This window comes from Triturus cristatus, chromosome 3_1 (genome assembly GCF_964204655.1).
Source record: "Triturus cristatus chromosome 3_1, aTriCri1.1, whole genome shotgun sequence".
In the NCBI taxonomy this organism is placed as follows: domain Eukaryota; kingdom Metazoa; phylum Chordata; class Amphibia; order Caudata; family Salamandridae; genus Triturus; species Triturus cristatus.
Genome location: NC_140583.1, coordinates 304,592,126 through 304,664,214, shown reverse-complemented (window position 1 = coordinate 304,664,214; position 72,089 = coordinate 304,592,126). Strand labels below are relative to the sequence as shown.

General features: G+C 43.1%; 1 protein-coding gene across 1 annotated transcript; it reads left to right on the top strand.

Moving 5' to 3' along the window:
* The first annotated feature begins 35,350 nt into the window (after window positions 1-35,350).
* Window positions 35,351-63,275, top strand: SFTPC (surfactant protein C). Its single transcript, XM_085643978.1, has 6 exons — window positions 35,351-35,495; window positions 38,782-38,925; window positions 44,886-45,023; window positions 47,134-47,241; window positions 56,753-56,900; window positions 61,942-63,275. The coding sequence occupies exons 1-6, from the start codon at window positions 35,454-35,456 to the stop codon at window positions 62,031-62,033; spliced, it is 672 nt and encodes a 223-aa protein (XP_085500104.1). The 5' UTR covers window positions 35,351-35,453; the 3' UTR covers window positions 62,034-63,275.
* Window positions 63,276-72,089: the final 8,814 nt, after the last annotated feature.

Here is a 72,089-nt window from a genome sequence, read left to right as displayed (position 1 = left end):
ATTTCCGAAAGCAAGGCATGTAGTGCGTATCATTTCATACAGTATACTTTTAGCAGTTTACCTTTTAGTTGGTTTCAGTTATAGCCAGGCCATATGAAATTACGCAGCACTGAAATGTAAATTATACTGCATTCAGCAGCAGATTCTATGTCATTATTATCACGCTGGTTATTTTATTTCAAGAACTTTATTGGTTATTATGCAGAGAGACAAAATGAAAAACTGCCATGATACAGCGATACAAACCACATGTTAGAAAAGGCGGGTAAAGTGTACCATACTCTTGCACAAAGATACATTACATAGTGTAAGAGAAATAAAACGTAAAACAAAGCATACAACAAAACCAGTGCTTAATTTGTGCCGGTGCTTAGCGCCGGCGCTTATTTCTCAGGGCCGGGTCTAGACTCCACATTGACTCACCTAAGTTCACACGGGTCTTCCCGGTGAACGCCGTAAAATATTTCAAATTGAATGCAGCATGCTTTATTACGAGGCCCATTTCAGCCTCTCTGGACTGCCTGAGAGCACACGGCGGAGCAGTGCCTGCCCATGCTCCTAGTAAGGGCTGATGATTGAACATCATTCTCCCCAGCTGTAAACACGCCCCTCCTGCTTCAAAAACACCACAGCCCCAAGGGCAGACTCAGCCTTCTCGAGCAAGCACCTCCCCCCACTCTCTAACTTCTGCCCGCCTCTCCGCTTCGTGCTGCCTGCCCCTGTCATGGTCCTGACGCCACTTTAATAGTGGAAAAAGACGGGTATTTTCTTATCTAGAGCTAAAGTAACACCGTACCATGGATTCAGTCAGATCAGATTCCGCATAGCGTGGCTGAATTGCAGCCTGCCGTCATGAGATTCAAGGTAGTATATAATGACCAGACAGGTTTTTGCTAATTGCGCCGCAGGGGACGTCACTTCCTGCTGACAGGAAGAAAGTATTGAGGTGCGTCTTCGTAAGAGGAAAAGTAGGCACTCCCTAAAATAATTTGAGGTCCTAGAGGAGGGAGTAGTGGAGAACAAAAAGGGGAAATAGACCTCTAATCTGACCTTTTTATTTTTTTACTTGACCCAACAAGGTTCTGAATTACCAAACAACCTTCTGCATATAGTACATTTACATGGAAATCGATAAGTGTTTTTAAAGAACATTTTATTATCAAACTTTATCTTTTTATAAGCATTTTTTTGTTTTATGCAACTTTAGATACATAAAGAAATTTTTTCAATTATCGTAGCACATCTAATATTACAATTTTCTCATCATTTCTTTTTTATGAGTGTTTGTAACATTGGATTCACAGAGGACATCCCATAAACATCAGAAACATGTATAAATAAGGATACTAACTGTTGCCGATCATTCAAAACTGCTGTCATACTCATACATGCTTACATTCATACAACACCATTACAAAACATACTGTCTAAAATGGAAAATAGGACCCTGAGATGGATCTCAGAAGTGTTAGCAGGCGGACTTTTACATTCAGTTCACAACACCGTCTGACATAGGAGATAAAAAGTACAAGACACATACTATTTGTAGTCTCAATATTTCATTTGTATCGTCATTAATAGATGTTGGGACCTCGTAAGAATCTAAAAGAAAATCACCTATCACTTGAAACTGAGGACTGTCGCTGAGAGATCCATCACCTTGGACTTACTCTAGGAAATGAGGCCTTGTCCTTATTAGGGGTAAATTAAGTGTTACACACAAATGCCTCAATCTTACTGATATGATACATTTGTGGTACCTTAGTAGTGTAAAACTATCTATTTACACTTGCAGCTACCTGCCAGAGATCTACAGCACTGCAGCTTGCCAACTATCCTAATTATATCATTTTCGAGTAAATACTGGAGGTACAGTCCATAAGATATCTATAAATGATCTCTCCAACCAAACATTTTTAAGCTGCTCGTTTTGGACTGGGCTATGCCTCACTTTGAATATTATCTCTTCCAGAAATTGACATCTTCTGGATGCAATACAGAACTTCTCTTGCAAGACAAGTGTGTACTTGTATTATTTGAAGGTTAGTGACACTTTAGTTCTCACTATTTGTCTCAGAGGAACCTACCTCTATTAGCTATCTCCTCTCACGGGAGGCCTTTCTATATCCAGCTTTTAACTCACTGGGCCAGTTTTACCTTCCATCTTGACCAGCCCTTCTCATAACACGCGGCCTTTCTTTCTGGTTCCTTCCTGAATACACTGTATGTATGAAACACCCAATAAGTTGGATCACGCACAGATAACTCAGCACCTACTGTAGCAAAGAGTGAAAATGTTAGGAAGTATTTACATATGTAAAATTAATGCTATACCAAATCCTTCTGCTAGCTAATGTTCCTTCCCTTTATTCACAGACATCCCGTGCATGTTTTTAATTGTATCGCGCCACTGAAACGCGCGTAGACCGCGAATTGTTTCCTGAAAAGTGGTTTTGGAGACTTGTATCTCCTATGTCAGACGGTGTTGTGAACTGAATGTAAAAGTCCGCCTGCTAACACTTCTGAGATCCATCTCAGGGTCCTATTTTCCATTTTAGACAGTATGTTTTGTAATGGTGTTGTATGAATGTAAGCATGTATGAGTAAGACAGCAGTTTTGAATGATCGGCAACAGTTAGTATCCTTATTTATACATGTTTTGGGATGTCCTCTATGAATTCAATGTTACAAACACTCATAAAAAAGAAATGATGAGAAAATTGTAATATTAGATGTGCTACGATAATTGAAAACATTTCTTTATGAACCTAAATTTGCATAAAACAAAAAAATGCTTATAAAAAGATAAAGTTTGATAATAAAATGTTCTTTAAAAACACTTAACGATTTCCATGTAAATGTACTATATGCAGAAGGTTGTTTGGTAATTCAGAACCCTGTTGGGTCAAGTTAAAAATTAAAAAGGTCAGATTAGAGGTCTATTTCCCCTTTTTGAGGTGCGTCTTCGTACTTGCTGGTTTGCGGTCCGCATGAATAGCAGAATGCAAGGAAGAAACCTGTTGTGAAGTTGCAGTAAGTGAGACAGAGGGGTGCAGTGCAGCCATCGGAGTGAGTGTGTGTGTGCGTGTTAAATTATTTGTATTGTACAAACAAACTGCAAATATTTCCTTTGGGCAGCTGCCTGCAGTCACTGGGGCGCCGTGTTACAGAACCTGCTGTATCTCACAAGTTCTGCCCTGGAGACGCCGCAACCCGGGCTCGGAACAACTGTGTGTTTCTGGTCCCCTTAATATCTTTTTGGTTTATATCTCAAAAGATCTGGGGGTGTTTAAAAGCTAGTTTCTCACAGTAGTAGCTGTCAACTTTCTATGTGAGATTACTGCACAGGTCTCAGTCAGCTTGTGAAACTAATAAATGGTGCGAGTCAGCTGAGACTCTCACACTTCGGCAGCTGAGATACCTGGATCGGTCTGCAACTTCATTAGTGCCAATATCGGCCACACTCACCAGCCCTCCCGCAGCAACATACAGGTAGCATAAATAAGCAGACAAAGCAACTTTTTGGTGGAGAAAAGTGCTGCAGGTTTATTAGCATACCAAATATGCCAACATGGTGGGTTATCTTACAGGCGATCCAAAGGCAAGCAGCCCCTCGCGGCCTACCACCTGATGGGCCAACTTGCATCGTGGTCTTAGCCAACTCCGCCTGCAACACAAATAAAAAGATTAGAACATCCTTCCTCCCCTCACCCTGATCGCCGGGTAAGCGGAAGGGAGGGAGTCGGCGTCAGGGCGAGGGGACAAAGAGGCCGCCAGGGGGGCAGGGGAGGACTAAATACCTCTCCCTGAACCCCAGCCGGAAGTGACGCGCGGGACCCCAACAGGGGTCTCTGGCCAAAACACTAGGCTGCCCAGTGTGCCATCTTGTGTCACTAAAGGGGCTGCCCTCTTATGAGGGTCCCCTACGGGGACTTGGTCGGTCAGCCCGCAGTTTGGGCCTCTCACACCCTTCCTGTAGGGCCGGGTCCGTGGACAGAGAGAGGCTCTGGAATACTGATGCCCTCCTGATTGATTCCGGCAGGGATGGGGCCTGCCCACTGACTAGGCAAAGGCGGGCAATCTCTTTTAATTTGTTTTTCTGCTGCCTCACCTGCCAACTCTAGGCACAAGTGGCAGTGAGAAGTGTTGTTGGGGCCTCACATTCGGTTTAGAATCGGACCAGGTCCCACCTGGGACAGAGAGGCCTGTAGTGATGCTCTGAGCAGCATCATATAATTACAAAAGTGGGGTCCGAGGGAGGCCCAGTAGAGGTGGAAACATTAAAACTGAAGAGGGCAGCTTTGCACTGGTATTTCAGGCATGATTTCGGCCTATTAAAGAGGTAACACGTGGAAAAGCTATTAATATGGATTTTAAAGTACTGTGTTAGTATTTATGTAGCACGTTCCAAATTATAGGATTGAGACACTTTTGAAGTGTTGAGTACACAGGTGCCACTTCGTGTTAGTCGATGATATAGCGCTTATACTCACAAGGAGGTTTCTGGGCGCCCTTTGGGTGCATGGTTGATGGGGTGTTGATTGTGGTACTTTGGATGTGTTATTAGGATCAATTGAGTTTTACCAAACTTCAGATGGTTTTTAATCTTTATTGAATCATAGCAGCTGAGATCTGCGCTGGCGTCTCTCAGCTGGTAGGTCGTCGGGTGGGCAGTTTTGTTTTCAGCAGTACCCTTTATGTACGGGTGCAGGCTGAATTTGGGATGGAACGAGATGCTTTTCATTAGATTAAAAAAGTGTAATGCTGCTATACTGGGCAGGTGGTGTTGGTGGTGGATTTCGCATCATTCTTGTGTTTCTTTACCATTCTATCCTGCCCTGCATTAACATTTGGATTTCTATGCTTTTGTTATCAGAGTAAAGCAAGTTTACTGTTGAGGTGCATTAGCAGAGAAGCTGCGCATGGGTGTCATGTTTTGCTGCTGGACGTGATTGAAGTGCATTTTGCACAATGCTTATCTTGTAAAATATTAAGCGCAGGGGCCTCAAGGATTTCTGAGGCCTGTCGGCGCATCCTAATGGCAATGTTGCTTAATTTCCCTCATTCCTATTTTGCACCTCGCTCCACTTCTGTTTGAATTTCTCGCTCTTGCAGGTGCTCTATTCTTCGGCATCCTTTTCCAATCATCTCTCCCCCCTTCGTTCTCCTTATTCTGCCCCTCTCTTGCTATTTCTGAGGCAAGCGCTGCCCTTTACTCAGTGAAATAAATATTCCTTTACTTGATCTTAATTTGTGATTCTGGAGGGTCCTCTGTATCACCTTTTTAACAAGTCTGTTCTGTCTTTATTTGCATTACTAATTATTTATGGCTAGATGAGACTGGTCTAAAACAGATTTGAATTGTAGTATTCTTGTATTTTTTTTTTAAAGTTTGTTTCAAAAGGGAAAATGCCGATTTTCGATGACTTCTCACTATTTTTTTTTCTTTCTCTCTTTTTTCTTAATTTTTATTTACCTTAAAATTGAAATCCCAACCATAACTGTAAAATATTGCCCACAAGAGCACAACAACTGTGTTTAAGTCAAAATGCATAAAAATAGCCTGAATCGTATCATTTTTAGGTGTGAGATGGTATGTAGTTGTGTTGGTACTGTCATTGACAGCTCTGTAGGGGCAATGGGTGGTGCAAGCTGTTGTTAGCTCCCGAAAAGGACCCTGGCACTTGTATTTTTACAAATTAAGCACTGGGGTGGAGCAACTAGAGTAAGTGGATGGAGCCACTGGCGGAAGTGGGTGGACCCAAGGAAAGTGGGTGTGGCCTCCGGGGAAAAATTGAGCACCTGCACTTCATATTTTACAAATTAAGCACTGACAAAGCCTAAATGAAAAGTGAAACATAGGAATAAAAAGAAGTAAAGGTTATTACAATAGTAGGCATACCAATTCTGCAAATAGGTGTAGCAATATACACACTTTCAGAAAGGCAATAGTATGGTGATGGTCATCGGGGGATGTAGGGTAAGTAATGACTACCAATCTATGGCATGGTGCGTTAAGGGACTATTAGGGTAAGGATTACTCAGCATTATATGGGGTAACAAGGTATAGTGAAGGTTTCTGATACGTGAAAATGGTTATAGGAGCTTTCTTGTTGATAGCAGAGAGTCTATTGTATGAAGAAGATGGCATATCTAAGCTCACCTATCAGACGTTGTGGCCGCAGTGCTGCACAATTCCAGTGGTTCCGGTGGTCTCACCTTGTCAGCTTAGGACAAGCCTCTTTGCATCAGTAAGCATCCATCTGTTCATTCAAGACATACTGTTCGGACAGTAATATTGGATGTACAGTAATCTATTTATTTTCGGACTGTAAGCTATGCACAGGCCTCCTGTCTATTAGACTTTATTAACCAAGGGGGAACCATTATTCTGCGTCAGTGAATACATTGGTTTTATTGCTCATGGGACACTTGAAGGATGAAGGCCCTGCAGGTCCTGTGGGAATATAATTTCCTTATCATACTTCTCCCAGCTGAATGTAGCGAGTACATGCTGCTTTTATAAATATTTACATTTCCACTTCATTCAGTTATCTCAGGGAATCTGTGGACATATTATCTTGACTTTCTTATTTGGAGCCTGATCCTAAAGCCAGGCCTTCCTCCAGAGTTGAAGAATGAAGTGACTAACTGGAGGAGCCGCCCCTCTCCTAGCCGTGCTCTCAGCTGTCCAAGGCAGTGCTGACTTCAAACTTGTGTGATGACAGGCAGCAGGACTCGAAGGGCACTGATAAGTGATGATCCGACTTAAAAGATATTCTTGGGGTGTTCCATCCTGTGAGAAGTTGGCCTGGCATATGCTGGTCACTAGTTATAGTGGCCACCTTGCACCAGTCCAATTCGACTCTTATGGTAGATAGGTTTAAGACAACCTTTTAAAGAAAGCTATCCTAGTGGTAGCTGTGGAGAGCAGCCTTCAGGCTAAGTCTCAGAGGAATGTAAAGCAGCTTGTTTTACCTTATAATCTCTTGAATTACCAAATGAAAGGACACCACAGAGGTATATATATCAAATATATATGTATTTATTTCTAGACACACTCTACTAATCTCTTTATGAGATTAGAAGTCAGGAACACATTCAAATATCAACGTTTCACAATAAGTTAAGCACAAATATGGCTGGGGCCCTAGGGGCGTACCAGACCATATACTAAAAAAGAGGTTTAGGAAAGTCGACTTGCAAGGGGACAAGGCCTAGGGCCTGTAGAATCGCTGGGGATTCACTAATGCAGCAGAAGCAGGTAAGAAAAAGACCCACGGTAGACGCGTGCAGTGTGAGAACACAGCCGCGGGTTCCCTATTGATTTCAGTGGAGCAAGTCGCGGTTGGATTTTTAAAGTTTTAGGGTACTTCGAGGAAGTCTACAAGCAAGCCACTTACAAGGTAAGTAATTCGAGGGCCAACACACTCTAGGGCACCGGAGTGCACGAGTTACCTCACCCAGGGAGGCTGGGTGCATAGGTGTCTTTTGGTGTCACGTCGCGTCGCTGTTTTCTATGGAAGCCAAAGAAGATTTGCTGCTTGCGAAGACTGAAGAAGTGTCCGGTGGAATCCAAGGCTGGATTCAGGATGAAGATGACCTGAAAGCAGAAGGGACAGTATTCACAGTCACTTGCCAGTGACCCGGGGCCAGGAAGATGGATGCCCACGGATGTCGGGTGATTTCAGGTGATCAAGGGTGTTTTGACTCTTCGCTCACGAGGTCCAGGAGAGATCGACTATGACCAGCGGTTGGATTCGGAGTGTCCCATAACGTCTGCAGCCGACTGCAGTGTCGGAAACCGGATTGGAGCCAACAAGCCTTGGCAACAGCAAGTCTCGTGAAAAGTGAATAAAGTCGATGGTGCGGACCAGCAAGGTCTGAGGGACTCACCCAGCGAGGGTGAGTGAGGGCAGGACTGGAGCAACCAAGGGAGCCCTTTGGTTTGATAAGAAAGTCTTCAGGGGCCCACAAGCCAACGGGCAAGGGATCGCGAAGACGCCTCGTGAGGAAATGCTTTACAGGAGCCCACGGTCACTCGGGACGGGGTAGGCCTCTGATTTTCAGTGCACAGCCTGCTGGAGGCTTGGGCCACAAATGGTCCAAAGCACAAGTTCATAGAACGACGTGAAGGGGTTGCACTCGACAATAGTGCACGGTACCCGGGTATTGCTGTTCCTCGTCACTAGTGGGGGCCACTCGCCTCAGCTCTGCTGGGGACTCACAATGGCTGTCGAAGTCAGGAAATCCACTTCCGGGGCTGCAGGGACTTCGGACTCCGGCGGGAGCGGGAAAGTTTGCGACCGAGTTTTTGGTGCCTGCCAAGCAGGGGAGTCACTCCTTGACTCCAAGGGAGATTCTTCCGGGGGTAGTGGAACGTCGAAGGGCCAGGATTCTTCTTGTAAAGCGTTGTTTAGGGATATCTAACTTGCAATGGCAAGGGTTCCCTATCTTATACTAAAAGACAGGGAGGGACTAGCTCTATGACCACTCCTCTTGGAGGGTCAGGGTAGGGGGTGGTTACACCTACTTCCCTTTGTCCAGTTTCGCGTCAGAGCAGGGACAGGTAGCCCCTGAACCGGTTTGAGCTGGCATATGCACAGAGGAGCCTACTGCTCCCCCAGTGCAGGACTTCAAAGCACTCTAGGAGTGCATCCACCCAGCTCCAATACACTAAATCCTGTCTGGAAGGTGGTGACACCTCCCTGTGACAGGATGCTTATTGTTGGGCCTCCTCCACTGTGAGTTTCAGTCAGCAGCAGGAGGGCAGCCCAGTGTGTGTGCTGGTGGCATCCATTTTGTGATGCTAGGGCTATTTCAGATTTCTACTGTTTCCACAGTGGGTACATGTTGTCCCCTCTAGAAGGGTGGGATCATACTCCCACATCATGAACTGATGTGGGGGTATGATTCCAAGTTGTTTGACACCAAACACGACATGTTTTGATGCAGTCATTCCAAAGTTAGCATTTATAATGCACTTAAGAGTATATGGTTTAACCGCATCCACAAACAGCCACTGGGAATAGACCCTGCCAGCTGCAGAGGGGCCCTGCTCAGGCAGAGGCACCCCCTCACATTGTAAACCAAGCACCCTGCCCTCAGGATTGATAGGGCCTGCCTTAGGGGTGACTGATAGGTTTATATGTGTGTGTATGGTGAGATATAGGAACCTATACCTCAGTGAGGAGTGCTAACACTACCTCACCCAGGCTGCATATCAGGCCTGTGGTGGCAGATTTTGTCTGCTTCCCAGGGGTGGCATAATACATGCTTCAGCCCCTGGTAAGCCTGAGAAGTACCTATGCCCTTGGTACCTAAGGTACCATATACTAGGGGCTCATTAGGTACCACAGCATCCAATCACTAGTGCATGTATTATGCACTCCAAGTTGTTTAGAGAGAACAGAGAGACTGGGGCCCTGATTAGCAGGGACCCAGCCAGACTATAGCCAGAAACCAGTATTAACATCAGAAAAAAAGTGGGGGCAACATTAGTGCAGATCCTACTCTCCTACACATCACATAACCCCCCCCCCCTGGTGCTACGGCCCTGGTTGGAACACAGCTGTTTGCCTCTTATTGGACCGCCAGAACTTAAAACAAGCTGGGCCTGGCTGGGGGAAAGAACTGGTCTCACTCGTTGCTATGGTGACACTGGGCTGGGCCGGGCCAGTCTGTACAGTCCTTGATTTGAGACATTGTATGTACCTGCCTCCTCAGATATGACAGTTTTCACCCCAGACATTTGAAAGCCAATCTACCTTATGGACAATTCCTAAGGCTAAGACGGAACTGTTCAGAAAAATCCGATTATGTTGAACAAGCAAATGATTTGTCAATGAAGCTAAAGCAAAGAAGATATCCAAGATCTATTATAAGACAAGCACAAAAGAGGGCAGGCAACAATAACAGAGAAGCATTGTTGGAGACATATGAAAAAGAAATATCAGAACAACCTAAACGTCCCATTTGCATAACAACGTACAACACAATGTCGGACCAAGTAACGAAAGTGGTGAAGAAACACTGGTCTACCCTCAACAGCAGTGGTCTTAACATACCTTTACCAATGTTTTCACATAAAAGGAGTAAAAACCTAAAGGATATTCTGGTACATACACGCCCATTGACCCAACAAGTCAGCCAGCAGGTAAGCAATCTCCCTGAAGGCCACCATCCATGTGGTAATTGTAGTGTCTGCCATCTAACCAAGAAAACCACGAGGTTCACTTTCAATACAGGGGCTACCTGGGACCTTAGAACTTTCACAAACTGTCAAACCACCGGAACAGTATATTTAATTACCTGTCCATGTAACCTCCACTACGTGGGAATGACCACCAGGAAAACCACAACTAGAATTAGTGAACATCGCAGTACCATCCGGTGTCTGAGGTCTAGTACAAGAATGACTAACCACTTCTTAGAGAAAAAACATTCTCCTAATGATATGCAATGGATCATCATTGAGAACATAAGATCTGGTGACAACCTTGAGCAATGTCTACATGTAAAAGAACAAAGATGGGTGTATAAACTACATACAGATACCCAAGGCCTCAATGACAATATTCCGTGGAATGCATTAAACCATTGAGTAAGATCACCTGTTGGAAAAACATGTACATGGCTAAAATATGAATAAACCATCTCTGTAAAGTTCATGAATAAGGAACCTAATCATCAACGCTAACAACAAACCCCTGTATGAATGAGTTTAAAAACCCATAATATAAATAGAAACCATTTGGGCAAAAGGCCATTCTATCAGTATATTGAAAATTAAATAATTGAATGTCTCACATCTAATGTATGATCATACATCTATTTAGCCAACGCGAATAAGCAGTATGGTTCTGTAGACAACCCTTTGTATCTGGTTAACATTACAACTCCAAGGAGACACTCAAATTCCTTATGAAAATAACGTCATTTGAAAACGATAACAATACATGTCTCACATTCCACCCATTCAACACAGGGATAATGTATTTAACACAATTATCAGTAATATTCAGGGTAAAAAACTCATACTGAGATTAAGTTCACATTGACGAATATTGTCGTGTGTTGGGTGGTATATGCCACTAAAAAGAATGACTTATTCACCACTCCAAGATGGAGCCTAAAAACGACTTGGCTGACAAGTACAACTTCTGTCTCACATTCTACCTAGTCAGCACAAGAATTATGTATCTAACACTTTTACCAGTAATATTCAGGGTAAAAACTCATCCTGGAATGAAGTTCACTTTTACAAATATTATCGTGTGTTAGGTGCTACTAGCCACTAAAAAGAATGATTCATTCACCACTCCAAGATGGCGCCTATAAAACCACTCGAATGAATAATCATCCTTTCACTCGGGTTCGGCTGACAAGTACAAACTCGGTTTTGGGTTAAGTACAACCGTGATGATCTTGAAACACACTACAATATTTCTTTAAGAACTACATGCTATGTTCTTAGTTGGATGGTAATATACAAGCTTCACTTTGTCCTGATAATAAAGAAGTACATATCGATTCACCACTGAAAGATGGCGCCCAAAACCACTCGGGCGTCCACACCTGTGAATTGTTTCCTAATTTCCCGCCAGTAGAAACATTTAAAAGCGAGCACCGATAGGGACACAACAATATGCGGTGTTCCTGGGAGCTCCTAGATTTAAAAGCTGATGGTGCAATCTAGACAAGTAAGTTGAAGAGGAAGCAAAATACCATGACGAATTTTTATGATTCAGTCTCTCGCATCTATTAGGAAGATCCACTTGCGCTTAACTTACATTCTTATATCATGTCCTAGATGTCTAGAGCCTCCCTGCCCCAGCAACACCATGGAGTAGAATTACACCTCCATAAAAGTAGGTTTTATCGATGCAACCTACCGCAGCCTTGTGTTCTGTATATATGTGTGTATATGTCTATGTATTTTTTCACTTTATTCACTAAAAGCACTTATTAAATATGCACTTTTATTTTCTAAGAAATGCAAGAGTTTTCTGACACGTAAAAGAGATGTAAAGTGATTAAGATCCCTAGTCCACATCAATTTGTGGACTTGGGTGTGTAACTAATCCTTATATGCCATTATATCTTCATACAGAAACTACGACCCATTACATCTAAGAAATCCTGATAACATGTGAATCGTATGTATTTAACAAACCAAATGGTTTAAAAACAGTACAAATTAGTTGTTTGTCTGTAAAAACACGGAGTGATACACGCAAGGCTGGTCCTTGTACGGTCCTGAGGAAGGGGTTGGGGTAACCACGAAACATGTCGACCAAGTAATCAGGGACAGGCACACATAACGTTACTGTACTCTATTACTAGCCCCATTTTTTTTTTTTGACAACAAACTTTATTGGCATTTATAAGGACACCGGTGAGCTCGTCCCCATACACGGTACCAATATGGATAGAAGAACAGTGAGAATTGGCATCCTTGTTCAACCCCCCCCTGGTCTGCAAAACATCAGACCCCCAAACCCTCTCCCCCGCCCGCACATCACACCAGTCCAGAGTCCAACTCAAATATGCAACATTTCCTAACAGCATGTGCTCCATATTCTGATTACTCTCCCTCAATTCCTAGGGCCCGGGGCCCCGGAGGGGAAGCCACCGGGGCTCTGATTAGCCTCTCTATTGGGTCCAATGGCACTGCACCCTCCCGCACAGACAATACGATGCCCCGATATCGCGCCCATCTCTTCCAGACTTTACCATGCTTGGCCGGACAACCCCTTGCCAGGAATACCGCCTCTTCCGCGGACATGCAGCGATCCAATGCCCTCTTCCAGGCCTGAACCGGGGGCGGGGCAGAGGACTTCCAATGCTGGGCAATATCTCGCTTGGCCAGCGTCAAACCCAGAAACAAGAGGTGTCGCTTATAGATATTGCCCCCTATCTCCTCGGTACAGTGCAACAGTGTTAAGCGGGGATCAGGGGGAAGCTCCCAACCCAGCACCCCCCCCAAGCAGGACAGAACCGCCTCCCAGAACGGGCGTAGCCGACCACAATCCCACACCGTGTGGAGAAATGTACCATCCCCGTCGCCGCAGCGAAGACACGTGGGGGACTCAATTAAGTGCATGCGCCAAAGGCGGTGCCGAGTGTAATACGCCCTATGCAAGTATTTGAATTGTATGAATCGGTATTTGGTAGCTACCGCCGCATCTCGCGGACCCGCGATAGCTTCCGCCCAATCATCCTCCGTGAGTGTGGGGATATCTCGCTGCCACGCCTCCTTGGTGTTATCTAGGGTGATGTTCATGAAGGTCGTCAGTGTCTGATAAATCTGTCGGATTTTGTGATCCCCGAGGTCCCCCATCAACAGTCTACCCTCTAGCGGGTGGAACTCTGGCAGAGTGTCTAGGTGTTGGATGCTAGGCGTGAGGGCATGCCTCAATTGGAGATATTTATGAAACTGGGATTTATGCAGCTCAAAGTCAGCCTGCAACATCTGGAATGATTTAAGCGACACCCCCTTCATTACATCCCCCAACGTGGAGATCCCTATTACGTCCCAATAACGAAAGCCCTCCAAATTCGCTGTTTCCTTGAGCAGGGTACCCTGCCACAAAGGGGTGGCCCGCGTAAGCCTACCGCGCCATCCGATAGAGTTGACCGATTGCCGCCAGATCCGGACCACCGTGGCACACGCAGGGGGCAACCGTCCCAGCGAGGAACGGCTATAGAGAAAATGCAGCAGAGGCCTCTCCGCCAATGCAGCCCGGTCCAGTGCGTAGGCTGGATCCACGGGGGAGGCGTACCACCAGTCATTTATCACTAGGAGATGCGCGGCCCTGTAATATGCCTGAACGTCCGCCACCGCTATGCCCCCGCAGTAGGTAGACTGCACACACGTCGCCAAGGCGACCCTCACCGGCCCGCCATGCCATAAGAATCCATTCAAAAGTGCATTCAGCTGACGGAACCACGCCTGGGGCACCTGGAAGGGGTAATGCTGGAGATGGTACAAGAGACGCGGTAAGGTCACCATCTTGAAGATGGCCGATCGGCCATAGAGGGAGAGTGGAAGGTGTGACCACACCCTGGTTTCATTGCGGACTTGGGTCAGCAGGGGCGCGATATTCAAAGTCCAAGCAAGATCCGGCGTGCGAGTGACCCTCACTCCTAGGTAATGGTCCGGGGCCAGCACTAACTGGGAGGCCCAAGCCTGACCTCTCTGGTCTCCATGCAGGGGAAATAAAGTGGACTTATACTAGCCCCATTTTAATGTACATTTACCGGATAGGAGCAGAATAAAATTAGGGCTCACTATCCAGGTAATTTTTATTGATTTATTTTCACTTTTCACTCCACACAGCACAGCACAACACATCACTACACATAGTTGAAAATATAAAAGTGCTCCTGCGTATTTCGTTAATTTGTAGCACGCCCCAGACAGTAGATGCCTGGGAGGACCCCTATGATGAAGCATGTCACCCTGGGGCAACCCTAGGTGAGTGAGGGGACTCTAGAAAAATAAGTGTTTTTTCTAGTGTAGGACTCCATTAATTTATAGAGCACCTATATATATATTTTTCTAGGTAGGCTTTATCAGGATCCTTTTTGGTTCCCTTTGTTTGACAGATGTACCTGCCGTGCGCCTGTTCCAGGAAGCTGAGCTGCACTATCAATGATGACGGCTCTGGCAAAAATTATTGGCTAGCTCCTGTCAGGCAGTAAATGCTGTGCTGACATGGCGCGGCCTTGGAGTCGAGTCGGAATCATGCTTGCTGAGTGAGTACTGGGTGTTAAGGCACTAGAGTGACTGACTAGAATCACCGCAAATTCGGTACCGTGCTGTGAGTGCCTTGCTTCACTTAAATGTTACTCTCAGACTGAGTGAGACGGTCGGATATCGGGCAGGCCACGGGCAAGGTGAAGTCGTGTAAAAGTGAGACGGAGTCGTGACATCGACTTGACTAGAGTCTCGACTCTCGACTCTCTGACTCCCCTTGTGGTAGTGTCCGTTGCTGTGACTCCTGTGAGTTACGGGCCCTCGGCAAACTGCTAACAGAAGCAACAATTAAAGTAAGATAAGATTATTTGTTTTTGGAGTTGACACAAGATTTTCAAATGACCTGCAAAACTTCAGAAATTATTGTTAAAGAGCACACATTTCAGATTCATCTCTTCTAGCGGTCTATCCATCATTTAGGTAATGTGAATAACACATTAATTGCCATTGTTTTATGTCAAACACTGCATCCTGTAACAGCATGCGCACGCCAGTCAGTGCTGATGGACTGGCCAAATGGACATTGTCTGTTTTGAACACCATCGAGGCCGGAATGGCCACACCGGGCATCGGGGGACAGGTTGGTGTTTCCCAGAGAGGCTGGAAGGTTGGGGCGGGTCAGGTTTTGTTAGTGGGGGCCGGTTTTGTAGTAACAGTGCAGTAGTTTTAAAAGCACTGCAAATTCCTTGTATACTAAGCAGTTTTCAGGCAACAATAAAAGTGTCAAGTTAACTCTGGTGATTTATTAATGTAGCTGCTGGAAAGAGATGGGAGTTTTTCCTAGTGATGGTTTTCACTTACCTAAGGTAGCGCAGAGGGTTGATATGCCTGCGGCAAATAACATGCTATGTGGATAGCTCAACAGGTAACTGCTTTTGTCACAGAGACAAAAGCAGAAACCCACAAAAGGAATTTACACATGTATGATTCATAGTCTCTGTATGTTTGTGTGATGGATTTTGAAAATGTGGAGAGTTTTGCTTTAAGAGCAGTGATTAATGAAGTAATTTTGAAATGCGGACTGTAACATCTGTATTCATGTCTTTAGGCATTCTGATTGTCAGATACGATGTTTGTTGCTGGTAAAGTATGCTTTGCCAATGCAGAACAAGCATAATATTGGTCAACACAAGTACTGTACCAGTGATGTTCAAGCTTTCTGTAGAAGAAATTAATTATTGTAAACCTGGAAAGGTTCAATGGCTCACAGGTATTTATACCATGTCATGGAAAGGAAGGTTGCTGGACAAACTTAATCTTCATTAAAAAGCACTGTTATCTATGTTCCAAGACTGACATTTAAATACATGGTACTCTTAATTTCTAAAACAAATGATAAAGTGAATTATTTTGAACATTATAGGCCCATCAACCTTCCCATTATATTAGTTAGTTGACATTCATAATGACTGATTTCAACGAGACTCGCGTATTTTCCAATAGTGTATACTATTTGATAGGTTCTTAATGAGTGCTACATTTTGATGAATCGGCAGTCCATGGATGTCTCTAGGAATGAGGGGAGAGGAGAAAAGACAGATAGGTGAGACGCATAGTCATAGGTTAGTGTGTGTGTGTATGAGTGTGGGAATGTGTGTGTGGGAGAGAGAGATGGAGAGCTATGGAGAGAAAGAAAAATAAACAGGTGAGAGCTGGAGAGCTATATGTTGGAGGGATAGATGCAGATAGGTATGAGAGAGAGAGTCAAGAGACGTTTAAGACAGACTGGTGAAAAAAAGACAGCTGACAAACAGATGGAAAGACAGAGATGTGACAGGCAGATAGATGAGAAAGGCACAATAAAGACTTAGAGGGCTGACAGGTGTGAGGAAAGGGGTGAAAAAGAGACCGGCTAGAAAACACTACAGGTTAAAAAGAGGTAGGTGAGAGACAGGTGAGTAGGAGGCAGTTTAGAAAGACATAGAGTTAGAGACAGTTGTAAGACTGGTGTGAGAGCTCAAAGCGAGACAGAGAGAAAGAGAGGGTGCCGTTGAGAGAAAGGGGATAGAAACAACTCAGAGGGGAGGGGATGTGTACAGGTGAGACAGAGGTAAGAGGCAACTCGGAAAGAAGAGGCAAAGCAGTGCTTAAAACAAATAAGTGTAACGCCCCTCGTCAGTAGACCACTGCACCTTTTACCACCAATTGCCCCTGCTGGCGCTGCCAATGACAGTACCAATAAATCTCCAAACCTTCACACTCCTGCAGGTGTGACAATTCAGACTATTTCAGGTCACCCAAAATCTATGAGAATGGCATAGGCATCAGGTAACATTTATATTCAATATATATTGAATTAATAACCAACTGTATTTGTGCTTATCTCTAAATTAGTCAAACAGCACCACCATGTGGCAGACTGTCATAAGTGCCGTTGTTGACAATTAAGTGCCGGTGCCGAGCACTTGAAACTACCTGCTCAAATTAAGCACTGGGTAAAGGGACTAGTGCAAGGTAGATGATGTAGAAAGAAAGGTAAAAATGGGAATGAGATGGTGAGGGAGTAAGACAGGAGATGTAATAAAGAATCAGGTGAGAAAGACAGGGGGAAAAGACATCTCAGAAAGGGGAGGAAAGGAGTGAGACAGGCGTGGAAAGACTTTGTTCAGACAGAGAGTATGAGATAGGCGAAGTGGGAAAGAGAAACTGATGCAAGATCTTAGAGAGAGGGAGACAGGCGAGAGAGTAAGGGCTGATAAAAAGACAGCGGTTTAGGTACAAATAGAAGAGCAATGTACACACGATTGACAGGTGAGATGAGAGTGACAGAAACAGCTGCTAGAGAGGGGAGACTGGTGAAAGCAGAAACTGAAATGGAACAAGTTGAGAGAGCTGAGAGGAAGACGTAACTGTGTTTATAAAGAGACAGATGAATGATAAAGAAACAGCTGGATGAGAGGGAAAGAGAGGTAAGAGGGAGATCATAAAGACACAGTGACTAGGAAGAACGAGAGAGAGAAATGTGATAAAAAGTAAAGTAGCGATGATAGACAGAAAGATGAGAAAAGACAGCTGGAAAAGTCAGAGAAGGTGGAGACAGCATTGACAAAGAGAAATGTTAGAAAGAGACAATTGAGATATAAGGGCAGGTGAGAAATAGAGAGGTGATAACCAGACAGGTTTGTGATAGGTAAGAAACAGATTGCTGAGGAAGTGAGAAAAGTTGAAAGATGTGAGAAAGGGATGCTAATGAAATAGAGAGGTGGTAAAGTCACAGCAACGACTGAGGAGGCAGCTGAGGGAAAGAGGAGCAATTAAAGAAAGAAGATACACTTGAGAAACAGACACTTGTTATGGATGAGACAGCCGAGTCATAGAGAAAGGTGATAAAGATGCAGCTGTTAGAGAAATATGTAGAGAGGGTGGAGGTGACGCGGTAACAGGCGATACTGAAAAGCGAGAGAAAGAAAGATAACCATTTAGACAGGAAAGATAGGAGATAAAAGAAAAATGTCAGGAGATGGAGATAGGAAGGCGGCAGGAGAGCAAAGTGAGATGAGAGAGAGCTCAAAGTGGCATAAAAACAAGAGATTGTGAAGGATAGGTTGAGAGTGAGAACGATGCAAGACAGCTGACAAGGGAGGTAGGAGAGATTTAAGAGGAGGGATGAGATGAACAAAACTAGAGCTGGATCAAAAAACTTGGTCTAAAAACTTGTGTTCATAATCTGAGTAGCAAATCGCTGTGTTGCCTTACTCTGCGCTCGGGAGGTGTTCCATGGGTATTGTGATGTTTTTTTTCCATGCAACACCAATGGAATATGATGCTGCCCCAGATTTACAAAGTGATGTAAACCTGAGGAAGCGTCAAATTCGTACACCTCCCGAGGTGAGGCATAACGAGGAGAAATGTGTATATTTCTTCTCCTTTCTTCCTCTTTCCATGTGTGCTGCATTCTGAAGCTCACATAGAAAATGAAAAACACTTCTTAGGATTGTTTTTGTGTAGGAAGGTAGACTTCCTGCACAAAAACAATCCTACATGCAAGAGAGGCACCCTTGCACCATGGTGCAAGGGTCCCTACGTTGGTGCTAGGCTTCTGAAATGGCACCAGCGCAGGGAGAAAGGACAGGAATACACTGTACTGCTTAAATATGGTTCATTTCTACTGTTTCACTTTGGAGCAGGCAGTGCAGCCAGGTGCCTTGCTGCGCATCCCTACGCCAAAATTCCATAAATAAGCCACAGAGTGCCTACAGCCTGTCTCTGGGTCACATGACTGGGAGTAGCTGACAACTTGGCTTCATGTATTCCTCCTAGACAGCCACACACAACAGAGTGCTTAGGTGTGTCCCGTTGGACCATCATTCGCAGGATGGGAGGGTGAAGCTGTGCACAGCCCTACTTACACTTGAATAGGCTGTGTCCTGCCTCCACAAAAAGGGCTGCATGCCCCCGTAGTTAGTCTGGATCTAGGGCAGGGTAGGAAGGAAACCTGTGCATTTCAAAGGGAAACCTCAAGAAACACCTGATATAAGAATTGGACCTCAGGCACCAACTCTTCCGTACACTTCTGGACCTGTGGACTCTGCCAGGAAGAAGGATTGTTGTGTTGATGAAAGGACTGCCACTCTGCTGGACTGATGCTCTGAAGGACTGCTGCCCTGCTGTGCTCACCTGCTGCCTGCTGTCCTCGTGGCTGGGTGGGAAGGACTGGACCTGCATCTATTGAACCCAGGACCCAATATTTACTCCAAGGGCTAGTTGGCTGGCCTCCCGACTAAAACCTCCGGTACAGAAGGCTCCAGCAACCTTGAACCCAGCATATGGACTCCACCATCTGTGAGCCCTACCCTGCCAAGTGGTGACACATCAGTCCTTGACCCTTAAAGTAGGCCTGAAGGTGATCTGCCAGCCCATCTGTGGATCCCACAGTACTGGCGCATCTCCTCTGATGCGTGGTGCAATCCTTTTTTTTTGTGTTGAAATTTTTTATTAAAGTTTTGTAAAACAAATACATCAAAGCATAAACAACAGAAAATGAAGAGAAAATAGATCCATGTTGAGAGAAATAATGCAAAAAGATACTGATGAATAAATATTAGATATATATGATATAAATATGCATTTAAATATATAAATACTAATTGAAGTAATAATTATGTCAAGACATAGAATGATATATTATAAAGACATGACCTATAAGGGGAGGAAAAAGGGAAGGAGCTTAGACAATAGAAGTGCAGGAAATATAAATAAATAGATAAAACAAAGGTAAAATGATTAGATAAAGACAGATGAACACTGTAGCGAATAAAACAGAGAGTACAGAAGACAAGAAAAAGAAAAGAAATAAACAGAGGACAAGAGAGGGTAAAAGCAGATTAATGTGCTTGGATAGAAGTAGAAGCAGGGGAGTTAGCAGAATTTGATTTAAGAAATGGAGACCAAATTCGGAGAAAGGTGTCAGCTTGATCCTGAAGGTTATAGATTGTGCGTTCATGTGAGGCAGTCTGTATCATCGCTACCAACCAATCTTCCTGAGAGGGAGGCAAAGATGATTTCCAATGACGCAGGATACATATTTTAGCAGTAGCCAGTGAGATATGAAAAAGACGGAGTTGTGGCTTCGAGAGCTTTGGGGAGTAGCGGACATCATGCAGGAGGATATTAGTTGGTGTAAGTGGCAATTTTAGGGGCATAGTGGAATTCAAAGTAGTACCAATGTAAGCCCAATAAGATCGGATACTAGGGCAATCACAAATGATATGAGTAATATCGCAACCTGAATTGGAGCATCTCCAGCAATTGGAATGGGAAAGAAGGCCAGCTTTGTGCAATTTGACTGGAGACCAGTGCCAATCGTGTAGTATTTTAAAAAGACAAAATTTAAGCCTTGATTCACGGGCTCCCTTGTTCAAATTCTCCAGAATCAGATCCCATTCAATGTCAGAAAAGGAAATTGAGAGGCGAACTTGCCATTTACGCTGAAGATCATGTGAAAGGGGTTTAGAGAAGAGGTGGGACGATAAAATTTTATATATGCCGGAGGTAACACCTTTAAATTTCCCCCAAACGTGCAAATAGGATAAAATAGGGGAATCTTGTAATATCCATGGCGGTGACCCCATATGGGTCTTCAGACATTGCTGAAGCTGGAGGTATTTGGAAGAATGGTGTAGGGGAAGATCAAATTCTACTCTTAGCTGAGAGAATGGCTTAAAATCCCCATCATGCAGAAGCTGATCCGGATAGAGGATACCTGCAGCACGCCATTCAGGCCAGGATAACATACGACCATTGATACGAATGCCCGAATTATTCCATAGGGGGGCTTTGATATGAATTCTTGGATTCGAACCCAACAGCCTATGACTTCTCTGCCAGGATTTATGCATGGCAGATAAAATCGGATTTTTCGGGTCAAGACGGCTAGTGCCACTACCATACAAAGGAGTAAGATTCGATTCTGAGGATAGAAGATGTCGTTCTATTTGGACCCATTGTGGCAAGTCTTTAATACCAGGTAAAAAATATGAGAGTTGGGAGATATGTAACGCCAAGGAGTAGTGTTCAATGGATGGGAGACCAATGCCACCAGATAACTGATGAGCCTTCAGCTTAGTTATGGCAAGACGTGGCTTGGCATTACCCCAAATGAAGGTTTTAATCTGGGCATCTACTGATCGGAGTAAGGATAAGGGAATCTGTAGGGGAAGCATGCCTAGAATGTAAATAAATCTTGGAAGAGTAACCATTTTAACAGCCTGAGCCCTACCCCAGAGAGAAAGACCCAGAGCCTTCCATTTATCAAAGTCCCGACGCATTTGGGAGATAAGAGGAGATAGATTATCTGTAACCATGTCCTGTAACCCTTTATTAACTAGGACACCCAAGTATTTGAGGCGTGAGGCCTGCCAACGAAAAGGAAAACCAAAGATGGCAGCTTTTGTGGTACCATTAGAAATAGGTAGAGCCTCACTTTTGTCCCAATTAATCTTATAACCTGAAAAGGAAGAGAAATCATTAATAATTTGAAGAAGAGAGGGGATCGACCGAGGAAGACGAGTAAGGGTGAGTAAAATATCATCAGCGTACAGGTATATTTTAGAATGTCCAATAGGGAGGGGAATACCAGAAACTACATCAGATTGGCGGATGGTTGCAGCTAGGGGTTCCATAGCTAAAAGAAACAGAAGGGGGGATAGTGGGCAACCTTGGCGTGTCCCTCTCTTGATTGTAAAGGTATCAGATAGGAATCCACCACAGTTCACTTGGGCAGAAGGATGATCGTAAAGTAAACGCACTTTATCAATAAATTTTGTACCTAAGCCAAATTTTTCCATGACCGTGAAAAGGTAGTTCCATTCGATGCGATCAAACGCTTTCTCTGCGTCAAGTGAAAGAGCTAACGCATCATCTGTGAGATGTTGAGCCGACCACAGTGCATGGGCCAGAGAACGCAAATGGTTGCGGGAAGAGCGTCCCGGTACAAAGCCTACTTGGGAATGGTGTATCAAAGAAGGTAAGACTTTACGCAGACGAGACGCAAGGATACTGGCCAGAATTTTAATATCAGAATTCAACAGAGAAATGGGACGATAACTACTGCAAAGCTGGGGATCTTTGCCTGGCTTTGGTAGCACGACAATGATAGCTTTGTTAGAAAGGGAACCCAGTGAAGATGCAGCATCCGCCTCCTGGAATGCAGCATGTAGAGTGTCAATAATATTGAGACCCGCCCAACGATAGAATTCAGGAGGAAACCCATCCTCACCAGGGGCCTTGTGATAGGGCAGAGCAGCTATCGCACTGGAAACCTCATCCCTAGTTATTTCACCCTCAAGGATGGCCTTACCATCCGCTGAAAGAGAAGGGAGATGCACTTTCGCAAGGAATGCCGTCATCTTATCCGAATCCATTCGATTATCAGAAGTATAGAGAGATTCATAAAAGGAGGCGAACTCATTGACAATGTCATGAGGTTTTGTGCACAAGTGTCCTTGCGCAGATCTGATGGCCGGAATGGCCATAGATGCCTCCCTTTGACGCAACTGTGCGGCTAATAACCTTCCCGCCTTTTCTCCCTGCTCATAATGTCGACCTTTCATTTTCTGTAAGGCGTATTCTGCCTTAGATGTAAAAAGACTATTTAAGGCCATTCGGGCTTGTTCAAGCAATTTCCGATTTTGTAGGGACGGAGAGGTGATATATAGGCGAGAATAGGTTTGTATGTCATGTTCGAGTTCCACTTGCTTCCTCGCATTTTGCTTATTAGCGAGTGCTGCATCGCGCATTAGTTGACCCCTTAAAGTAGCCTTAGCAGCAGCCCAAAGAGTCCTGCTGGAAGTCACGGATCCCTGATTATTAGAAAGATAAGTTTGAAGGTGTGACTGCAGTTGGGATTTACCAACAGGAGTTCTGTGGCGCTGAATGTTCATTCGCCAGGGCTTACGTCCAGGATTAGAAAGTCCCAGGTCTAGGGAAAGGAGAACCGGAGAGTGGTCAGACAATGCCGCTTCCAAGATGCAGGAATCTGTGACCAACTTAACTGCGTTCTGTGAGATAAGGAAGTAGTCAAGGCGGGAAAACGTACCATGAGTCGACGAAAAGAAAGTATATTCCTTATCCGTTGGGTGACTGATACGCCAATGGTCGACCAACCCGATATCTGACACGATATCGCCTAGCAAAGCTCTATCTGACGCATTACCCCTATCTAATGGACCAGTTTTATCTAGAATAGAATCTTGCGTCACGTTCCAGTCACCACCAATCAAATATTGCGATGCATTAATTTCAAGCAACAATCGGGATAGTTGAAGAAAAAATGTTTTCTTGGTACCTGTAGGGGCATATACAGACCCTACACAAACGTGAGAATCACCAATTTTAAGTTTAGCAAAAACATAGCGGCCATTTACATCTGACCATGTTTTAGAAACAGTGACCGGAAGGGACTTGCGAAGAAGAATTGCAACTCCACATTTGCGGAGGGGGCCTGTGTCCGTGGATTCATCTTGTTGAATGCTGCTATGTATAACTTTACCCACCCAATCCCTACAAAGTTTGTCTGATTCTAGAGCATCCAAATGGGTCTCCTGAAGCAAGGCTACATCTACATGCTTAGTCTGAAGGTAGGAGAGAACTTTTTTCCGTTTTATGTAATGGGTGAGACCATGTACATTCCAAGTAATTGCATTAAGAGAGTGTGTTTTTGCCATATTAGAACAACGTAAATATCAGAAACCGTAAAATGGAGCACAAAACAACGTGTTAAACCAAACAAAGGAAAAAGAAAAGAAATGACAAAAAGAAAGGGAAACAAGGATAAAATAAATAGAAACGAAACTACGATTTAAATGGAATACATGAAAAAAAAAACGATAAGAAGAATGATGAAAAAAGGAGAAAAAGGGAGATAAGATTTAGAGAGGTGATATAATATTAAAGAGAACTAGAAAATATTGAGTAAAAGCAAAGAGAGAACACGAGACCGTAGACTGTTACCCGCGGGCCTGGGCGCACTAGAGCACCGCCACGGGAAAGGACCCCACAGAAAAAAGAAAAGATTAGGAGAGTAATAATGATATAGAAGGGAAGCCCAGAATAACATTGTGGAAAAGAACCTAGGCGTAATAAAAAGGTAGGTAGAGCAAAATAGAGGTTGAGAATCCAGTGATAATTAAATGTAAAGTAACCTAATATCATAAGGCATACAATGCGTGTTTAAATAAACCAACATAGAAACATGCAAGTAGAATAATAAAACTGTAATTAAACCATTAAGCGCCAAGACGCCCCAATAGATACAAAATTGTTGGGGAAATATTTAAGGCAATAAATTGTAACAGGAAAAGCAATGAATGTAAGAAGAAGAAAGAGTGGAATTATTATTAGGCAGAGGAATAACAGTAAGCAGGCTGAAGGAGAAAAGAAGATAAGATGAAAAGCTAGAAAGAGAGAGGTAAAAAAGGGACAAGCAGATATTATAAGAACAGCAAAACATGTGAAAATGTGGTAAATAATTAACAGTAAAAAATAAGACTCTCAAGACAAGAGAATCTACAGCTAACTGCCAATAGTATTAAGGACAACAACTTCTAGGAGTGAAAGGATTATTCAGTCCGCATCCGAAGGAGTTTTAAGAGGAGACCGTGACTTGTCTCTCTGTAGATCTTGTGAAAACGTAGCAACCGAGACCGATTGAATTGCAGCTTTCCTATCTTCTTGTGAGCGATGAAGACGTTCAAAATCCCTTCCCCTTGGTCGAGGGCTGCTAGGAGGGCGCCTGTTGCGATCTGACAATGTAGTGGAAGACTTAGAGGGTGAATGGAACTGAGCTTGCTGTGAGGGTGTTGCAAGAACCTCCATTTCTTGAGGGTGAAGACGGTCCAGGAACTGTTGAAGATGCTCGGGGTCGAAAAAGTCCTTAGAGACTCCATCTTTGGTAACGCGAAAGCGTGCTGGATCGAATAGGCCATATTTGATACCTAGCTGACGCAGTTGAGGTCGCATGGAGAGAAAGGCTTTCCGCCGCTCATTAGTTTCCTTGGAGAAATCAGCTGCCATAAAAATGCGATGACCTTCAAAGGAAAAGGAGCCTTGCAGCCGAGCCGCAGATAGTATTTGTCTTGTTTGTTCATGACGAAGAAGACAGGCAATAATCGGTCGAGGACGTGCGGCAGGATCATCACGTGGAGGACCAATTCTATGAGCACGTTGTATCTCCAGAGGTGGATTGAAAGGAATACCAGTTAGCTTTGGGAGTATACGACACAGAAATACACTGGAATTCTGCCCTTCAATGCGTTCTGGAAAGCGAAAAAAACGAATGTTGTCCCTCCTACTTCTGTCTTCCAAGTCAATGAGTTTACTATGGAAGAGTAAAAGGTCCCGGTCTTGATTTGGAAGAGATTCCAATCGATTCTCCACTGCCAAAACCCTAGAATCAAGGGATTCAAACTTCGTATGAAAGGTGGTGAGTTCTGTCTTAATAGATTTAGTCTCTTCAGCTAGTGATGTGATTGTGAGGTACATGTCATCTAACCGACGACTGACCTCGGATATTTCGTGCAGGATACGTTGCAAAGCTGCCGCCGACGCCTGCCCACCATTAGAGGTCGACGCCTGAGGTGAGGTGGAAGGAGAGGAGGCCTTGTCTTTTGTAGGCATACTGGTGGATTGCTTGAGAGCTTCTGCAAAAAGAAGTGGTTTAGACGCCTTGTTTCCTTGCTTAGAGGCGGGCATTTGAGGAGAATGTTTAATAAAAACTTTGAAAGAACGTAAAGCCGTCTTGCTGCCAAGGAATGCTTATATATAGTTGCAGAACAACACCAAGACATGCAAAAGAAACACCTGGTAACTGTATATGTACAGCATTAATAAGCAAAAAGGAACTTATAACGCGTTTCTAGACAGTAAAATGTAAAAGTGTATCATTGCTTAATGACCCCCACTGCCTACACTTGTAAATATGATAACAACTGTCGCTATATTCACAGGTATGTAAATAGAGGTAAGATAAAAGGAAACATCATACGCGCGTTTATGATAATAACAATAAGCACAGCTACATGCACAGCAATATGAACAGGGCTGTAGAATGCAAAGTAATCATAGTCAAAGCAGAAAAGGCACAGCCTGACTGAAGGAGTTGACATGAGCGCTATAATGGCGTTAGAAGAAAGCACTCTCTTGTGTAGGACATATATACTGCGCTAAAGGAGGCCGTGAAGCGTCAATTGTAACCAAAAGTCAAAAGGGCGCGAAACTGTAACTGCAGCAAAAAATTTCCCAGCTTTGAAGAACAGTTTAGCGTGATGAAGCGCAAATTGCTTGCTGACCTGATAATATGCTCATTGGCTGATTGAGGCGAATGACATGTGTGCCACAACAGGAGTATAGAAGGAAGTTATCCTACCAGTGGCTGAGCGACGACACATCCAAAAAATCTAACTCCTGTCAGGTGATATTCCTGAAGAGAAGTATTGCAGGCAGGTTGAGAAAGGCGCGACCTCATGAGGAAGCAAACAGTCGTCAGGAGCAACGAAGGCGCGGCCTCATGAAGAGGCGGGCGCCCGTCGTCAGCAACGAAGGCGCGGCCTCATGAGGAGGCGGGCGCCCGTCGTCAGCAGCAAAGGCGCGGCCTCATGAGGAGACGAGCGCTCTTCAGTAGCAGCAAAGGCGCGGCCTCATGGGGGCAGGCGGTCTTCGTGGCATAGGCGCGGCTTAAGGAGAGAGGAGAAGCAGCCTGTGTAAATACGTCAGGCGAGCCCCGCCGGACGCGCAGCTCCACACCACTCCGTCATCCGAGCAGCAAACACCGGGTAAACTTCGCCGTCACATCGCCGGAAGCACACCCAAGTCGTGCCCACCACTCTCCGGCTGCCGCAGGGCACAAGAAGAGGACTCCAGAGCAGACGTGAGGTAGGAATTTTTCTGTTAAGGGTCCATCCCGCGACGGAGCTCACTTGTCAGGCGGCCATCTTCCTGCGTGGCCAGACCACGCCCCCGCGTGGTGCAATCCTGAGCAGAACAGATGTATCACCTCTGCTGAAGGGATTCTCTCAGTGCAAGGACTCCGCATCGCCCTCTCAGCTCACATCAGAATTGCTGCTGCAGGACGGCTTCTCGATGCAGCTCCTCGCATTGCTATTCTCTCGTTGAGGGCAGCCTCGATGATGATTCAGGTTCTCGCAACACAGCCTCGCAGTCCTCAGGGCCAACGCATTGACTTTCACTGTGCAATGCATCCTCTACAGCGGCCTACACAGCGCTAGCCCTCATTGATGAGATCCTTGATGATGACGCAGGACCTTGCATCAGAGCCTCGCAGCTCCTTGGAACAGATGGATGGATTCCTTCAGTTAGCTGACACATCCTGGACGTCAGACCTCACAATGTTACCTCACCAGGATTTTGGGTACTCTTATTCAGCGGGCCTAATTGGGTCACTGTAGCCTGCCGTGCCCCATCGCAGTTGGCATGGACATATGACTTTGTCCCGGTCTAGCCCAACCACATATCCAAAGTTGGCACTTTGTGCTTTTTGGCACTCTTTTCACTGAAATCTTAAAACCTGCATATCTCCGGTTCTACTGATTGGATTTTTGTCGTTTTGGTCTTATTTGATTGAATAAAACTTACTCCATTCTTCTAAGTTAGTGTGGGTTTTTTCTTGTATTGTGTTTTAAATTTTTACTGTTTGTAGTGCTGCCTAAATACTTTACATATTTTCTGTATATGAAGCCTCCTTGCTCTGTGCCAAACTACCTGAAAGTTGAGCGCAGGATAGTTTGGGGTTTGCTTGTGACTTCACCCTGACAAGAATTGTGGTTCTTGCTTGAGTAGGGTTTTCACCCCTTCAATCAGTAACCCGATTTCTCAAAATCTGCTTTGTTACCGCTTTTTTATCAGCCTTGCACTTATTGCGTGATTTGTAACTGCAGTCACATCTCTTCTTATGATGTCATCAAAGTAAAATTTCATATGACTTTACTTCCTAGGATGACATTGGGTGAAAGTTATTATGATGCCACTTCCAGTGATGTAATTGTGGGGTCAAAGGGCAAGTGACGTCACTTCCGCTACCCCTGGGATTTTGGTGTTTTGACGTCAATTGCAGAATGCAGGGAAAAATCTGCACTTTGTGAACATTAGCAACCAACTTTGTCTGAGCATAGATTGAATTACTCTGAGGTAGCCAAAGGGCATGTGCTGCAGAACCAAAGGAAATGATGGACGGAGTGTTGAACATTGCAAGCACTCACCCCCAGTCAACTGATCTGGGTTTAATCCATCACCGTTCTTTAGCCCACTCTGCCACCCCAGTTCAGACATGGCCATATGCAAATCAGTCTGACCCTCATGGGAACAGTCCAGCCCGAACTGCCAAGCCATGTATTCCCTGGACCGGAAACAAGCTTCCTAGGACCGGTTTCTGGCATTTCAGCCGTCTTCAGCCAGGCTTGCTTGAATCCAGTGGCAAAGTTAGCAAGGGACTCACGTCTGAGCATCCCCTGCCAACTTATGGCGAACAAAGCAAAACCAAAGGAAATGATGGACGGAGTGTTGAACATTGCAAGCACTCACCCCCAGTCAACTGATCTGGGTTTAATCCATCACCGTTCTTTAGCCCACTCTGCCACCCCAGTTCAGACATGGCCATATGCAAATCAGTCTGACCCTGTGCCTCATGGGAACAGTCCAACGCGAACTGCCAAGCCATGTCTTCCCTGGGCCGGAAACAAGCATCCTGGGACCGGTTTCGGGTTCATAACCCTCATCAGCCAGGCTATCTTGAATCCAGTGGCAAAGTGAGCAAGGGACTCACGTCTGAGCATACCCTGCCAACTAATGGCGAACAAAGCAAAACCAAAGGAAATGATGGACGGAGTGTTGTGCTGCAGGCCAGGACAATGTTGTGTTTCCTGTATTAAAGAAAGTAAAATTAGTGCACAAGTTAGGTAGCAGCATCTTGACTTCTTACACAATGTTTGTACAACAATGAGAGTTTGTCAATTCATCATGTTCCCTCATCAATGTTGAGCTCTGATGGGTGTATACTTCAGAGTGTATTTAATATATCTGTGTGTCTTTATCAAAGGTTGCTACATCTGCTTGATCCATCTAGGAGAGTGCTTGTCGGTTCAGGACAATCCGTTTATTACTTTCAAAAGACATTACCACTACTAGTAAAACATGTAAATACAACTGCTAAACTTCCACTCTGTTGCATGTTTCTGCTTTCTAGATTAATTATCAGCATTCCTCAGGTCAAATGTCTTATCTTGCCTAGGCCCAAGATATCTTTCAGAGACATATCAAAAAGATTGACAGCCCTAACATACTTTCCACACAATGATGCACGATGCAGACCATACCACTGTAGCTCCAAGTTACTCACAGTTTAAGTATAAATAAATGAGGGGACAAAATCTATTCATTTCGTTTGCAGGTTTCTAATCATTACAATCGCCCTTTATAGCATTCTACTTTAAATAATCCTACTTCGATTACTTGAGCGTGGTGACCAGAAGGTGTTTTTTCTCCTTTCCATCTACAACCTTCCCCCTTAGAGTTTTGCAGATGAAGTGTAGCATTCATGCCTAATGTTTACTTAAACATAGTGATTTTATGATGTGAACTGTATTTTTTGTATTCTGCTGTGTCTTATGTTTTGCCCAGTTGTTTTTTGCAACTTTTATGTGCTATTCTTAGCTGGTTTACAATCTGTAAATTATGACTGTATAAACTCATTGCAGTACTTGCCTAGTGTTCTGCCCTACTAACAAAACACTGCAGCAGAGGCTACACTGGAGACAACGGCAAGTCGATTTTACAAGGAGCTCAGTCTCCCGCAGAGGTTGAAATCCATAATCAACAAGCACTGATAAAGCCAATAGGTCTGGTGTAGGCTGGCGATTATTTCCTTTGCCAGTGCATGTTTCCTTTGGTATACTTTTTCTTTTTAAGATAGCAGTGCATTATGCAAACATACATCACATGCAGCCATCTAAGAATTGTTTTGTTGAACTTTATATCAGTGCTTATTTTGTGAGAGAACAAGTGCTGGTGCCCAAGGCTCTGCCCAGAAGCCTGCAGCAAGTGTAATTAAATATAGTTGGGCAGAATACCAAGGCGGGTAGGTTTTAAATCCACCACATGCCTCTTTAATTAACTACCAGACACTCCCTGTCCCTTTATCTCTGTCTTGCTGGTTAGTGCTCTCTCCCTTTGTGACGTTTTTTTCGTCGTTCTCTTCCTCCATCATTCTTTTTTTGTGTTTTTCCCACTGTTGCTTTTGATAAATGTCTGATGGGTAAAAATAAGTGTTGGTCCCCATAAATGAGTGCCGGTGCCGCCCACTGGAAACCATCGGCTCAAATTAAGTACTGCTCTATACAAAAAAATTCTAAGATGGAACCTCGTACATGCGCACACACACGCGGCCATCTTGCAATGGTGTTTGTTTTACAAAAAATGTTCAAAGATGTCTGGCTGTGCATCTGGACCAAATGGCCTCAGCAATACAGACCGAACTTGCAATGAATCAGAATCTCGGTCAGTATTTGATGGATCAATGGAGTTGGAATCTCAGCCCACAGGTCTAACATGTGCACCTTAGTGTCTGAGCTTCACTTTGTAAAGCGATATAGGCAAACACTTATCTGTGCCTGGTGCCCACCCACCCTCTCCTAGCTGGTCATGTACTCCTGTAGATGCAGACACTTCCAATGTATTTGGTTGACTCATGCTTTTTAACTCATGCTATTTTACTTTCTTCACGCTTAAAATTACTTCCCTTAATGGAAACAATAAATTCCCTCAATTGTTTGTAAATCTCCTTCTCTGTGCCCAAATGTTGGCACATGTACACTTCTCAATAAACACTCCTCAACCACATATAATCACTTTAATACACTAGATTTAGCATGGCTATCAGTCAAACCCAAAACCCACTATCAGCCTCTGACCATCCTATCTCGATCAATCTGGTCATTATCAGTCTCACCCACCCACTGCCTTTATCCTCTTTACCAAAGGGAAACATTCTCTAGGCTCACTCCCAGGATTCCTCCAGTAAATATACAACAAAATTAAGTTACTTCCAGAGCCTCAATGATTCACTTGAACCTCGCCCAAAACAACTCACACCAAGGACGTGTCTCTCAATCATTACTCTCAGCGAATGCTTATGCAACATACTCATTTAAAATCACTACTATTGGAGAAACCCTTGCTACAAAATTTGAGATGACCCCATCACCTCCCGCTATCGACAAATTCATCATGATCGGTATCCCACCTACCTAGCTGACAAGCTTACTATATCTGGTTACTCTCAGTATGTACACCCACAGCCAAGTCACCAAGACATTATCATAATGGAGACAAAGAAGTACAAAACAACAAGCCAACCTATCATCTCCATCTATGCACCGAGGATCTGGAATTACATTGCTGTATCCATATTAGGACTGCCCTAACCCTGCTTCAAATTAGGAAATAGTTGAAGACGTACCTCTTTAAAGAGCACGAAGTAACAGTCCACATCGACCCGCAGAATCTAGCGTCCTCATTCGCTAACTGTATGCTTGCCTTTTACCCTGTCAGCTTGCTGCTGCTTTTTGGGTAGGGGTTGCACTGTGGGAATACCACGTACATACATACGCACAGAGCGCATCCTAACAAATCCACATTTACTTTCTCTTTCAGCTGCATTTGACATGGTTGATCCTCAACCTCTCCTATCAGTTGGTTCTCCTCCTACCTCTGTGATCAGTCCTTCTCAGTTACCTGGACCAGCCCAGCAATGCTTACCCAGTGCTGTACCAGGTGGCATCCCGTGGACTCAATCTGAGTCCACTTACATTTTCTTCTTATACCATCCTTTTTGTGCCATCATCTCCTCATTTAGATTTTCATAACATTTATACACCAATGAAACCTAACTATTTCTCCATCGAATACTTCTGACCTTCTTCCAATCATGCACGGGACGGGATATGGACAGGATTTAGAGCCAATATCAGGACAGAATCCACCCTCCTTGCCGACCTAGGCAATATCAGATTAGAAGTGGATCAGGGCAAGGCTGCAGTTCTGATCCTACTTGATCTGTCCATGGTATTTAGAACTGTGTTCCACAGTCTACTGACTAAAAAACTTTATGAGCTTGAGATTCACTCCAAAGCCCTAAAATGGTTTGGCTCCTTCTTAAGTAAGAGAACACCATCTATTCAGTTAACTGCTTTCGAGTCTTTTTCCCGTGTATCCACCTACAGTGTCACTCACGATCCTCCTTGATCCCAAAACTTTTCAATGTGCACATTTCATCTATCACGAAAATTGTCAGAAAATGGGATTTGAGATCTGCTCATATGCTGATGACACCCATCTGGTAATCTCGATAGGGGAAAACATCATGAAACTAGGAAGAACCTTACCAGTTGTCTTACTGCGGTGTCCGGCTGAATGAGAGCACACTGTTTGAAATTGAACACCGATGAAACAGGGATCCTGCGGTTGGGTGGTGCGCACCAGATTTGGGACTCCTTTAGGTGCCCGACTTCATTTGGCTCAGTTCCTGACCCCAAGAAAGTGGCTAAAAGCCTGGAGGTCTTAATCGACAACTCTTTACCTGTGCAGGAGCAAGTCAACGCAACATGTGACAAATGCTTTGGCTTACTTACACTCCAAAGCAAACTGTTCTGCTGGATTCCTGTTGACTGGCGAAGAACCGTAGTCCAGGCGTTAATCACAAGTAGACTGGACTGCAGCAATGCACTTTATGTTGGTAGCGACGACTATCTCTTCACCCGACTTCAGATCATTCAAATTGCAGCAGGCAGACTTATCTGCAACAAAGACAGATTTAGCTCAGCATCAGCATGTCTAAAATCCTCCACTGGCTACCAATGCTCAAAAGAGTTACATCCAAACTTCTGTGGCAGGCACATAAAGCACTTTATAAATAAGGCCCAGCAATACTGCGTTCCAAACTAGAATTCTATAAACCAATTCGGACTTGAGATCACAGAACTTAGCACTAGCTAAGACTAAGCGCATTAAAAAAGTAAGAACTGGTGGCCGCCCTTTTTCTCATCTAGCAGCGGCCCAATGGAACTTACCACCTCGACCTCTGCCTCTTGGACAACCATATTACATTCAGAAAAAAAATAAAAACCTGTTTTTTTCTCAGACTAAGTTCGTTATAAATGAGTTAACCTTTACCAGAAGAACCCCTCACACCAGACATTTGAGTTCTCAGCATTTCAGTCCCATGATATCTACTAGGAGATGAGTGTTTGCGCTCTATAAATACTGTAAATAAATAATTACAGAAAACATTGTCTGACTGTAATCTGACACTTACTTGATGTCACTGCGATCACTCATGCTGAATTCACCTATGATAGAAATCTTATCTTTTCTTCCTCTATCACACCTGTTTTTAACCACTTCCCATCGGTTCCCACCTGGCATTGTCCCTCGCCACAAGTTATCTTGCTGCTCTCCTCAATCCTACGAAGCTAGTGGAGCCCCTCGTCACTACCACTGCTACTGCACTCAGTACAAGGTACCAAATGAATGTAAATGTATGTAAAAATCAACCCTTCATCCTATTCCACACAGTCAAATGAGCCCCATTGGCTATGGTCATAAACTTTACCACAAAGAAACTTGAAAATCTTCCCAGGTACACTTCCACCGTTTTCTGTCGCTTCCAGGTGGGCTGGCCCTCTGCAAAAACTCAGAGTCCTTGACACGTTTCTATCACTTGTCTTTAGAGTTTCTTATGGTTTAGTACCTGACTACCTTTCACTCGGGCATGCCTGCTTTAACCCTACCCTACCCTCTGAACTGCAACCAGAATCCTCTTGTATCACTGAAACACTCTGCGCTCCGTCAAGATTCTGGCCCTTCCACTTGCTTGGCCCCTTTCACTGGAACTCTTTTCTTCCAGTCAAGAGGGCTGGCCTCTGAAGACGGAGGACCTCAAATCTGCCCTAAAGTAGCATCTTACGGTACAGGAAGGCAATGGCTCATAGTGATCGCCTCTCTCGCAATCCTAATACTGTAAATATGTAGGGGAATAATTACTATCCCCTATCGCCACAGCAATGTCACTTTTTGCGATACTCCTGTGGCTATGGGGCCTTTACCTTATTTACAAGGTGGCGTAAAGCCACTCAACGTGCTGCCTTGTAAATAATGCGGTCATTAATGCTAGACTTGGTGTGAAAGGATTGTACAATTGCTGTTGCAGTGGGCGTTCTGCCGCAACACCTATTGATTTTGATACCCCCTATTTACAAGAGTGGCGTAAATATGAGGCAGCGCCAAAATAAGACCAGGGAAAACCTGGTCTTAGCACGGCAAAACGAGGAGAAATGCTACATTTCTCCCCTTTTGCTGTTTCTATGTGTGCTGCAGAGTGCAACACACATAGAAACAGCAAATTGCAATGAATGATTGTTTATGTGCAGGAAGGTGTCCTTTCCTGCACATAAACAATCATTAAAAAAATGACGATTTGCAACTTCTATGTGTGCTGGACAATGCAGCACACATTGGAATTGCAAATCGCCATTCTGCATTGTTTATGTGCAGGAAGGGACACCTTCCTGCACATAAGCAATCATCCCCTCAACATGCCTGCATTGGCGCTAGGCAGCTGAATATAGCGCCAGTGCAGGGAGAAACGCAGGGAAATGCTGTATTGTTGTAAATACAGCGCATGCCTGCCTTTCTAAACTGACCGAGCACGGCGTTAGAACCTGTGCTCCGCTGCTTTCTTGTAAATATGCCCCGTAGTTTTAATTGACTTGTTGCAGTATGCATGTTTGGAGATCTGAGCCCACAGCCGCACCCTCATTCCTCTTCTCAAGCTCTCGGGGTGGCACTCTCCTGTTCACCCTTTCTCCCCATTGTCAGGCCTTTCTTTCTAGTCTCGTTGTTTCTAGTCTCGCCCTGTACTTGACCACCCAAACAATTTGTTTTTACTGCCGGGAAAAAACCTTTTAATGCAACACATTCCTTTTAGTTCCTTGTTTCTGTCAAGCAATGCCTATTAAAAAACCCTCTTCAGTCACACCTTATCAAACAGATGCCAAGCCTCTTGCCACACCTTCGAGTGGTTTCCTGGTGCACCTGCTATAAAAGGGGGTCGCCCAGGTAGAAGGCAGCACCCCTCCCTGAAGGCTGACGAGGACTGAGACCAGCAGAGAAGGACAGAGGCCAGAGGATGGAGACAGGCAGCAAGATCGACCTGGTGGAGTCCCCTCCAGTAAGTTGTCTCTTCTTTTTTATTGGGGCAGTTTATTTCATAGTTTAAAATACGTTCCTACTTTTGACCTATATACAGATTTCCTATATGTTTTTGCGTTCTGAATGTGAATACTCTTCGTCGGTCCACATCTATAGCCCGGGGTCACAGGGGACAGTAACACCAGCGTTGCCTCCCTGTGCTTGGTTGCCAACAGCGAACCACAAGATACTACGTCAGCACATCAACATAACGTCACTAGCTGCGCATCTTTGTACCTCGCCTTATGTTTTCCAGTCAGCGCATGCGCAGAGTCTTGACTGCATACAAATGTGTGCTTTTGCATGGGTCCTTCGTGTGTTTGTGGGCAGCTGAGTGGAAGAAGGCCCAGGGTGTGCAAGTTCCCTCGACCCAACACAAGTCCCTTCACTTTGCACCAGAGAGAACTCCTTCACAATTAGAACAAGCATCTGCAATGCAATAGGTCTCGCCTTTACACGAGTTTGAGCTATTGGCATTGTAAATGACAATGCCTTTTATTTGTGTTTTGGTTTTTAAAACATAAATAAAAGGCATGTCATTTACAATGCCAATAGCTTAAAATCTTGCAAATGCGAGACCCATTGCATTCCAAAGGCTTGAAGGCATCGCTGAGTTGTCCCCTTCTGTCTCCATGGTCCCTTATGAGTCCCCCATTTAAATAAACAAGGCATGGTCACAAGTGCACAGGACCCCCTGCAGTAAGAGAAACTCATTAAAGAAAATAGTGCTTACAGACTAAAGAAGAGTACCCTGTAACAACCGAAATAAAAGGGCCAGTCCTCATGGGAGGTTACAAATGAAGACCAGGCGGTACTAGGCAAGGACTAACAAGCCTAATAACAAATCATAAACCAGCATTTAAGAAGGACAGTGGCACAAGCCAAGGACAAATATGGGCAGAGTGTGGGCGGGGCTTCAAGTACATACTCCAATACAGCATGGCTTGCAGAGCAGCGCATGCGCTGCCCAAACTCGACGTAAAAATGGTGGTCTTCATCGATGAGGATTCTAGCGATCATTTAGGTATAAGCACAGGCCAGGACAAACGCAGGCTCCTGCAGCTTGGGGGTGATAGGGCTACCCCTTCAAGGGTACCCGATAGTTCAGAGGGCCACCATTCAGCCAAGGCCAATGAATATCTGTAAGGTATGCGAAACTCATCTGATCTGAGGAGGGGAGTTTGGGGGGGGGCATAATCTTCCATTACAACACTGTGCACAGGTGATTAATCGAGTCAACTTTCTCTAATGTGCCCTTTTGCTATTTCTATGAATCTGGAAAATTGCACAACCCTGGTGTGCCCTGTGAAGGACTCTTCATGGAATATGTTCTCTCTCCTCCAGCGGGGGCCCGTACTCCTCAGCAGCCTGGCATGCACAGCAGTGGGTTGCCATATCATACTGGTTAAAAACAGATCTGAAATAGCTCATTCCTTCGTGTAACGGTCTTTTATGAACCTGTTTTTCTTGGCACTCCTCAGAGGATGGTTAGGGAAGAGGAACTTGAAATGCCGTCTCACGTTCACAAACGCACCAGTTGGAAGCTTGCCAATTTAACCCTGAAAGCTTACGAACTGAGCAAATTACTGAATTTCAAGGGATTCTTAAAGACTTCTAGAGCTCATGGGAAGCTGCGATTGGCGCAGATTTACAGGGGTATTCGCATGCGTAAATGTTTACGCATACAGAAATGTCGCGAGTCTCTGTCTGCTTCTGGAAATGAAAGACAAACCTTCATTTGCACTTTTCAACTTGTATGTTTTTTTTATCTGTATGGAGAAAATATTTTCTCTTCAGGAAAAGCTTTTCCTCTAAACCCATCTTAGGGGTCTTCCCTTCCCATTCCCACTCTAGATTTGGCCTTGCTTTTTCTTTTAATAGAATTATATCTCCGACCAGATCCAAGTTCGCAAGAGGTTGTGAATACACACAAACTTGCTAGCTTGAAGGTGCTCACCTACTTTGGCAGGTAGCCCCGCCCTGAAAACCCACAGGTTAGCAGACTCACTCACATGGAGACATCAGCCAGATGGGTGGAATTTTAAGTGTGGGTAAATCCATTTATGGGGGCAGATTCTTGTTTTGTGACCCACTGACATCAATCGCAGTTGCGATGATGGTATTTTATCATGTATTTCTGTGCTCTCTTCTAATGCAAAGAGCTTCTCTTCTTGTTGTATTCAGGGAAAGGGACCAACTCCTCTGGAGCTAAAGGGGCAAAAGGCCATCAAAATAAAGCAAAAGAAAACCTTTCGTTATTTTCTGCTGTGTTCCTTTATTTCTGTCTCAACACCGACTCTTCTCTCTAATCCCCGTCATGGTGAGGGTGCTTTGTTTGATGCAAATACTCTCCACCACACGCTCCTTACCTCCAATGGGAAAAAGAGCTAGAAACGGATGGTCGGAGTTTGTGTTTCCAGAAGGGGAAGGAAGGTAAGCTTCGGGCACCACCTAATGGTGTCAATAAATTACTGCAAAAGGCCAGAAATCTGTCTATTTCAGTTAAAGCAGAGCTCCCTAGGGAATAACTTTCTTTGTTGCTTGGCGCATTGAAAATCCTTGCATCGTTCATGGAAAAAGTCCCATCCTTTCACCCTTTAAAAAAATCCCATACCCCAAAAGGCTTGCACACGATCACTCTCAAAAACATTGTCAACCCACTAACAAATTCCACCGCTGTTAGCTTAACATTTACTGAGCCTTTAAAGGGCTATGCATGGATGAGTGAGGTGGTCCATGAACAAAGTCGTTAATAGTCATCATTTCACGATGCCTCTTGCATTTGATTTACTTATGTTGAATGGAGAATACATATTGATGCTTTGCATACATTAAGTGCAATGCAGAAAAATAAGTACCTGAACTAATATGAAGCTGCCGTAAAACAATTTGAGCACATTTCCTGTGTATGAGAATTTTAGGGGATTCAAAACCAAGAGCTGTGGTCTAGCCCATTAGGTCTCTGAGCAGAAATTATGTATTGCAAGAATTAGCAACCATATTCTTCACGTTTTGCTATGTGAGCAGGGATTACCCAGACCGTGGATCCGACTTCCTGGACTCCTTTAGGCCCTGTGTGACTGTATTAAAGAAACACTTTGGCACATTTGAAAAAGTTGAAAAATTGCTTGCTCTCATTCTTATCCGCTTGATCTCATTCAAATGGCACAGACCGACTCAACGTTGTTTGAAGACACCAAACATTTTCTGTTTCCTGAAGGATGCTCTGGTTCTGTTTCTAAAACTCTCCGCTTGTCTCTCCCTAGGTTTATTCCATCTCTCCCAGAGGTTGGACACCTGAGAAGAAGAAGAAGTTTGTGATTATCTCTGTGGTGGTTGTCGTCCTGTCTCTGATTCTGGTGGCGGCAATCCTCATTGGAGTCAAAATGACTCAGGACCACACTGAGAAGGTGAGTACCCCAGATAATCTCTTGCTCGAATATAAGACCCTCTGTAATGAATTTTGATGCCAGTTTAGCCTGGCTTCCGAGGAACAAATGTCAAACGCCACTGAGAGCTTCATTGAGAGTTTGGCAGCCAGGGATAAGACTGAGGAGTGGCATGTGCATCAGTATTTAGTTTTTTCTGGCTCCGCCATGTACATCATGGTTGTCTAAGGCAGAAAACAATGCAAACGTGTCCCACCCCACCCCATGCGGTGAGATGAAACTCTCAGCACTCTTAGGATATTAGTTGTTATTTTCCAAAGACTGAGCATAACCGTCAGGGTCTATCTTCAGAAAAAAGAAAAACAAAATGGCTGATAAGTCCCACATGCCACCATGTTTTTGCACACATGTTGTGATTGTGTTTTTCAGTGTAATAGCCTCCAACATGGAAGCTGGAGCTGCTTTGACCACATAAACATAACTTGTTGATCATGCGTAAACCTCTAGACTTGTCGTGGTGACCGTGGCTGATCCAGCAGAGATGGTGTTTCTCTTCCCAGTTGCTTAGTGGGAGTATCATCAAATGTTGAAGCACTATGGGACTTATTTAGAGGTGTGCAGAAGGGGACGTCCTCCACACAACGATCACTACGTGTCCTGTGTACTTCGAGAAGCCACTTCATTTCCAACATTGGAGCCTTTGCTGTATCTGCCATAAGAAGCCCTGCTCTGGTGGTCCATCCACCGCAGGCCTGCAATGCTGTGTTCAGCCATGGAACGCATGACAGTCAAAAACAAGAACAAGCATTGGCAATGCCAATAGGTCTGGCTTTAAAGGAATCTTTGTTAATGTGAAGCATTGCAAGTGAATATCATGAGCATACATATGTTTTTGTTTGGAAGTATAACTAAAATAATATTGATGTGAGTTAAAAGGTCAATTCATAGTTGCACTGTCAAGCCAGACCTAAAAATCGACGTAGGTTAATGACTGCCCTCTTCCCATGTGTGCTGGTGCTGGACAAAGAAACCATAAATTATCCAGTTAACTAAGGCAGTTTAATAGCATACCAGGGTGTGTGCCCTTGAAAGTTCAAGCTTAAGCAGGCGCATAAATAAATAAATGATCACAGCTGTGTGGGAGGGCAGCCCTGTTTTTGTGGAAACACAAAACTTCTGCCCAATCAAAACATGTATTCCAGGCTCCCAACATGTGGGCGGAGCCAAAGCCCCTCTCTAGTGATCCTCACATAATTGTCTGGCGACAACTGCGCTGAAAAGCAACAATGAATCACATGTTGGGAGAGAACCCATGGCACATCAGAGACTCTGCTCTTTCGCTCTGCAGAAACATACCGCTCCTTGAGCATTTGTTTGGCGTGTAACACAGAAAGATACTGACTCGGCTAACATGATACACAGCTCTCCATTATCACAGAAAATGCCATGTGATTAAACAACCAGCTGCACCAGTGACAGCCTCTACATTTTGCAGCCAATGACTGATCGGGATGATGCCCCGATAGCGCAGTGGTTTGGCGCCTCACTGACATGCTAGTCTTTCATAATAATTTCAGTCCCAGCAATGCCATCCCTTTGGAAGTAATCCCAACTATGAAAAAATAACTTAAGGTATTGTTTTTCCAATGAAAAACACAAAAGCATGCCTCTGAGCAAAGTTTTAGTCCAGCAAATGTTAAATATAGTGGTAGAACATTCCAGATAAACTTCGCATACCAAAAGCCCGGTGGAATCTAAGACCCAAGTAACACACCTGATTAACTGTTTTAAAAGGGTGCTCCCAGACATAAAGGAAGTCCTGGAGGCCCCACTTGTGGGGATATATTTTGAAAACATAGGCCAGGAAGTTGGAAATTGTAAACACAGCTGCAAAAACGGTATGTTTACTGAAGTACTGCTAAGCTTTTTTGTGTAATGTATTTAAGAACTATATACCAGAGAAATAAGGTGAGTATATAAAAAAGACACACCCCCTTTGGCCTACCAGACCCCCTCCACCTCCAAGATGTAAATCAACTTTCATATCGTACTTTAAAGCTCTGCTTATCCATTCATCTCCTGTTTGCTCCTATTGATCCTGCCCACCATTGTCTCTCGCTCCTTCTGATCCCTTCGGGCACGCCAGCCCTCCGCAGTCTACTGGCTCTCCATGGCCTCTAGATACCCGGAGCTAGCCTGTCCGCACAGTGATCAGGCAAGAACACCTCCTATGTGGTTGCTAGCTACTAACAACAACGCACACTGTTTAAATAACAAACTCGGTATCCCGGAAATTCCATGTACTGGGGTGTTTTCCTATCCCACCCCATGCAGAGTCTCTCTACCAAAATGATTTGACGATACATTCCTCAACAGTTTCAGAACACAGCTTGTTCCTCACAAATGAAAGATACACACTCTCCTCCCTAAACAAGTACCACCAAAGCAATAGGTCTCACCTCTGGGACGTATTGACTTTGCCAATGGTTTTAGCCATGACTCATAGTTTAAAGAAAAAAAGCTTATGACGCAGTGGGCCATGTCATTTTGCAGACACTCGTCTACAAAATGCCGGAGCAGCTTTTTTATTAGTTACTAATCCATCTTGGCTTAGTAACTAAAAAGAAAACAGAAAGACACGAAAGTAAGTTTGATTTTCTTCTTTATAGAGAGTGGAGGGGGCAAGACAGGGAGAGCAGCAATGGTGAGGGACGCGAAATGGGGCGTCTCGGGTGTGGGTGGAAGCAACATGGGGAAAGAGGCAGAAGCAATACAGCGGCGTGGGTGGGACGGAAGCAAAATAAGAGGCACGGGTGGGGGAAGTAACATGGGGGCACAGGTAGTGGGATCAAATGAAAGACTGCAACATGGAGCTAGCGGGGAGAAAACATGAGCAAGAAGGCACTAGAGGGAAGTAGGGGAGAAGTGCACAGTTGAGCGGAGCATGGAGCACACAGGGGAGGAGAGAGGCACTCGAGGGAGGCAGTTGGAAAACATGTTTGCTCTCATGGAGGGTTTAAACAAAAAGAAAAAAGTAGCACCGGAAAAAGTGAGCAGTGGAAGTACACAGTAATGGGGATCATCTCCAAGGGAGCTCTAAGGGAGCATCAAACACAAAATGAGGAAGGAGAGTGAAGGTAAACTGTTGACTGGGCAGCCCACTAGGCTTTCCCACCTGGCACTACAGTACAGACAGTGCCCATAGATTAACTATGAAGCGTTGTTGCTGATTGGTTTTTTTTTTACGTTTAAACTGTGAAAACTGAAATCTATTGATCCCTGTAATCTGGGTTTGAGAGTTTTATTGTTTCTTGTCTTTAATGTTGTTTGGCCCTGCAGTGAAATTAACATATACTTTTCTCTGAAAAAGGGTTACTGCTCGGTGCAAATGAATACCCTTCTTTCTTTCTTATAATAATCCAAGATCTCACATTGTTGTTCAGAGATTGGACACACACACTTGTATGTGCAGCAGTTACCTTTCAGTTTTAAGGAAGCCATTCCTTTATCATCTTTGATAAAGAAATAGTTTTTTTACGTTTAAATAATATTTTTTTATTTTTGGCTCCTCTTTGAGTTTTGATTCAAGTACATTTTCGATCATGGCGTTAGATCTTGTTATCCCAGCCAAAAGGGCTGCTACAGCCCTGAAGACACAATATAACAAGCATTGGCATAGCCAATAGGTCTCGCCTTTGGGACCTTATAAGTGTTTAGCCATGCAACAGTTGCATAACTAAATACTTATAAGTTAAAGTGATCACGATCGGGATCACGATCAAACATGAAAGCGGCCGTGAAAGTGAAAGTAATTGCGGTAAAGCGCGACACGCGCGCCCGCGCACATGCACTGTAGCTCTAGGCTGGCCTGGTAGCACTTTTTGGAGCCCTCTCAATGAGTCTCGCCAGACCAGTGCATGCGCTGGGTCAGGCGAGACCTAAAAAAAGAGGGCTTCCTTGCGCATAAGACCGAGGGAGCCAGAGCTACTGCAGGCTCTCAGAGGCTTGGAAAAAGCCAGCCAGGTCCAGAACATACACATGGAGGAAGACCAGGTACAAGAGAGGTCCCTACATTGTCTGGACCATCTCCAGGTGTACTCACTGTCCAGCTCACAACTAGTTATTCTCTGGGTTAGATGTCGCGGCATGGATTGTAAGGATGGGAAAGCAGAGAGGGAGAGCTGAAACTGCAATTGGCTTATACGACTCTGAAGGAGAATACAATTATTTGCCAAGGACAGTACTTGAAGAGGACTCATGGAAGAATTTGACTTCCATTTATCTAATTAATATTGATACTTTGTTGTTCCTTGGCATCTTTTTGCATTTTAACTTCAAAAATGAATTGCACCTAACTGAATCCAATTTTTACCAATTTTGGTGTTGTTTCATCTGTTAAAATCTCGGTTTGGGTACTTTATTGTTTGATCTCCTGACTTTAACATTGTTTAGTGCTACTGTAAGTGCACTTTTTTTATTGGCCTACAACTTTAGTTTGGTCGATCAATCTGCACCCATCTTTCTAAAGAAGACAGCTGACCAATTTGAGAAACTAAGGGTCTGATTACAACCCTGGCGGATGGGATACTCCATCACAAACGTTATAGATTTCCCGTCCGCTGTATCACAAGTTCTATAGGATATAAAGGAATTGTAATACGACGAACAGGATATCCCTCACGTTTTTCACAGATTATCCTATGCGCCAAGATCGTAATCAGGCCCTAAGAATATTTGCACTGATTTTGGGGGAAGGTTGGTTTTGTCTCGTGTAAACACAGGTTATTTGTGGAGGTGAGTGGGGTGGGGAGCACCAAAAGAAAAATGGAATTTCAGATTTTAATTATTACTTCAAGCAAAATCAGCTGACCAGTTTCACCACAAATCATCTTGAAGTTAGAGATGACTCCAATTCATAAAACGTTTTCTGACGAACTATTGAGGAGCAAAAATGGATTATAAATATGTTGTCCTTTACCTTGAAATTCTCAAATCTTTATCCCATCCAATTGCGTGCCATTTTTCGGGATACAAATGAGCTTTTTGTTGTAAGGTTCATTGATCCCAGCTGGAGGTCCTCTGAAAGTCAACGGTGGCAGCATCAAATGCTCTGCTGGCGGCGCGTACACCTTGTCCATGTCTTTGGTGAACAGTAATGGTGACCAAGGATGGCAACATGGTGATATATTGAGCTCCCCTACTGTTGCTTTGTATTTAAGATTGTAGTAGGTCCTCAAAGTGATGCTACGTTGCACTTGTGACATTTTGTACTACTTTTGGTTTGGTCAATTAACACAAAATGTTGACAGTTTCATCTGATACAAACAGGTTCTATTATGCCCAGTGTCTACCGCCTCTTACAGTTTCAATGTGCATGAGGCTGTATTCCATACCCTCGTCCACTCCCAATCAGCGTTGCGGCAAGGCGGCTCTAATCAAGAAACCTGGGGAAACGTAGCAGTGTGGGAATGTTGAGTAAGAGGTTTAGAAATTTAGTATCATCAATCAAGATTTAATGATTGAAAAGCAAGTACTGGGTGTGTGGTGTTGCTGTTTTAGTTATGATAGACCTAAATTGAATGACCAGAAGCTACTAAATTGTCTAGAAAAAAATCTCACAGTTCGTTCAGACGAGCTTCCAGCAAAGAAGAAACAGCAGCAAGAAATACTCTGTCCAAGTGGATGAACTTCCAGCTTCTGTGAAAAAACTCACCCTTAATGCCATGTGATTTATGATATTAAAAAGTTGTAATTGCTTGTGAAAAAGTTCTAAACTCATTTTCTGAAAGTTTCACAGTTTCTACGTTTTGAAGCGTCATAACTAATTTTAAAACAAATGTGTGCCTTTTTGTAAAATATTTCACGGTGCCGCTTGCAGTGCTGGCTGTACAACTTTACTCCTACTTATCATAGTCATTCTTCAAAGAAAAATATTTGCTTAGCTTAAACCTTTACCTTAATTAGGTCCTTTATAATTTCAGATTTTTCAGATGACTGTTAAAAACCCAGATGGCAGCGAATCCCAACAGATGGCCACAGTCAACAAGCAGGAAAATGTGGTGACATTTTACGTAACCGGACAAAACTCCTCATCCACCGTTCTTTATGACTACGCCAATGTAAGTCCAGATAGCTTTCCCTCTTACCAGGAGGGTCTTATGGCGACGAGGATCTAAAATACCCATACTGCTACCTTATAATTGGTAGTTTGTTGCTTTAATTCAGGCCTGGGACTGGGAGGATTACAGCTGCTCCGTGATACAGAATCTCTTCTGGTGCCTAAACCGTGGCACCCTGGCTGTTTGCTGGCTTACCATACACTGCGGTATTGGGGTTCAGTGGGTGTGCACTAAGAAATAAGTTGAAATAAGAGTCGACGAAGTATTGATGAATTTTCGGCTCCCAGCTCTAAATTGCCCACAAATTGCCAGGTGGGAGGACTGAGGCAGTGTTCCCCCCAATTTCAAAACAAAAATAAAATATTGGACAATGTCGACACTCGAAAATGTTTGCCCTTACCTTCCTCAGCCTCTAGGGGGCATCACCGTCACTGACCATTTTTCAGTCTCCTGTCAGAGGGTGACGCTGCTCTCTGACTCCCTCTCCAAGGTCTAGGTTGGGGCCTCTGTACCTCTCACACTCATATATTACTTACACTGGCGCTATGAAATTATTAAGTTATAGTTTGGTAGGGCTAGTTTCCATGGTTCCATAAGAAAGGCATTTATTGTTTTCTTAGCAACTTTATAATTTTCAACCATCTGATGAATCAGCACAAAACTTTCCCCCCCAAAAAGTTCATCCAGTTTGGGTCTTTGAAACAGAAATATTGGCTGAACAGAACTATAGAACTTGAATCAAAGGTAAAACTTTACTCAAGGAGTGTGCTTTTCTTGGTTTCATGTAAATATTAAAGCAATAAAAGCTCCTCGTTCGACAAGGAACCCTTTAGCTCCTGTTGTCTATTTCGAGTCCACGGTACCACATTTTGATCTGGGAGCTCATTAATACAGGCTCCATGAATAAAAAAGACAGCTGGGCTACTGGTCAGGACTTGCAGTCAACCCTAGTTACGAATGTTTGAAGGGGTTGGCAATCGCCATTTTCTTTTCTTTAAAACTTTGCTAAGGTTCGTAGAGTAATGTGAACTAAAGTATCATGCGTGATTTCATCAGTGATGTCATCAGTGATATCATCAATGAGGTCATTTGAAATGTCATGACTGATGTAATAAATTATGTCACTTAACTTGTAGAACTATGTAATATGTGAGGCCGTAAGTAGTGCATGAAGCCGGTGTAAAGTTATGGTTAATGTACTGAACAATAACTGGGAAATCTGAGTGTTTTTTAGGTTTTGCTTTGTAACTATAACTGCATATTGACAGTGCAGATTTTTATATATATATATATATATATATATACATATATATATATATATATATATACATGTATTTATAAAGGGTCAGAAGGTTTACAGGATATATAGGATATAAACACAGATACCCACAGGTGGTGTAAGGATGAAGGATCTTTGTATATTTTGCAGGACAACCAACAGTGGGCATATTATCAAGCACAGCGTTAAAATTATCGCCGCTTTAGCGGCAGAAAACTGCTGCTAAAGCGGCGATAATGGGCTTGATAATATGCCTCAGAGAATTCCCATAGAAGCCCATGTTCACACCAGAACATGGGCTTCTATGGGAATTCTCAAGGGCATATTATCAAGCCCATTATCGCTGCTTTAGCGGCAGTTTTCTGCCGCTAAAGCGGCGATGATTTTAACGCCGTGCTTGATAATATGCCCCAGTGAATTTTACAGCTTTTACAGATTAAACAATAAGTAACACAAGGCTATTTAGAAACAAAAGGCATTCCATGAGTAGGTTTGTATGAAATGGCAAATTCTATTCTTCTTTGAAATGACTATTTAACAATTTTGGTGAAATGGTTTCCCAATAAACGTATTTGTAAAAATGTTCCCTAAAATATCACATACAACTGAATTATCAGCGCCCAGAAATGAGAAAGTCCTATGCTTAATTTCTGTAATGGACGTCAATGACAAAAAGCAATAGAGATACCAACTCTTCTTCAGCCGAGTACCTTCTACCTGTGTGGACTATCCCCACTTGTAATGTATGTATAGGAGAGGTAGCAGAAATATAAAAACTACCCCAGGAAGTCATCATGTCTTTAACCACAATGTTCCCTTCACTTTTTACAGAGCCTGATCTGCGTCCGCATGAACTCTGAAGTCTGCTACCTCACCAAAATGAGCAAGAGCAACATCCCCAGCCTAGATGCTATTAGCAAGAGCTTTCAAGACCTGCATGTGAGTACTGTAGCTTAAATACCTACATCATGGATGCTGATGGGTCCCTTGAGGAGCTAGAGTTGTACCTTTGAGGTGGTTTAAAGGCTGTGGAATCTGAACCTATATTTCAGCTGCACACTGTGAATGATCTACCTTTTGAAAATTGATAAAACTAAGGGTCTTATTTAGATTTTGGTGGAAGAAACATTCCATCAAAACATGGGGGATATCCCGTCCACTATATTGGAAGTGCTGCGCACTTGTAATACAGTGGACGGGACATCTGCTACGTTTGTCATGGGGTATCCCCTCTACCAAACTCTAAATAAAGCCCTAGCAGAGGGGACCTTATGCCCAGAGTCTACACAGTGTCTTATCACCCTGTATAGTCAAGAAACATCAAGAATAGATTCATCTACCAGGTATGTGCATCGATAATATTTATTTTGTATGCAAGTAGCTGGTGCCAGAGGAAACATTGTAATAGCTGAAGTTGAGATGTGTTCTTCTTTCCGAATGCATGGTATATTAGCGCATCTACAGTCAAAGGTAGAAAAACCCAATATGAGGAAAAAAAGGGTAACATGACCACCCTTTTTTTTGTTCAGTACCTTTCAATTATATGATATCTGAGAATGCAGAACATCTGTCCAAGGGCTAATATCTCAAGTAAGTTGTTGTAAATGATGATAATAATCCAGTAGAAATAACAAGTAGTTTATTGAGAAGCAGCACAGCAACCAAGACACAACTAGTCAGTACGGCAGGAACAATGCAACTGCCCTCAGTGCCTGACAGTGTCTCCAATGTTCCATATGGAACAGGAATGTTATTCATAAGATGCCATGGTGCAGATACATTACATAAAATAAAATAAACAAGCATTGCAAATGTAAATACAACATATCTCCCTTTTTTCAACAAAACAAAGTGAGAAACAATAACATAAAATAAAAATACATAGGTTATTCATCATAAAATCTTTTTGGGGGAAATCTAACACAAACAGAACTTTTGACTCTTGAAGCCACCGTATCGTTAAAATGTACCATAGGAGGATCATCTGCTTGTTTGGATATGTTAGAACATTTTGCAACACGTTTGACATTCCATAACCTACCATCTTGGGTTATGACACTGTTGTCAAAAACTCTTACAATTTCAGAACACTTCATGGTGAGACCAGGTTTTTTGATTCTGACCCAATCACCCCTATTGAAATTATGCGACTTAGTTTTCCACTTACTGTCATACCAGCTTTTGGTCTTAATTAGTTTGGATCCAACCCTTTCTTTAACTCCAATTACCATGGGGTCAGAAAATGACTTGTATCTGCATCTCTCTTTAAACCACCATGGACATATCTTAGATGCAGGATCTATGCCTTTTAGAAGCCGGAAAGGACTGACTTCTGTAGAAGTGTGGGGCGTAATGCGGTACAACCATAATTTTTCTCTCAAAAAATGTCTCCAATTTCCACCCATTTTAAGACCATGTGAAACATAACACTCTATTAAAACGTTCCAACAGGCCATTCTCATGTGGTTCATAAACAGAGACTGTATAATGTTTGATATTGTGAATTTTAAAAAAAACTCCATTTCATTTGAAGTGAGTTGTACTCCATTATCAGTTACAAGTGTGGCAGGACACCCTTCTCTGGAAAAAACTTCTTTAAAAAACTCAATAACTAAGCTGGTAGAAGCACTTGATGAAAACTTCACTTCAGGCCACTTGGAGTGATAGTCCACCAAGACAAACGCATAACGAGAATCATGTGGTAAGCACATGAAAGGACCAGAGATGTCAAAAGCAATTTTCTTCCATGGTTCAGTGGGCCATTCAGTACTCTTTAATGGAGGAATATTAACCTTCATCATTTTCTCACTTCCCATACACACTTCACATTCTCTGACCATGCGATCAACCATGCGGTCTAACCCTGGCCCCCAAAAGTAATTTCTGACCAAACGTTTCATAGCTGACCTGCCAGGATGAGATTTATGCGCCAAATCCAGAATAATTTTCTGGATACCAAACGGGGGTACACACTTACCATTGTTAAACATGAGTACACCTTCTAGTTCTAAAATGTCAGAGACTCTATACATTGGCATAAATTCTTCTGCCAAATAATTTTTATCCGGCCATCCTTCCAAAATGTACCCTTTGACAGTTTGCCAGGTGAAATCTTGCTTCTCGCACAACATCCAACTCTCTTCGGAAATGTCTTCAAATGTGCCAGCCACCACATCCTGAATAGTTGTGATTACTTCAGAATCATCACCCTCACTATTCCCAACAACCTGACAAGGAAGTCTGGACTTAAAGACTGCCATGACATTTTTCTTTCCAGGAACAAACTCTGGTCTGAAACAGTATTCCTGCAATCTTGAAGTAAGTCTAGCAATGTGAGCTGTGGCATTCCAGCCACTACCAGGTGAAAGTATGTTTACTATCGGCTTGTGGTCAGTTCTTAAAACAAACTTGTTTCCCCATATATAATTTCGGTAATGCTCAATAGCCCAAACACAAGCTAACAATTCTTTTTCTATCACTGCATATTTATGTTCAGTGTCATTTAGGGTGCGGGAAGCAAAACACACATTCCATTCATCCTTCCCACATCTTTGTGATAAAACTCCTCCAATCCCATACAAGCTTGCATCAACTGTAATGATGCATTCTTTATACATGCAAAAAGGTTTGAGTGTGGAAGCTTTAAGAATTTCAGACTTGATGAATTCAAATGTTTGTTGCTGCTCCAAACCCCATTCAAACACAGCCTTAAGTCATAATAATTTCCTTAGAGGTTCCATTTTGGATGCAAAATTGTCAACAAACTTACTATAGTATTCACACATTCCAGTGAAAGATAGTAACTGCTCTTTGTTCATAGGAAGAGGAGCATTAACAATACCTTCTACATTAGACTTCTTGGGTACCACCCCTCACTAGATAGAGTGTGGCCCAAGTATTCGACTGAAAATTTAAACATTTTACATTTATTTGCCTTAAGGGTTAAACCACTACTTCTTAACCTTTCACATACTTCAATTAGATGTTTGAAATGTTTGTCCTCATTTTTTGAAAATATCAATGTCATCCTGGAAACATTTTACAAATTTATCAAGATCCCTAAAAATATTAAACATGACTTTTTGAAATACAGATGCCGCGGAGGCCAACCCAAACGGCATTCTGGTGAACTGATACAAACCTTGGGGAGTAATAAAGGCTGTGAGTGGTTTGGAAAAAACGTTTGCACCCTCCAACATGGAAACAACCTCATTTATGTTAGGAAGAGGATGACAATCTATGACAATTCCAGCGTTAAGTGCCCTAAGGTCAACACATACCCTCAATTTTTTGTCTGGTTTTCTTACCAAAACAATGGGAGAAACCCATTCAGCTGAATCTATGGGTTCAATAATACTTTCCGACACTGAGTCATCTAACATGTTTTTAAGCTCTTCTCTGACATTTATAGGTACACCTCTTAATTTTTGTTTCACATGAGTGACATCTCTTTTAAGTTTTTTTTATGAGAAATATCTTTTAATTTACCTAGAGTATCTGAAAACACATCAGAGAAGTTTTTTTTTAACGTGGTTTCCTTTTCCGTAGAAATGCTATTCTAATGCACATCCTCGTCAAGTAACACAGGTACGATTGAGCGAGGGTTTAGGATAATACCCAACTTCCATTGGTCCCTCCATCCTAAAACATTAATTCCTTTGACAGCAGTATATCATTTAATGCATGTTTTCCTAGTTTTTAAAGAGAGATTCACATCAAAATAACCAAGCATATCTATTCTGGACCCATCATAACTTTGTGCAATTATGTCAGATTGTAACATATTAGAAAGTGGTAGTACATTACTAAGTTTTTCCTGAAAATATTCATTTGAAATAATAGTTTACGGAGATCCGGAATCAGCCATTAGATCCAATAATACGCCAGAAATCTCAACTACACACATAGGGGATCTCTTACATTGGTTGGCATCAGCATCACTTATGCTAGAAATGTCTTCATATATCGAGACAACAACACCTTTGTTTTGTTCTGTGCATCCACAAGAATTAAATTTGTGCAGGGTGTCATTTGCTTCAGACATGGAAGATACTTTACCTTGTACCGTGACATTGCTCCTTCTTATATCCCTACACGTGGAAGCAAAATGACCTATTCTTCCACATTTCCTACACTCTTTGTTAATTGCTGGGCAACCTCCATAGGAGGCTAAATGTAATCTACTACCACACCTGTAGCACGTTCCTGTTCTCTCATTTCTCTCAAATTTCTTTTGGCTACCATAATTAGGAGTGCGATGAGAATTTTGTCCTGGAAAAGTGTGCTCATTTTGTTTTGTTCTGGAAATAGAATGGTCATTTGTTGTGTTTCTGGACGCTTGACTACACATATTTCATTGGATGCTTCTGTTTTATTGATAGTGGTGTTTTTAAGGGTCAGCATCCATTTTTCAGATTGTTCCAAGGCTTTTGCTGTGGAAAATCTCTTCCATTCGTTGCAAGGCTTCTTTATACGCATTAAACCCTTCACCTTTTCCTTCTAATGGAGGAACTTGAGGTAAAGCCCTGAACACTATCTGACCCTCCAATCCCAGACAATGCAAAAAAGTACTTTTTTTTCTTTCTGCTCCCATACGTTCCCCATCAATAGCTTTCATATAATTTAGAAATTCTTCTTTCCATCGTGTCCAAGGTATTGGTGAATCACCATTGTTCTGAAGAAACTTGTCAGGTGGGTCAAATTGCATATTGTTTGCTTGGATGAGTAAAGCACACAGAGTGACAAAAGGCAGTACAATATAGGTATCCCACAATTTTGTGTAAATATATGTATTAATATATATATATTATTTTTTATATATATATATTAATAACAAAAAAATACATATATATATGAACGTAGAAGTTGAAATACCTCACAGTTGTGTGATAATAAAGATGAAAAGTAACTAAATTCCTGTCAAACAATATTCCTCAAGATACGGATAATAGTTGTATAATTGAAATGACAAATTGACTAAAGTGTATGGACTCTATTGCTGCAGACTTCAATCTATTTTGTCATAGTCCATCTAAATGTCACAATTCTCTTTTGGTATCCCCTTCGGGTATGTACAGTTAACCACAGTCTTTTGAATAATAATAAAAAAAAAAAAAATTTATGAAGAAAAAAAAAAGAGTGAAAATGCTCTTACTTTAATAATTATGAAGTGCGCGAAGAATCTGTTCTCATTGAAAACCGAACCAGTTTCATGTGCCCGGAGAGTGTTCTTGTCATGAGCTGTTACTATGGGAACCGTGCAGCCATTACAAGAACCAAGGAAACCATGGCCGTGACGTAGCGCGTCCCTGCGACATAGCGCGTTACGGTGTTACGTGGTGACGTGCCAATGATGAGGTAGACGGTTCCAAGAAGGAATTCAGCAGACGCTCTTCCGACGAGAGGAATCGAATACTCAAACGGCAAAATTCCACAATAGTGGCACGCGTCAGCACGTCAGCAAAGGTATTTAGTTTTAAAAGTTACTTGCACTGCAAATGTTTCCAAACGAGGGCAGACTAAAAACAAGTAAAATTCAATAACTGGCGCTGTAGACATCTTCCAAAAATCGGGCTTTCACGGAGTGGCACAGTCTCTGAATGGTTCCATCAAAGAAGGCTGTAAATGGGTCCGTCTTAGAATATAGGGTCACAGAACACACAACACCTGTGCTGCTGAAAAAATGGTTGGTAAGGTGTTCTTCATCCCATCCAGGTCGTCACCATTGTTGTAAATGATGATAATAACCCAGTAGAAATAACAAGTAGTTTATTGAGAAGCAGCACAGCAACCAAGACACAACTGGTCAGTACGGCAGGAACAATGCAACTGCCCTCAGTACCTGACAGTGTCTCCAATGTTCCATATGGAACAGGAATGTTAATCATAAGATGCCATGGTGCAGATACATTACATAAAATAAACTAAAGAAGCATTGCAAATGTAAATACAACATAAGTCAAAGAAATGAAGAGTAACTCAGTACAGCCACGTCAAAAAGTATGGACTTAAACTCAATTACCTTGTGGATAATGCCTGATGGAAGATGTGTTCTAGAGGTCAACAGATAGCATGGATATCAAGTTGTAGCACCCCTGGCTGGTCCTTTGCTACATGTGGCAAACCCCTTGCTACTTAAGGTTTCAGGAAGACTGCAGCAGGATCAGAAAGTAAACTGGCTTTGTGCACATTGTGCAAACAGGAGGCTGTTCAGGGTCTAAAGGTGGGACACGGCATTTGGCCTGCAATTGGAGACGGGTGATCAAAGGATGAGTGGTCACTTCCAGTATCCCGAATATATTGATGAAGTTATACTCATGCCATGCAGGAGAGTTGGGTAACAGGGTGGTAGTTATCAATCGAATTTGATGATCATAAAATGGCTAGACAGTCATAGAAGGCCATGGGAAGAGCAAGGGCAATGGTAGAGAGCAAAATGAGAGACCCCGTATTAAAAGAGGAAGGATTTTATGATACCATTGTAAATCTCACTAAAAGCACCAGATTGGAATCAGTGGCACAGCAAAGGCGACATTATACCTAATGCAAGCAAGAGAAGATGGCAAGCTTCTCAGATTTGGGCAGTAAAAGAAACCCGTAATCAGGATGTCTTTCCAAGTCACAGTATGCGCTTGCATCTTACAATTTGCTAGAAGGTGGCACCATTAAAGGGGCATCTCCCTCGTCCTACCATATCTAAGTGGGATCAACCGCACCTGCATTGGCAATCATTGATCTGATCCCGACTCTGAAGGAGATGTCATCTCATTGACAAAGTGGAAGCTGAACCAGTGTGATAGCCTCCAACTTCTCAATGTGTGCATTTAGCGTCTTGGAAGCAGGCAGTGATACAAGGGATTATTGCAGGCAATTCACAAATGGCCATGATTTGTTCTGAAAACAGCGCCTGTCCCGTCGAAGGATAGGCGCTCTTTCTTTTTATTGAAGGCATTCAGTGAATGCGAATGCAGGGAGAGGTTCTTCTACTCCTCACAGGGAGATAGTCACGCAGAGTAAACAGTTGGTGTATGAAAACAAAAGCTGCTTCCGAGAGTCTGTTTTACATTTCTAAACTGATAAAATGCTGGATGATGATAGAGATGATTTCTGTGACCTACCAGAGCAAGGGTGATCTCAAAGGGAGACTACTCTTAGTGTAGGTACAGGCAAACTACTGTTGGCTAGACTAACAACGAGTTATGAAGTAATAGGCAGGTACTGGACAACAAAAGGCCCTACACCCAGGGAAGAGATTAACCATGGTCAAACAACTTCAGGCATGAATTCCACCTACAGTTGTTAATATTTGTCCCAACCAATCTTGAAGATGGCCTATTATTGAAATGAATGTCTCATTGGCTGAATCACTGAATTCCAAGGCTAGACATCTGCTTGAATAACATCCATGACACACACACAGGATCTGAATGAGCAAAACAATAAAGGTTCAAGAGGAAGACTGAAGTAAAATGCTTTAAAAGAATGGATTGTCAGAGTAGCCCATCCCTTGCTGGTTCCTTGAATACTAGTGAGAATCATATTTTCTTACAAAATGTTATAAGAGTTATGGACAAACCAAACAACATTAGTAATATGAAGACAGTCGTTTAAAAAGGGGGTAAGCCTCACTTATGAAGTCCTGATGACGAGCAAGCCCTGAAAGAGAACTTAATCTAGGTTAGAGTGAAGTCACACAAGTCCCTAACCATCTGAGTCTATAAAAATACTTCAACTGTTATATGTAACTAATTGATAGGGGAATGTTTTTACCCATAAATGAGGTAAATTCAGGAAAATATCAGAGATTGGAAGAATGGTTGGATGAATGATAGTAACACAAGATGGAAGGAATACAACATAGGTGGCTCAGCAGCCGGCATTCTTCATTGTGTTTCAACTGCTGAAATATCATTATGGTGGAGTTAACAATAGAAAATCTACACTTGTTTGATATTTGTATTGCATTTATCTCAAGGGATGATATCGTAACATACAACGGCAGCTGGGACCAAGCCAGGAGAGTTCCAAGCTGAGATTTTTGGGCTTACATTGGGGATTAGGCAAGGGATTGACTGAGTGTGGCCTAACTGTGACTTTCTTCCCAGAGGAAAGATTGTCGTGGAAGCTTTGACATCCCTGCAATTACTATTACAGAGAAGAACATGAAAATCCATTTATTCTAGACTGCCTTGAAACCTCTCCGGCGTAGGCTTGAAGTTACCAGATCAAAATGACAAGTTAATTTCATATGTGTGCTTTGCAAGTAGCCAGATATGTTACTCCTATCGTACTAAAAATTGGCTACTAAACCGCAGAATCAAAGGATGATCAAAGATTGAGTCCTAAGAATAAATCCCATCCGATAAAGATAATAATTGTTGACTTTAGAGCTTCAGTCTTTTGGACCAGCATTACAGTAACAAAGATGAGCAGGGGAAGAAATTGTGGGTATTTCTCTGGCCCATTAACAACTTGCACACGAGGTGAACATGAAAAGTAATTTCATGAGTATACAATTAGCTGGAGATCTTCAATTTGGGTGAAAATTGAAAGATCCGCCTGATAGATAACCTTGTTACTGAAAGATCTACAACATTTACTCTGCACCCAAGGGTCTGCAGTAGATGCAGTGCTAATGACTACGTACTTGTAATTATTGGGGATCAGTAGAGGGCGATCAACTTCGAAGTTGTCTGCTGCATTGAAAGTGATAAAAATCCATTTGTTTAGTGTGGGTCTAGGAAGCAAATGACTAAACTACCCAATATAGGAGATCTAACTTCCGGCATTGGCATTAGTAAAATTAACACAATTGCTGGGGTGGGGCGCCTTGACCCTCAAGAGGTCTATGCCAATATTATTGCAGATGATCTACTGTTTCTTGAAGCCTTCTTAAATACAGGTGCCCCGTTTGTTGCTATGCTTGCCGCATATAACAAAAATGGCTGATACTATAGCCAGGCGCCTCATGAGACCCTCGTGTGGATCTAGCGGTAAGAGGGTGTAAATCATAGACAAATGTTGTAATTGTAATGGAACAATTTCTCAGTGAAGGTAGTGTAGTTGATGGCTACGTTGTTTCCTCGTAAGCTGAGGTCAGACTTTTTATCCTGGTTTTTGCACTTCACCAAAAATGAACCATGGCCAACTTCACACATTGAGATGCATTTAAAATAGCCCTGGAGAGCATGCTACTGTGCTCTCCCTCTGTAATAGATTATGCTTTGTTTTGTGCAGTGAGTGAGTTTGTGGTTTTGTTTTATTGTTGTTGCCTACCTCGAATTCCACATACACAAAAAGGAGAGAATGCGATGTAATTGCTAGGAAATGATAAAGCATGTTGGGATGATGAAAATGTTGTGCGTTGTTTTAAATCTAATATAATGTCCTAACTGCCCTTTTCCAACTTCCCATCTTCCCTCCACCAATGTGTCTTCATCTTTACAAACAGTCCACTTCTGGTGGCAGCGCAGGCTCGGAGGGAGCCACCGTCTCCTACACCGTGCAGAAAGAGCCGGTGGCAGACCGCTCAGTTTTGGGACACAACATCAATGTGCTCTGCAGCAAAGTGCCCATCTTGTGGGCACTGGAAAGCACAGGTAAGGGTGATCTGACGATGATCATTTGATTCATTGCAGCTTGTTATCTGTTGTGTTACTCAGTGTTATTATACTAAGTTATGATGATTTGGTTAGTGCTGCTTTTCATCCATTTGGGTGTCCAGGCGCTGGAGCAGGTGTATAAGCATTGGACTGAGGTTGTTGGGAGACAGCTGAGGAGTATTAGTCAAAGAACCAGGAATTTAAACCGTGAGGAGAAGGCCCTGATGTGTAGAGGGAGGTTATTCCAGGTCTTGGGTGTGATTTAGGAGAATGCTAGACCTCCTGTTCTGCTTTTGTTGATGTGGAAGGTGGGTGTGAGGGAACGTGAGGCTGAGCCCGGTTTCTGGTGGGTTGGAGGAAGAGAAAGGTGATTGTTAACATTCGTAGGTCCAATGTTGTGCAGTGCCTTGTATGCGTGTGTAAGGAGTTTGAATTGGCAGCATTTATATCTGACAGCCAGAGGGGAAACAGTCTAAACCACGTAGTCAGTACAACGCATGGCTGAACAACCCAGGAACCTCTAAACCCAGGAACCTCTAAACCACGTATGTGCCTTTACCACGCATTTGCGTGGTTTAGACGTCCGTGGTAGTTAGCGCTCTACTCTGCGGGTCGGAAGTGAGCTGGTGAGTAGATCTGGTAGCTGGGTTGAAAGATAGCTGGTAAGTACGCTTTATTTTTAGGGTGGGAGATTAGGGGTGTCGGGGGAAGTTTTGTGGGCTGCGGGTGGATTGTGGGTAGTTTTGTGGGCTGGGGTGAGTCGGGGTAGTTTTGTGGGCTGGGGTGGGTCAGGGTAGTTTTGTGGGCTTTGTTTTTAGGCTTGGGGGCTGGGCGGTAGTTTTGTGGGCTGGGTGGTGTGTCGGGGTAGTTTGGCGGGATGGGTCGGGATAGTTTAGGGCTCCGGGCGTGGGGCTGGGATGTTTTTTAAATATGGGGTCAAGGTTTTATGGTTGAGGGTGGGAAGGAGTTTTTTAGGTCTGGGGTCAAAGATTTAGGGCTCAGGGCGGGGGTTTTAGGACTCCGGGTGGGTTTTAGGGCTCAGGGCACATGGGGCTGGGGTCTTTCTAGGCCTGGGGTGGGATTTGTTGTTAGGGCTGGTGTTCGCTTTTAGGAGTTAGGGCAAGGGGCTGGGATACTTTTAGGGCTGAGTTCGGGGTAGAACTCAAGGCAGGTATATGGGTTTTAGGACTCATGGTGGGTGCTAGAGCATAATCTTAACCACACATATGATTTTACCAATTATGCCATTACAACTAAATGTGTTGTAAAGGCATGCGTGGTAAAAACCATGTGTGGTTAGGATGCGGTAGTTATTAAGATCGCGTTGGCATGCGTTGTTAGGGAATTCGTAGTTTCAACATACAACCGAGCCATAGCCCTCTGAGATGTGGTGTAATGTGGGTGTGTTGTGGGAGGTCTAGGATGAGTCTTTCTAAAGTGTTCTGGATGGTGTGTAGTTGGTGAAGGAGATGGTTGAGAATTCCAGTGTACAGTGAATTGCCGTAGTCTAATCAGCTTGGGATGAGGACTTGTGTGATGGTGCGTTTGGTGCTTTGGGGTAGCCACTTGAAGATTGTGAGGAGCATGTGGAATATTTTGAAGCAGGAGGAACTGTACGAGTTGATCTGTGTCATCATGCTGAGCTTGTCATCAAGAAAGATTCCCAGGTTTCTTGTGTGGTTGGTTGGTGTGGGTGTGAGTCCAGGCACTGATGACCACGTCTCTGTCCTGGTCATGGCCTTGTAGCCCTGTAGGGAGCCTGAAGGGTGCCTTTTCACATGGATGGAGGGTCCTGTAGATGAAGTGGAGAGAGAGGTAGAACAATGGGATATATGGGTGAGAGGAGGATTGTGAGGATGTTGTGAGAGAGATAAGTGAGCCAGGAGATCAAAGGTGATATAGAGTGAGCGTGCAAAGAGGTAGGCAAGAGAGGTCAGAGGGAGAGCATGGAGGACAGAATGAGAGTGGTGCGAGTGGCGGTGATCTGTGGTGATCAATTAATCAATCAATCAGGATTTATAAAGCGCGGCAAATCACCTGTAAGGGTCTCATGGTGCTGGAGTTGCTAGCTGCTTCGCTGAGAAAATAGTGAAAAACGAGACATTAGCAGGAGAAAGCACTCAGAAAAGAGGGGGAGAGGAAGGAGAAAGCAGTGAAAATGAGGTGAAAGCAGTCGGAAAAAGGGAGAGGAAGGAGCTAAATACGAGTTAAAAGCAGAAAAAACACTCTGAAAAACGGGGAGGAAGCATGACGGTGCAGCAGCATGGGAGAGCTAGGCCTGGGTCCTGCTTAGTGGGGTCGCGCTGTGGCCTCCATTCTGTAGGATCTGGGGGGGAGGAGGGGCACTGGGAGGTGGGAGGTGGGGCTAGGCAGGAGGCCGCAAAAAGTGCAGCAGGCGGGAGAGGCAAATTAGGGGAAAAAACAAGGAGAAGCTGTGAAAAACGAGGGAAAAGGAGTAGAGAACACTCATAAAAATAGGGGAAAGGGAGGAGAAATCAGTAAAAAATTAGACAAAAGTTGGAAAAACAGCGGGGAAGAAGGAAAAGGAAGAAAAAAAATGAGTCAAAAACAGGAAAAATGGGGAGGAAACAGGGCGGTGCAGCAGCACGGGCAAGTTAGGCCTTGGGCTATGTTAGAGGTGGGCTTTGGAGGAGAGAAGCTACAGAAATAGTGAGGAACAGGACCATTGTGACAGGTGGGAGTGGAGATCAGTGTCTCTATCAGAGGGATAAAGGTCCAAATACGAAATATGGCAGAGGTCTGCTTGGTCCCATCCAGGAATCTCCTGTAGCAAGAGACTGTCCATGTGCTTGCAACTTGTGTGTGTGTGTATGTTCGCACTCATGCATGCAAAGGAGGACCTGTATGTGTGAGCACACGTGCATGCAAAGGGGATGTGTGTGTGTATGTAAGTGCATGGACGTGTGTGTTTGGATGGAAGTTTGCATATGTCTGGTGCAGGGAAGCAAATGGGCATCTGATGACCAATGCAGATGGTGACAGTGGGTAAGTATTTGTTGTCTGTACCTGGAAATGTGATGGTGGTACCTAGCACCATAATGGATGTGGATGAGCATATCCGGCCATAACTTGGTAATATTCGCTATGCTAGTCCTGGAAATATTTCAGAATGGGTTGTAGAACAGAATATCGAGCGGTAAATATCATTTTACCACAGTTTCAAGGTCTTAATATCAAAGACAAAAATATTGAAGAGGTAGGTGTATATATAGGCAAGTATAGCTATACTATTCTTAACCCCACATCTCTGTACCTTGAAAAAAATCATATATATATATGTATATATATATATATACATAAATATATACACTTATATATGTATGTCTATATATATATATTAAGAAAATACATGTATGTGAAGTTAAAGTACAGTAAACATATACTTACCTATATGTACTTACCTGTCAATATTTGTATCTTTGCTATTCAGGCCTCAATATTGTGGTAAAATTATATTTACCTTTTGATCGGCCAGACCCCCTCCTTTCAGCATGTGTTATCTGTATTGGGGCCTTAAATATGAGAACCTAGGCATACGATGGTGAAAAAAAATGATTTTATGACGGTTTTTCAACATATTGTGGCATTACCAGGACATGTGTTGATCGGATCTGGGCCTTATGTTGAATATATTTGACTTAAAATGGCAGAACTATGGAGAAGTTTGGTAATGCAACGACAGTGCTAGCGTTTACGTGGCATGGCTTAAGATGTCAGTACCGAATGGTATGTTTTGGGGAGGGACACCTTGGTGTTCTTTGGTGAACATCATATTAATGTTAAGGAACGAATGCTAGGACAACAAACAGCCAGGATTTTATAACTCCATTTTGCAAATTTCAAAACTGGTGGTAGCTCCAAACACTGTCAGGTGTTCGCAGATGTTGCTTGAGACCATGCATGGTCTGCATATTCTGCTTGATGAACTTTCTACGTTTCGGGCTAAGCTGAGAGCAAAACTCCTCGTGGATGATTACATCAAAAGGAGCACTTTTGGGATTCCCCCACTAATACCTTCTCCACCATCACCACCTTTTCCAGGCAAAATTTAGTTGCTAAACATCTTTTTAAGTTTGATGCAGCTCTTTTAATTGGGGCAAACTTGCAAGTCTCCCAAATGAGTTTTTATCCTTAATAAACCTTTTTTTTTTTTAAAGTTAACCGCTTGTTGCAGACAGCAGTTAACCGTGAGCAACATGCTCATGCTGCAGCAACTCATATGTGATCGATAAATTAAATACGCAATAAGAATACCAGCTACATTGTCAGCATCCCTCATTGACACATATACCCTATGGATCCTGCATGAACATAGCTAGAAAGAAACAGTAACATTGCTAGATGGCCCATACAGATGTGCTATAGTCTGTCTAAAGGGCCACTAATACATGGCACTCATGTTTATTGTACTGCTGTCTCCAAACAGGAGTGCAATTCAGACCACTAGCCCTTTATATTAAACGAGAAGTCCTCTGATGTTACACTTAATGGACCACTTGACTCAATGAAAATCTCTTATATAAAAAGTTGAGTATTAACAAACAGGGGGGTGTTATTTGTTCTGTCAGGTTATTTCTGAGCGCTCTCTTTATTTACGTTCTCGTGTGAGCTTAAAAATATATCTGAAACGGTGCCACAGGAGAGGGAGAAATACCCCTAAACCCTCTAGTGGTGGGCCACGGCCCACTATACAAACAGAACACCCTCGCTTTTCTTCAGTTGTTTTGTTATATGGATTTGTTTTGAAACAATATGCTATTACGCATTATACACTGAATTTAACGTGTGCACAGTTTGTGTTCTGTCCAAAAAGTTGAGTATGCACGAGGGACATATACGATGACCAGTTCACAGCAATACTTAGTCATGGTCAATGGTATAACACAACATACAAGTGTCTTAAATGTTTAATAAATCACTGTACATTTATTTGTGCCAACTTCTTTAAGATATATATGTGATGCAATTTGGAAGCCATTATTGCTTATTGGTTTAAGAGTATTTAATTTCTTTGCAGGTTCTCAGTCGCGATCATTTTGCTTTAATGCGTACATCTGCTACAACACTGCGTATGGCCGTATCTGCGGTAATTACCGCAGATGCAGATAAAATGCATCAGATTTGCTTCTTCTCTACTGTCAATTTGTTTGGTGAGCGGCGTCCGGGATTCTACCATTTAATCCAATCAAGACAATCATGGGAAAAAGACTCTTCAAGACACCTCTTGGGATTTTGGAGGAGGTAATATTGCCATAAGGTTGCGGAACGATCTTCTATCGAAGACATCCAAGTTTTCAAGCGTTAACTAGGCCAAGCCTTCTTCAGTGACTTGCCTCCACTTAGTAACTGGCCTTATGCAGTCTCCAACCTGTATCAAGAAACTGTAGTTCCTGGACATGTCTGTAAGATTATATCTACAGTAATTAACTATTAATATCTGTACGTTAGGTCTTTCACCTCCACTTTGGAAACAGTGTATTTCTTAAATAAGAGAAAAGCACTCATGCATTCATGTCAGTAAACCCAACTAAACCGTTTTAAATGTTACGTTTTTTTTTTTTTAATAAATGCTTCAAGAACAGGATAGACCCAGAGATGATGCACACTTTTCTGCTCTTGTAAAGTTTTATCCTGGTACCCCCTGCCATTTGGAGCATTGAATTTGTTCTGTTAAGAGATCATAGCTGCACACATTGCAGGATGGTGCACACATCTAACGTTAGAGCAAAGGCTACAAACAGCTTGACTCTCAAACATTGACTCTCCCAAGAGCATGACATTCGGTGTTTTCAGGGTGATACCATTGACGTGAGTGAAGGTCCATCATTTAAAGGAGGGTTATGCAGGTCTGTGACTAGGGTGATAAGGATGCGAAAACTTAGGTGGATAATAAGGTGAATGTCTTGCAGTGCCTCTCATAGATCCTCCTTTTGCCCACAACAAAGCAGCCCTCAAGTGCTCGTTTATGGGCTAAAATGTGCAGTATACAGAGTGCAGTCTTATGTTGAAATATCAGGGCTTTTCTGTCTTCCAAATCAAATAAGTCCTGTTTGATGTATTACAAATCATAGAGCAGAGCTAAGAACTGAGTGTGACTGCGTATGTGAAGGGTTGTGTTTCTGCAATACTTATTGAATCTTCGATTTGCCATTGTGATCTTATTATCGAGATGTTTGATTAGATTTGTGAACTGCCTGTTTGATCACCATATACCGCTGTCTTTAATGATTGGTTTGCTTGATTTCACCACAGTCATGTTAGATTCATGTTGGCATGGACCACAATCGTTGAATAAAGAAACATTTCCTGGTGATCATTTTTTTGTATACCAATAAATACCTAGATTTATTATATGATGTAAATGTGATCTGTTTCATAACACTGAAGAAGTTATATGGTGTGGATGAGGAATCCACAGAAATATGACTGATCTTCTGGGCATTGTCAACCCAGTTGGCTACTTGGCTAATGCTGAAGATGTGATCTAAGCTGAATTATAACCTACACCAATCAGTCACCAAGAGGGTTGTTCGGTGCCAGAAAAGCCAAAGGTTGATTGGTCAGAACTATTAGAATTGTCTAACAGGAAAATAATGCCTTAACTGCCTGATGAGAGGCAGTCTCGCAAAATGTACAGGTTCAAGATAATCTTAGAATCTTGCTGATATTTTACATTGAGGCAGCATTCTTGATCCTCATTTAATTCCCTGAGAAAAGCTTATCCTATCCCCAGAATCAATAGTGATTTCGTACCCCCCATGGAAGAAGAAACACCGGTGCATGAATGATTTAGAAAGTAATTGTCATTAATTTGGTGGGTTATAGTTTTATAAGCATGCCTGTCCTGTCTACAGAGTTGTAAGGGCAAATATTGCACTGAACAATATGACCACTCTTGCTTTCCCAGATATCATCTGTGGTTACGGTTACTGAAGAACATGTGTATGGACCATGTGAATAAAATGCATCAAAAAGTCTGATGTGAAGTACAGTCCAACACTCTTGAACCAATGGCAGGAGCTACCTAAATAAGTCACATAAGAACTTTAAGGAATTAGAAGGTCTCTTTTAAAACTATCTTCGGAACTGTGTGTTATTTCTTCCTAAGGGGTGTGAAAAGACCGTAGATGGACTTTTTGAAACATTTCAGACGGGTTACTGCATCTCAGGTTTGGGAGTGTTGTTTACAATAAGAGAATACAAATCACCATAAAAGAAAAGAAAATCAAATAGAAAATCTAAAACTATGTTCCCTCTCCCCTGTATTGGTGAACATGTAGATCAATGTAGTTGTTAGCAGGCAGTCACAGCTTGAATCCTTCTTAATCTCCCTACCTCCCGGGTACAATCAAATACTGCACTACCATGGGGCACTGTTCACATTAGGTTGAAATGGAGTCATTCTCAAAGAAAATGATGCACAAACAAAATAAACTAAAAACATATATAGATTTCTTTAACATTTCTTAATAAAACATTAAATAAAACTCTTATAAATAATGCAAGCCTCCTGCTCCAAGCTTGGGTCCTTGAATCCATCCTCACTTCTTAAAAATTTCACATCTACTTGCAGCCTTTAGCCTACTTTATCTTAAAATATCCTCAGTTACTAACAATTGGCTTCTGAAATTCTACACGTATACAATTCCCATCTATATATAGATATTTTCAACTGGCGGTTGCCAGTAGATAGTTATAGTTAGGACCTTGTTTATATTCAAAAAGCGTTTTTTCTTTTCCAATAACTTTGGCGCCAGTTGTTGAATCTTCGCGAAATTTTCAAAACGTTGGTCCCGCTCCGGTCAGTTCCTATCCTGAAAGTGTCGGGGAGATTCGCCAAGCGGGGGCCGAGAAAAAAGGGGGGTCCCAAAACATGTTTTCTCCACTGTTAATTCTCAGAGGAAATTTTAGACACGACTACAGCCCGAACTGCTGAACGGAATTACACCAAATTTGGCAAGAAGGTAGCCCTTGGTCCAGAAAGAGACCTTTTTTTAAATGGTGTAAATCCCTTCAGTAGTTTCTGAGAAATTCAAAAAATAGAGGTCGGAAAATCCTTTTTCCCATAGAAACCTTTAGACACGCTTACAGCCAAAACTGCGGAACGGGATTACACCAAATTTGTCAAAACGGTAGTGCTTGGTTCAGAAAGCGCCCTTTTTTTTAAATGGTGTAAATCCGTTCAGTAGTTTGAGATATTAAAGGAAAAAACCTTTATATATCTGGGCGGGACCTATGCACAAGCACAAGCTTGGCTCTAATTGGCTGCCAACACTTCAATACAGGAAGTGTTGGCAGCCACCTTGGTGCAATGCTTTTTAGGTCTCGCCTAGCGATGCAGCGCATGCGCTGCCCACTACAAAAACACCACTGCACTGCCCTAAACACTAAGGGGCAAATTTAAAAGCCCCTTACGCTAGATTTGCGCCACCGTTGCGTCACTGTTGTGACGCCTTTCCACGGGGGCGATGCGACACGCATCTGCCCATCCGTGCGCCACGGTGCACCGCATTGTAAATGCGGCGCATCAGTGGTGGCGCACTGCCACGACCCCCTACACTGCTCGAACACCACTGCACTGCCCTAAACCCTGAAACACCACCCCCAGCACGACCCCCTACACTGCCCAAACACCACTGCACTGCCCTAAACCCTGACATACCACCCCCAGCACGACCCCCTACACTGCCCGACCACCACTGCACTGCCCTAAACCCTGAAACACCACCCGCTGCACGACCCCCTACATGGCCCAAACACCACTGCACTGCCCTAAACCCTGAAACACCACCCCCAGCACGACCCCCTACACTGCCCGAACACCAATGCACTGCCCTAAACCCTGAAACACCAGCCCCAGCACGACCCCCTACACAGCCCAAACACCACTGCACTGTCCTAAACCCTGAAACACCAGCCCCAGCAATACCCCAACACTGCCCGAACACCACTGCTCTGCCCTAAACTCTGAAACACCACCCCAGCACGACCCCCTACTCTGTCTGAACACCACTGCTCTGCCCTAAACCCTAAAACACCACCCCCAGCATGACCTCTTACACTGCCCGAACACCACTGCTCTGCCCTAAACCCTGAAACACCAGCCCCAGCACGACCCCTACACTGCCCGAACACCACTGCACTGCCCTAAACCCTGAAACACTAGCCTCAGCACGACCCCCTACACTGCCCGAACACCACTGCACTGCCCCAAACCCTGAAACACCACCCCTAGCACAACCCCCTACACTGCCCGAACACCACTGCAGTGTCCTAAACCCTGAAACACCACCCCCAGCATGACCCCCTACACTGCCTGAACACCACTGCACTGCCCTAAACCCTGAAACACCACCCCCCTGTACAACCCCCTACATGGCCCGAACACCACTGTACTGCCCTAAACCCTGAAACAGCAGCCCCAGCAAGTCTCCTTACACTGCCCAAACACCACTGCCCTAAACCCTGAAACACCACCCCCTGCAAGACCCCCTACGCTGCCCGAACACCACTGCCCTAAACCCTGAAACACCACCCCCTGCAAGACCCCCTACACTGCCTGAACACCACTGCACTGTCCTAAACCCTGAAACAACAGTCCCAGCATGACCCCTTACACTGCCCGAACACCAATGCACTGCCCTAAACCCTGAAACAGCAGCCCCAGTACGACCCCCTACACTGCCCGAACACCACTGCACTGCCCTAAACCCTGAAACACCACCCTCAGCACAACCCCCTACTCTGCCCGAACACCACTGATCTGCCCTAAACCCTAAAACACCACCCCCAGCACGGGTCCCAACACTGCCCGAACACCACTGCTCTGCCCTAAACCCTGAAACACTAGCCCCAGCACGACCCCTACAGTGCCCAAACACCACTGCACTGCCCTAAACCCTGAAACACTAGCCCCAGCACGACCACCTACTCTGCCCGAACACCACTGCACTGCCCTAAACCACTACCCCCAGCACGACCCCCTACACTACCCAAAGACCACTGCACTACACTAAACCCTAAATCTACCCCCAGCGTGACCCCCTACACTACCCAAAGACCACTGCCCTACCCTAAACCCAAAAACACTACCCCCAGCATGAACCTCTACACTACACAAACACCACTGAACTATACTAAACCCTAAAACACTACCCCCAGCACGATCCCCTACACTACACAAACACCACTACACTACCCTAAGCAACTACCCCCAGGACGACCCCCTACACTACACAAACAACACTACACTACCCTAAACCCCTACCCTCAGCATGACCCACTACACAAACACCACTGCACTACCCTAAACCCTAAATCTACCTTCAGCACGACCCCCTACACTACCCAAACACCACTGCACTACCCTAAACCCAAAAACACTACCCCAGCACGACCCCCTACACTACCCAAACACCACTGCACAACCCTAAAACACTACACCCAGCATGACCCCCTACACTACACAAACACCACTGCACTGCCCTAAACCCTAAAACACTACCCCCAGCACGACCCCCACACTACACAAACACCACTGCACTACTTTAAACCTACCCCAAGCACGACCCCCTACACTACACAAACATCACTGCACTACCCTAAACCCTAAAACACTCCCCCCAGCACGCCTCCCTACACTACCCAAACATCTTTTGAATAGAATCCTCAAGCCGTCCCTCACCCAGAGGAGGGTGTCCACCTGACTAGACCAACAAATCTTGAAAAGCAGATCAAGCAAAATGGCCATCCCTCCTAACCTCCGGATCCGATAATAATCAAGTAATTGTTAGTCGAAATTATATTGAAAATAATACTTTAAAAATACTTTTATTAATAAATTTAGAAAAACACTTAAAGGAAAACTTTTATTTAGAATTAATTTAAAGATATTTCATACTTTACAAATTACGCCGAAGTCGCGACCCCAGCGTGACTTTTCAAAATGGCTACCGCAATGCATGCCCATCATGTAGGATGCGCGAAGGTTGCGTGACTCCTGTATAATTTTTTTTTAAAAGAATGAATATAGTCTTCCTAACTAAAAATTATTCAATTAAAAAAAAAATATATATATATATATATTTATATATGTATATATATATAATAAAAAACATAGGATTGAGGTACATTAGACTTGCACATTTACATTTAATAAACCTTTCAGATTCACTGGAAAAACCATAGGTTTCAGGCACCTTAAAGTTAGAAATTAGCATTTAAAAAACCATAGAAATTCACTGAAAAAACCATAGGTTTCAGGCACGTTATAGTTAGAAATTAGCATTTAAAAAAACCATAGAAATTAACTGAAAAACCATAGGTTTCAGGAACGTTATAGATAGTTGAACATTTCACTCGTACAAGACCATAGAAATTCCAGCGTTATAGTTAGTTCAGCTAACTATAACTAGCGCCCCCGCAATGCACTGCTGATGACGTCCCATATTACATCATTCATGACATGGTCAGTGACATCACTGATGACATCTCAAATTACATCACTGATGATATCATCCATGTGAAAATCTGATGCACCTCCTCACACCTGAATATAACCTTTGATACACCCACTCTAAAATACAGACTACCATTTTTGAAAAAATAGACACATCAATACCAGTTACTAAATACGCACTGACTGATTCATAGGCCTACACAAACATTCAATCATTCACCCATACAGACACTCATACATGCAGTCACTCATCAATACACTATCATATGCACTCATACACCTATACAGACAATCACACACTGCCACATATCCAGAGTTACTCACACACTTAGTCAGTCATGCGAAGAATCATTCATACTTCCATTTACTCACCTACACAGTTATACAGACACAACCTCACTTATTCATACAGATACTAACACATAATTACTCTCTTGTAGAATCACTGATACAAATACACACTCATCCATGCAGCCACTCTCACAATTACTGAGTCTCACATATAGTTATTTATATACACCATCACTCACATATACTGCCTTTTACATATGTAGTTACTTGCACATGTACCACTGAGACATCCATTCACTCGCCAACACACCCATACATACACTCACCCACCCATACAGCTGTTTCCACATGCACTCTTGAACCCATACACCCAGTGAATCAACCACTCACACATCTATGCACAGAGTCACACACCTCCCACCCACACCCACACACACACACACTCAGGCAGCCATACAAATACTCGGCAAGCAATCAATAACCCATATAGACACTCAAGCAGCTCCTCACCAACCCATGCAGCAGCTTACACAAAACAGACAGACTGATACAGACTTTCACACAGTTTAGTCACTAACCCATGCATTCAGTAAGACACATTTAATCACTCACTTATACAGTCAGTCACATACCTACTAAATCCTCCATACAGACACTTATACACCCACTCATTCCTCAATACAGCTTGGCATATATATAAAACAAAATTATGAGTGTGAGCTTGTATCAGTAATAGTATAAGAGCATCAGAATGTGGTAGTATTTTTATGAGTTAGTGAACCTGTGTGTGTATAACTGTATAGGTGAGTAAATTGGAGTGTGATTAATTATTTGCATGACTGACTAGGTGTGTGAGTACGTCTATGGATGATTGGCGGTGTCTGAGTGTCTATATAGGTGTATAATTGCATATGATAGTCCTGTACTGAGTGACTGTAATTATGTTTGACTGTAAAGGTGAGTGAGTGGAGCTGTGTGTAGACCTAAGAGTCAATGAGTGGGTATGTAGTTATTGGTATTGGAGTATCTATGGTTTTGAGAATGAGCGTCTGAAATTTTGACTTGGTGTATCAAAGGTTATATTAGGGTGTGAGAAGATGCACTAATTTATCACATGGATGACCTCATCAGTGATGTCATCAGTGGTGTCATTTGAGATGTCATGAGTGATGTCATCAGTGATGTCACTGACCATGTCATGAGTGATGTAATATGTGACGTCATCAGCAGTGCATTGCGGGGGCGCGAGTTATAGTTAGCTGACCTAACTATAACGGGGGAATTTCAATGGTTTTGTACGAGGGAAATGTCCAGCTAACTATAACACCGCTGAAACCTATGGTTTTTTCAGTGAATATCTAAGGTTTTTTAAATGCCAATTCCTAACTATAACGTGCATGAAACCTATGGTTTTTTCAGTGAATTTCAAAGGTTTTTTAAATGCTAATTCCTATCTATAATTTATCACTAAAGCTATGATGTTTAATAATTTTCATTGTATTTCAACATTTTTCTATTTGTCTGTCAATTCCTTTAATTATGTTTTTTGAACATTCATTTTTATCACCTTTTTTTAACGTATTTTTTCAATTAATTCTTTTAAAAATTAAAAAATATTATGTTTTTATTGGGGGTTTTTCCAAAAAATTGTTACGTTTTAAAATATATTTTTATAAAATATTTTTTAAACCATATTTTCAAAACTTTATTTTTTATTTCTTTTTCCCATTTTTTGGGGATCCGCGCACCCAATGCGCACCCTTCACGACCTGTATGCAAAAGCATCCTCGTACGGTATGCGTTGGGTACGTGTGTGGTGCGTGATTACAATGCGACCGGTACGCGACTCCAAGCCTATACGCGACACGTACGATGCACGTTACGCGACGCTTGCGCGCTTCCGCGATGCGTCATGTGCATGTATGACGCGGTGGGTGCGCGAATATTTTACATTTAAAAAAACATATATATGTATTTCATGTGAATATTAATTGAAGACAAACTCTAAACTACTCATAAAATTAATATATTTTTACATTTAATCCTATATTCTTTTTAAATTCAATTACGCGGATGCGCGCTGTGTGCGTGCTGCCTATGCGCACGGTGCGCGGATCCCATGTGACCTGAAAAAAAGAGATTTGATTGGTTCATTACACTTCCTGTTCTACCTATTGGAAGACCCCACCCATTTCAATCATTCTTCTTAGACCTTCTTTGGAGGAGCATCTCTTTGCAGAGAAGAAGCTTTTTTTTACTAAGTTTTCACTTAGTTCAAAGTTTTTTTACAAAACAATGGCTTCAGGGCAGGAGGGATCTCCAGCATCTCAACATTCTTCTGGAGATGAATTTCTGGCTGAAGCACCATGCCCAGAAAGATATTCATCCATCGTCTGGAAATTTTTTACTTTTCCAGAGGGGCAATCGAAGACCAATGCCATCAAAGTGACATGCAAGATATGTCAAAGAGTGCTCTCCCATGGCGATCCAACAAAGAAGTACAGCGAGCATGAAAAAACATCTCAAAACCATGCATCCAATAAACTTGGCACGTGAAGAGTGCCAAAGAATGAGAGTTCTTCCTGGACCTTCACAGACATCATCAGAGCCAAGTACTTCCCACATCCATCCATCGGACCAACACTTGGACATCCGTCCTCAGTTTGCCACACTGAAAGTACTTTGCTTGAAGTGTAATGCAGTACTATGCTACGGAGAGCAGTCTATTGACTTAATTTGCAGGATGCAAGAAAGTCATCAGTGTTAGTTTTTTTTTTTTTTTTTAACCCTGAAGTTCATTGTTTTGTTTTTCCAATTTAAAAATTGTTCAAAAAACCCAAAAAAATATATAAAAGAAAAAAAAAAGTTCTTGTAAGAACTAACTTTCCTGGTTTAAAAAAAAGAGCTATATTTGTTTGTAGGTGTGTTAAAGTTTAGATGAATGTATGTGTAGTATGTGATTGACTGAATGAATGTATTAATAGCGTATGGTGAATGAATAAGTGCAGAACTATGAGGAAGTGCTGCAGCATCACACAGTAACCTCTTTAACTGCAGTGTGCTGTAGTACTTCCGAAGCACAGGGATACAACATATGTACATAAATATGTTGCAAATCTATGCTTCTTTCTGCACGGCTGATTAAATTGCAGCCATGTGGTGACACAGGCACCCTTGCACCATAGTGCAAGGATATCTGTGTCATGTGCTGTTTGTTTTTGTGCAGAAAGACACACCTTCCTGCACAAAAACAATCAATAAACACATTTTTCTCCTTCAATGTATGCTGAACATTTTAGCATGCATTGAAGACTAAAAAATGAGGAGAAAAGAAAACAATTATCCTTGTTCTGCTTTCGTACACCAATTAGAGAATGGTGCAGCATTCACACACATATTGAGATCTATGATTTCTG

Bases quoted from the DNA above. Each gene is read 5' to 3' on its own strand.
- SFTPC (XM_085643978.1), top strand. From the start codon at position 35,454: ATGGAGACAGGCAGCAAGATCGACCTGGTGGAGTCCCCTCCA. The intron at 45,024-47,133 runs GTAAGTCCAGAT...CACTTTTTACAG, and splicing joins TTCTTTATGACTACGCCAAT to AGCCTGATCTGCGTCCGCAT. The intron at 56,901-61,941 runs GTAAGGGTGATC...ATTTCTTTGCAG, and splicing joins GTGGGCACTGGAAAGCACAG to GTTCTCAGTCGCGATCATTT.